Raw genomic sequence first — 72,089 nt, 5'->3', positions numbered from 1 at the left:
CCGTCCATTCTACCTTCCCGGGAGTTCAGCTCGGTCATCACCACAGCCGTCTACATTCCACCACAAGCGGACACCGACGTAGCACTATCGGACCTACATGATGTGTTATGTCGGCATCAGAACAAGTATCCCGGCGGCTGTGGTGGTGGCTGGGACTTTAACAAGGCAAACCTAAAAAAGTCATGCCGAACTTTCACCAGCACATTACGTGTGCTACCAGAGGAAAGAACGTTGGACCACTGCTATACGCCATTCAAGAGGCTACAAGGCTGTCTCTCTCCCTCCGTTCGCAAATCGGACCATGCCGCCATTTTCCTGCTACCGAGTACCAACAAAGGATAGCGGGAAGCGGTAGTGACGAGGGCGTAAGCGGTGGTCTGACCAATCAGAGGCTGAGCTACAGGGCGCTCTGCGTGTCGTCGACTGGGACATGATCCAATCCAGTTCCAGTGGCGTCAGCGAGTTCTTGGACGTAGCAATGAGCCTCATAGCAACGCTAGGACACCATCGTCCCCACGGTAAAGTTAGGGTCTTTCCTAACCAAAAGCCGTGGGTTGATAGATCCATCCGTGAAGCTGTGAGCGCCCGTACTGCTGCCTATAACTCCGGTCTTGTATCCGGCAACATGGACGAGTACAAGGCAGCGGTCTATGGACTGAGGAGGCGGTGAAGGAGGCCAAGAGGAGGTACCGAGACAGAGTGGAATCACAGATGGAGCAGCGCGACACCAGGCGCCTATGGCAGGGGCTACGGACTATCACAGACTACCAGAGCAGACCCGCGCAATGGTGAGTGCCGGCGCATCCCTAGCGGACGACCTGAACTCATTTTATGCACGGTTTGAGGCTAGCAACAACAGCGCTAGCTCGCCGCTAACAACAACACCGTTAAGCGTAGCGAGGTGAGTTCTACGCTGGGGATGAACACACACTCTCTGTGACCGAGCACAGTGTGAGGAGGCTCTGTTGAGGTGAACACCAGGAAAGCTGCAGGTCCAGATGGCATATCTGGGCGAGTACTGAAGACCTGTGCTAACCAGCTAGCTCCAGTGTTCACCACAATATTCAACCTCTCCTGGCTGAGTCCGTGGTCCCGCCTGCTTCAAGAGATCCACTATGTGTCTGTGCCCAAGCCCCTGCTTCCAATCCAGCATGAGCAGCATGTGAATGACCCTCACCCGGTGGTCCTCACCTCGGTCTGAGAGGCTGAAGAGGAGGACTGCACCTCTTTCTCCTCCTCCTTCCTCCACCGCTGCAGTTTGCTGCAGTTTGCAAACAGATCCACGGATGATGCTGTCTCCATGGTCTGCACCACACACTCTCTCATGGACAGCCAGAGGGGGGCTATGTGAGACTACTGTTCATTGATTATAGTTCAGCTTTCAGACACATAGTCCCCTCCAGACTGGCCGGCAAGCTGATTGAGCTGGGACTGAACACCCCTGTGTGCTTGGATCCTAGACTTCCTGACCGCCCAGGCCACAGGTGGTCAGGGTGGGCAGACACACCTCAAATCCCTCACCCTGAACACAGGATCCCCAGGGTTGCGTCCTCAGCCCCTACTGTACTCCCTGTACACACATGACTGTGTGGCCAGGTTCAGCTCAACACCATCATCAAGTTTGCGGATGACACAGTGGTGGTGGGCCTGATCTCCGACAACGGCGAAGGCCTACCTGGAGGAAGTTGCTGATCTGTCACTCTGGTGCCAGGACAACAGCCTCATCATGAATGTCACCAAAACTAAGGAGCTGATTGTGGACTTTAGGAAGGTACAACAACAGAGGACGTACTCACCACTGGGGATTAACGGACTACTGTGGAGAGGGTGGCGGTATAAATACCTGGGAGTCCACATCACCGAGGATCTGACATGGTCAACAAACACAGACACTCTGGTGAGAAAGGCAAGGCAGCGCCTCTACCACCTCAGGCAGCTGAGGAAATTTAAAGTTTCCCAGAGGATCCTTCAGTCCTTCTACTCTGGAGCTGTAGAGGGCGTCCTGACAGGAAGCATCACAGCCTGGTTTGGCAACTGCTCCGCTCAGGACAGGAAGGCTCTGCAGAGAGTAGTGCGTTCAGCTGAGCGCACTATTGGAACTACACTCCCCACCCTGCAGGACTTGTACACCAGGAGGTGCAGAACCAGAGCCGGCAGGATCATGAAGGATCCTCACCACCCCAACAACAGACTGTTTCAGCTGCTGCGGTCAGGCAGGCGCCTCCGTAGTCACGCTGCAAGAACAGAGAGACTGAGACGGAGTTTCTTTCCTCAGGCCATCAGGATTGTGAACTCCGACCTCACCAGGACCCCCACATAGACCCACACAACTGCCCCTCTTAGGCACACACACACACACACACACACACACACTTACTGTAAATATTGTGTTGTTTTTTATTTGTAAATAGTGTGTACTTGTTGCCCTTGCACATTCCTGCTGAGCATTGCCACTTTCATTTCACTGCACACCCTGTGTGTGTATGTGACAAATAAAACATCTTGAATCTTGAATCTTGAATCTTGAATCAATACTTTACCCACCGATTTATTTAGATTTGACCTTAAACCATTCAGATAATTGAGGATTCTGATGTGATTAAAGATTATGATTCATGATTATGGTCTGATCTTTATTCAACACACACACACGCACACACACACCAACGTTATGTCTCCTCAACCTCCCAAAAAAGGGATATTCAACATGAAGATAGCAAATTCTTTCTCTTCACCTTGAAGGTACCTTCAGAGGGAATTAAAGTTCAGCCAGAGTTTAAAATGTTTGACATGGCACTCCACGTGTATGAAACTCAATCAAATACTATGTGACCCTGCAGTAATAGCCAGTTGAGAATATCTGACCCTTATTAAACAGGATCTGACCAAAGTCAAGATGTGTGTGCTGCTCCCTCTCTGCTTGTTTAAGTCGATCAGCCTGATGACCCGTCTCCCCCTCTCTAATAACGCCTGCATGAACACAGGCACACACACAGGTATACACAACTGTGCATCTCAATGCTTGTATTCACACACAACGCACACACACACACACACACACCTCTGAGATCAATTTCAATTCTCCAGTTAGGGAACAAATCGGCAGACAGCCTTTCATCTCTTCAGCCTCTCACGCTTCCTCTACATTGTCCACTTCTTCCTGTTGATCTCGGTCACTCTCTTGGTTTCCTTCTTCCTCCATCCTCGCTTGATATATTCCTCCTTTTGCTTTCTTTTCTGTCTGCCTATCCCTCTGCCTCCCTCTGTCTTCTCCCTTTTCACCCGCTCGGCTGTAACCGTCTTCAATAGTCATGAACCACCAACACACACACACACACACAAACCTCATTAAATGAAGTTAATTTCCAATCCATGAAAAGCTATTGACCCTCTGCAGAGGTTGCACACATTGTCAAGTTGTATTGAACAGGGCATATCTGTATGCCTGTCTGACTGTCTCTCTGATCATGTGCTTAGCTGTCCAGCTGAAGCCTGTCTGTGTGACTTGTGTATTCATGAGAGTTTATTCCTGATGATAGAAGTGGAATTTGTTTACATAAGCGTGGTAATCCCAGAGCGTTTATTTTTCTGTTTTGTCATATTTTTTGGAGATAAGCTGTCACTGCTGTGATGTTAATGCACCGCAAATCCTTTAGATCGCATATTAATCAGCATGGGTAGTAGAGTGATGCATTTTCTGTTGATCACTTTTAACTTTCTGGACTGCTCATGCTAGCGACTCTAGTTCTTCTGTGGATGTCATAAACACAACTTTTAAACAAGAATCTAATGTTCAGCAAGAAGCAACTGTCAGAGCCCCTTAGGGAGAAGGATAGGCCTCATTTAATGAATACAGACTTCATAAATGAACTTCGTATTAAAAAAACAACAACATCTGAATGTGGAATGAGGTATTAACAGTAAAGACAAATTCGTTGTTTGAAGTCATTCTAAAAAATGAATAACTCTTCAGGCCCAGGCTTTGTTTTTGGACGATAATGAAGTACAGCGAAATGAGTTTGTGTGTGTATGACTGTGTATGCACGCGCGTACGTGACTGACGGGTGAGACAGACGGAAGGGAAAGAAAAGATTAAGGGAAGAGGGAAAAAAGCAAAGAAAATACACTAATGGGAAGAGAGTTATGTTAATGTGCTGCTGCCCCTTTGAAAGACTTGTTGATAACACTATAATGCAAAACTAAATTCTGTTATCTTCACGATGACACTTTCAACTTGGATAATAATATCAATACAAAGGGTGACCGAGTGATGAACACATTCATTCTTTCAATGCAGAAACCCATGTTAATGCTGCAGTATGAACTACTTTAACATCAGCCAAGTACTGTGACACAATTTAACAAGAAGGGTTTACAATACACAAACAGAGCTTTAAGGCATAGTTTCCTGTCACATTTTATTTTAAAACAATTGTTTTTTGTTATTTAGTTAGTTCATATCGCTCTTTGGAAAGTATTGCGTCTTCCATGTGAATCCATGATTTTCAGGATGGATGAAGTGCGTGGTTTGTTTCTCGCTTCTCTTCTTATTGTTGCTCGTTTGTGAGCTTGCTTATGTCTTACTTGTTTACTTAATTTGCAATTAGAATTGCAAATATTAACTACAAACCATTTATCTTTCAATATTGATTTGTTTGTCAATTGTTTTGTGCAGTTAATTATTAGTCCATAAATTCCTAACACCACAATTTCCCAAAGCTCAAGTTGGCCAAAATGCCTAAATCACCCCCAAAAATATTTTCTTTTTCTTTTTTTTAAAGCAAAACGTGCATTAGGAACACTTTCAGATGCAATCACCTGATGCTGTCTATTAGGTGAATCTCAGTGCGTTAGAATAATCCAATTTGGACAGAAATCAGTGTCTTGAATCATACTGTGATCTGGCGACAGAGAATCAAAGTTGCTAGGCAGGTTTTTTATTGTTCGAGTAGTTTCATGCAGACACTTAAACACAAAATATTCAACTTGACTGTTTCCACAGAGAGATGATTATCTCATTGTCTCATTATCTCAGCCTGAAATTCCTGGATAAAGACGGATGTGGTAAGCTCCATGAGGAGACATGGGTATCAATGCATCTGAAAAAAGTCTTTTAGTAGATTAAAACATACAGTCTCACATGGGTCGATACAGCATCATATTGTTCAATATGAGACGCGGTTAACTAATCTCCTTAACCTCCTTTGGAGCCCACCACAATCATGTTCTTATCAGAGCTTTTTCTCTATTAGAAAGCAATTTACAATTTAATTTAAAGCGGAAAGTCAATGGGAAAGAAGTCACTTGTGTAATGCTGCACAAGGTCAGAGAAAGTGGCTTTTCGTGGTACGCTAAAAGGCATGTTTCAATCATATATAAAAGAGCAGTGCTCCAAAGCATTTATGACTGTTTCAATTTTCAAATCGTACCTTTTAATAGTGAACTTGTTTTTATGGAAACTGAACATGAAAATTGAACATGAATAGCAAGACTTGATCTTATCGCCACTTGGGAGGGGGGGGGAAAGAGAGAAGCTCCGGGGGACAGACCTTCAGTTAGTGGAGCTGTAGCAACAAAACCGGAAACCGGGGGTCTAATCCCGGGGGACTGATCCGAATCTCTGCCAGACCAGCAAATGTTCTATTGCCTCCATTGAAGCATTAGACACAGCACCATCCTGCCGTGACTCCTGGCACTGGGGTTTGTGCTGGCTGACTGAGAACTGCTACAGCTCTGCTAACTGTCTCTCGAAACCCCGGCCCATCCTCCTACTGGTGAAGTGAGGGCAAAGCAAACATATGAGTTGTTCTGTTGTGTTCTGTTTTTGCCACATATGACTTAACGAAACACAAACTAACAAAAACGCACAGGAACCCTGTTCCTTTAATGTCTATCAACCGTATGTAACGGTTCCTATCTGGACCCAAAAGCAATCACACGATTCCAGGGATCTTTGACCTTTTATTTACAGCTCCTGTAAACAGCTTACAGAGTAAAGGTCACACAGAAGGCTGGTGGGTTCACCGGGAGTCGGGCTAACGAGTTACACGGGAACAGGAGATCAGTCGGAGAACAAGTGATGGGGAGTCTGGCATGAAAAGAAAAATGAAGAACAATCTGACAAAATGTGTCTGGAAGGGAGGAGCCTAAATAGGGACTTGATTACTGATCAGAGGCAGGTGAGTGAACAGGTGAAGGGAGTTAGACTGACGAGGTGGGAGTGGCTGACATAGAGTGATTGACAAGCCCTGGAGGAAGCTCTACTTATTCACCCTCACATGGACTGAGGACAGACTGGACGCTCGTGATTCATTATCGCCTCTCGAGGTACAAGTGGTATTGCAAGACAGACGGGCCAGGAGGGGTGTTTAGCCTGCTCATTCACTAGATATCTCGCTGCAACACAATAGATAAATGCCTTTTAAAAGGAAAGTTTCCTTCTTGAATATTGCTTGAATTCTTAAACCCTAGTTACAATACAAGTTAGCTGCAGGTTGAGAGTGAGTGAAGCAAGCAAGTTGACATGCACTGAGTTGATTAAGTCTCTAACAGAAAGCTAAAAGTAGTATATTTATGATGTAATCAAGAGTAATCTCTTATTTCCTGGAAAGCATTTCAAAAGATGTGCTCTGTAGTTTTCTTCATGCATCATGCATATGCCCTCAGCTAATTATCAAAAATGTATAAGGAGCCGGTAAAAAGTCCCTGCTGGGTTGGACTATTAGGCCGTGTGCATAAAGTATGACAGCCTTCTAAATGAAACCATTTGTTCAAAGCAGGTCAGCCTCAGAGGTTGTGCCATGTGCCTAAAACATGACTGGTGTGCCTTCATGGCTTAAATAACTGTATTGCCACGGTTACAGGCATGCGTGAGATGCTGGTTGAAAAGGGTTGCCAACATGACGACATGAATTAGCTCGGTCACATTGCTATGTTCCGCTTTCCCTTACACCGTGGTCTAAATGCAATAAACACAAGATGTCTGCCTCAGATTTTCGATGGAAACAGGGAGGGCTGAGATGTATGACTACATCTTATCCAGAAGGCATCTCCAGCAGACGTTGAAACAGATCTTAGCGCCTCGTCGACGAGAAGTTAAATGATGAGGCTGGTGAATACACTTAATATCAACTCAAATAACGCTTGTTTAATGCCCTACTTATCAGGGTTTCTACTGCAAGTGAAACCTCACTTTGTAGCAAGGTTTTCTTCACTATCTGTAATCTTAAACGGTGAGCTATCCTTTAAATGTTTAGTTCATTGGCATTATGGAGCAGTCACCTTGCTGCTGGCTCCAAGACCTTTATTTGTAACTCTCCAAATAGATTTCACTGTGTAACAAAGATAATGAAAAGAAATGTATCGCAGGTATTTACAGAATTGCCAATATATATTAATGCTCTGTGGAATCCACAATTAACCTTTTTCATATTGGCACTTGACTGGGACTGGAATTATCTCTCTCTCTCTCAGCCCTCTTTCATCCTCCCTTCTTTCTTTATATCCCCCAATCACACGTGTACATAATAATTCCAAATGAAGTAAAACAATATATATAATCTAAGATAATAAGAAGCCACCCTTTGGATGTTGACTGAGTCTTGATTGGATGCTGCAGCCTCATGACTTAGATGAAAATTAAACAGTCAAATCAAATATTGTAAATTAATCTTTGCAAACAATCTCTTTCCTCACTTGCTTTCCTTCACCCTCTCTCTCTCTCCTTGCTGCCTCCCTCCTCGTGGTTACAGCATTCTTGATGAGCGGTTGTAAAAGATGCGATGAGAGGATTACACAATTCAGATGTTTTATCTAAATTACCCTTATCAATACAATATTAGAATATATCTCATGGTACCAGCTACATCGAGTTGGATAGAGTTTAATAATCCTAATATTATTTTTACGATATAAAAATAACAAAAACTTACTGATGAAAGATTAGTGTAATTTTAGACTAAAGACTAAATCAGATTTAACCGTATACTGATCTCATTTGGATTAAGCATTTTTATTCTAGTTCTTGGTGTCAGAATTGGCCAACTATTTCATTTCATTATTTGTTCTTAAAAAAACACAGGTTTTAACTAATTGAATAACTATTTCTGTATATTATGTCAATACTATTCACATAATATACAGTAATAGTTATTCAAATAATTCAAACCTAATAAATACTCTCTTAACACAGAGTGACACGTCATGAGCTGATCTTTTTGACAGATGCCCCGTCTTTATTTACACTCGTCGCTCGCTTTCTGAAAGCGCCACAAAAAAACAAGCAACGCCGATTGACTCAAATAAATTACCTAAGAGGAAGAAAAGAGATGGAGATGTCAGAATGTAAGAAAAAGCTCAATTATAATGACTAAAGCTTGGTCAAAGAAACCATTATGTGCTTCATTTGTATTTCAATGACTTTTTAATCATTCTAAATGGGCCATTTTCGAGGTATGCCAACACTTGTATTAAAATGTCTTTTTTCATTGATTTCAAACTGTTCTACTTTGAGTATAACCAGGCTTTATTCTGTTCTTATTCCCGATCTATATTTTCTTGCCAATACTACCGTGCTATATTGAACTTTCCTTTCAAATGTTGATGAGGTTATTTTCCATTGATTCAAGAACATTCATAGTTGAGAAGCTGGAACCAGACACCTTTTGTCATTTTTCAAATTATAAAATATGTTGCAGATTAATTATTCATAGTAATTAGTTAGTTAATAAATTATAGTATTAGTTGCTTGTGAAAACATTCATTCTTTGGCAATAAACCTGTTTCTGATTCTGATTCTGATTCTGATTCTGATTCTGATTCTGATTCTGATTGCACCTGGAACTGCTAATCCAAGCATTAGTCTCTCTTAAATGTGTCAACAATTTGATACCAGATGTACAGTCCATCAACTAAAGTTCAATGTTTCAAGGGTGAAAATGCAGTATGACTACGACTAATGCATGTGTTGGGAGTTACCTTAGTATTTAATAAGTTATGCAATTCGACAGGGGAAAGAGATTTAGTATTGTATCACCTCCACCTGGAGCCCAGGAGCAGAGCAGCACCCCCACTGAGTGAGACAGAGGGCAGGGGAAGTTACAGGGGAGACCAGAAACAGGGAAGAACAATGTGTGTGTGTGTGTGTGTGTGTGTGTGTGTGTGTGTGTGTGTGTGTGTGTGTGTGTGTGTGTGTGTGTGTGTGTGTGTGTGTGTGTGTGTGTGTGTGTGTGTGTGTGTGTGTGTGTGTGTGTGTGTGTGTGTGTGTGTGTGTGTGTGTGTGTGTGTGCGCGCAGAGGACAGGAGGAAAGACAGGAAACAGGAGAAGAAAAGGAGAGAGAGAGGAAGCTAAATTGACTTTGAAGAGGTTAAACTCTGAGTCTATGCCCAGAAGAGACCGAGGAGAAGAAAGGAGAGACATATTTCATTCAGGAATTGGAAGAGGGAGGCACAGGGAGGGGTGAAAGTTGCCTATTTTTTTACCTGCATTATTAGACAAGCTAATTAGCTACTAACTTAATTAGCTTGTTTTTATTCACCAAGTCACCTTGACCTACGATTTGACCTATTGGCTACTCGCTGAATACACACAAACTGTCACACCGATTACACCACAAACACAAACGTTCAGGTGCACACCGACATCAAAAGGAAAAAGCAAGTGCGCACACACACACACACACACACCGTTGGGAATGCTGTAGAAGTAGCTAGCAGACAGGTATAGTGGATTTGTTTGGGGGTCAGGTCCAATAAAATTAAACAAGTTATCTTCCACAACTACAAAAACTGTATGCCTCTGTCACTCTCTCACACACACACACACACACACAAACACATGCACACACTCACGCTTTCCAGGCGTTGCATTACGATAATAATAAATGTCTAATGCCCGGAGTGACGGAAATCAGATTACACATTATTGTAATTGGACGGCACTCAGATTGAATTACACTGTGAAAGACAGTTAGCAGACCACAACTCAATTATTTTACATCTATCGCACGGACACAGAGTGAGAGCTAGAAAGAGGGACACACGTGAAGAGGTGGCAAGATAAAGGTATACGTGGGAATCAAACCTGTGCAATAGTACATTTAACCCTAAATATCAAAAGTACAGTGAATTAAAAAGTGGTCTTTTCTAAGATCAGGTGATTAGCATGATGATACAAATGTGTCCATGGGCGTGTCTGTGCCCGATCAAAGCGTACACACAGTACCCCGAAAGCTCCTCCACAATCCTCTACAGTGTGGAAGTATCAGTATCAGGAAGTACTTGCTCACAAAGCCTGTGGATTATTTAGGTTATTTGTCTAATTTAAACTTTTTGTAAAGGCCATTCTGTTTAACATTGCACACACACCAAGTCTTGTTTACAAGTTGACATTAGCAGATGCCAGTCCTGAACATTTTGCTGCATCCGATCATTAAGCTGCCACAAAAAACTAACAGCAGAGGAAATGACTCTGACATTTATAAAGCTGAAACTCATCAAACTCTCACCCTTTCCCTGTCCTCTCACACAACAAAATATACAGAATTGAATTCATATCATGTTATACATTTCAAAATTGTATTTAAAAAATAAAGAAAAAAGACACTCCACCATAACCTCGTGGCTGGGAGTCAGGGAGCTGCTGTTCTGGCTTCATGCCCGTCGCTAGAACAAGACACCCACTGACAAAGTCATTCCTCAAAACACACTTAGGCTCTTCATGCAGGTGAAGCACGTGTCTGTGGCCTCAGAAATACCAGACATAGACGCCCTGTGTGACCTCTGCGGTTGACTGCACTTTACACCCGTGACATTACATCCCAAAAATATCCCAAAAGAAATTGACCAAACTTTCCCGCATGCCACGTTTTGTCCTTCTGTCATCTTGATTATCATCAATTGTTGGTCTTCATCACGTCATTTATCTTCTCACTGAATACTCAATGTTGGAGGTGGAGTACACGACGCAAGTCACATTTCCAAACGGTTGTATTGGTCTCATGAAATAAAATCCTTTATTAGTTTATAGAGGACTTACCCACCTGTTGGTACACACATCACTCACGAAAATATGTTTTATTTGATTTTGGTTATATAGGACCTTGGCGCAAACAGGGACAGATTGTTACCTCGTAGTATAAGTAGTGGTTTAATGATACCGTTATTTTGACGTGTAATTGCTGCACACAGATTTTGTAGACCTGGTAACTGTGCAGGAGAGAGAGGCTGATGCCATAATTATAAATGAACTGGATATAAAGTTGCAGGTTAATTGTAGAGCCCACATTGTCGTCCGTGTAATTGTTGCTGCTTAAACTGTAGCTGAATGAACTTCAATAATATTAAACTGCAAAACGTCTAAATCTGGTACCCATCTCTTTTATCCGGTTTCTTTATGAACTCTCATTAATTAAATCAAACCTGTTGTTATAAATCTTGCTCCATAGATGTTGGGAACCAGTACTTAGGAGGGGACATCTGGGCCGATGCACAGTGCATGGCTTCCTGCCTCAGCTTCCACTCCAAACCCCTCTTGTGTGGTTGCTGTCTCTGGCGGGAGGGCCAGGTTGTGTGTGGTGGCCGTGTGCCCTCTCCTATATATCATTCCCCGACACCTCATTGTGCTTTTCTGTGAGAATCATTATGACAGATGAGATCGTTTGCAAATCCAAGCACCACATCAGGTGACTGCAAGTGGTCACAAAGGAATTATGTTACAAAGCCCCTTGAATAATTGAAACTGCAACAGAGCACACACCTCCACTACATTCAGCCCTCCAACATACATTTCACCAGCTGACTACTGCAGCAGTGCAGACTGTGTTTTACTATAGTACAGTACTACAGATTTTGTGTGACCTGATTTATTTGCAAATATTCTATCCACACTTGTTTATTAGGTACAATTAATTCAATTCAATTCAGTTTATTTGTATAGCCCATTTCGACAAATTACAAATTTGTCTCGGAGTGCTTTACAATCTGTACATGTAGACATCCCTGTCCCAGAACCTCACATCGGATCAGGAAAAACTCCCAAACAAACCTTCAGGGGGAAAAAAGGAAAAGAAACCTTCAGGAGAGCAACAGAGGAGGATCCCTCTCCAGGATGGACAGGTGCAATAGATGCCATGTGTACAGAAGGAATCATTATACACACATTAAAACTAGGGCTGTGAAACGATTAAAGTGACTTTTTTTCGTCCCGATGTGCGCACACACGCCGGCATCCGAGCTCTGCGTCGCGCGACACGGAGATCGGAGCCGTGTTAACGCGACACGTAGAGACAAAATGACATGCTGCTGGTTAGAGACGACCAACAACAGACGGATTGGAAGCTCATTCTGCGCATGCGTTAAATGCGTTAACATTTTTTAAATAATTAATCCTGTAATTTAATCATAACGCGTTATTTTTCACAGCACTAATTAAAACACAATCAATGAATATGACAGAGTGTATGAAAAGTTGGTAGTTGGCATATTCCACGATCCAGACCTCCATGATCCATCAGGCAGATGGAGGTAGAGAGGAGGAGTGGGCGGAGTCTCAACAGGGCCATGGCATAGTTGGTAGTAGGCATATTCCACGATTACCAGTCAAGATTAACCTTCACACACTAGCCAGGTTCTTTAAGAATATTTCTACGGTAAGAAGATATTTATATTCAGGTGCCCTCCAGAGAAGTACAAGATAGAACAGTACGAACATATGGTACTATGCCTGTGTTCCTGTACGATTGCCTAATGAAAAACACACGTGCATATACAAAACACGGTCGACTGAAGCCAGGAGCTTGGACCTGTGATTCCACTTTCAGCCTGGATGAACAAGAGGCCTTTCCATCCCATTTCATTCTTTGGTTCTGACACTTTTCAGCCATCCATCCCTTTCCCCCTCCTCTCTTCATTTGTTTTGATAATTTGCAACCCTATCTCCCTCTCAGTCTCTTTTTGTCTCTCAAACATGGTTTCCACTAACCCGAGTCCATACTTTTGTCCCTCACCTGCTTTCAATTAGTCCGCTTTTTTCTCATTTCTTATCACTTGCCCGTAAGTCCTTCTTCTCTTCCTACAGCCTTTCAATTCTCGCTTCATCTTTAATTTTCCTCCTATGCTGATTTAACTCTTCTCTCTCTCCCTTTGCCTCGTTTTCTTTCTCTCTCCTTCTCTTTGGCTATTTATCTCCCTCTCTTCCACCCTCCATGTAGTTATTGTCTAAATACATGTATAACAGCACAAAGCAGCTGGAATATGTGTCTGATAAGAAATATTATGTCTGTTCCTCAAAGTTAAGGTACGCGCCTCACACAGACGCAACATTCAGACTTGTGTTCGCATTGTTACAATGAGAGCGGGGGGCGGAGCCTGTTGGACTGATCCGTCCTGTGAGAAGGGGTTAGAAGATGGAGCAGACGAGCACCAATACGAGGTCAGGATGACGTGACCAAATGTGGGTGCTTAGAGGGTCGTGCTTGGCTTGGGGGAGAACTCCCGTGTGATTGCAATCGCAGCGTGTTTGTATTTTACTTGTGATCAGTGAATAAGATCGAGAAAAAATGAGAGAACGAGAGAAGGTCGTTGGCTGAATTATTCCGAAAGCTCTACCGAGCATCTAATTTTGATGCATGCTTTCGTCACAGGCAGAGAATGAGACCTTCTCTCGCCCCTTCTGAGGGACACAAGCAGATAAAGAGCTATATACTATATGCAGATGGGAAGCAAACAATTGGCTATTTGCCTATATCAGATTCCATGTGATATCTTTGATCAAAATTAATCAAAAAGAAAATTAAAATTTATTTCAATGTATTCTGGAAACCAAAAGACAGACAGACAGGTGAGTGAGAAATAAAACAAAGCAGAACAAAGACGCTGATGTGTGGAGGTATTTTATATCCTGTAAACATGTTAAGATTGATAACACTGTATGTAATATTGTAACAGTTTATGAGAGGTCTCATCACAATGTATTGGTATGCATTTCCAGCTTTCTTGTAGAATTACACAGGCTGACATTCTTGAATGAACTCTGTGTAACTGGACACACATGCTAGTAAGAACAGGTGAAGCTGGTTGACCAGTGGGGTCAACTTCTTTCTATTTACAGATCAATGTCTTCCATGTCTTTATTCTAAACATCTCCATATATGGACTTCTGTTTCTATGCCTGTTCATCATCTCTCCCTCAAATGTAAACAACTGACCTCTAGGTTTAAACCTAAATTTAAGCTGATCAACATAAATGGACATGAAGATGTCTGTTTCACCCCCACTTCTGTGGCGGGTTAAAGAATAAAAGTATTGTAAAGTCGACAGTCGAGCAAGCCGTGTTTTTCCTCCCATGATTCAAGTCCAATAAAAGAATTCTACTTTTTGATCTTCGACTCCAACCTCATCTGTGACCAGTTTGTTCAACAAAATAAACTACCACAGATGCCATCTGGCTTGTTGTTTTTTATTACAGCTGTATCTAACACACGCACACACACCTCCAGCATCTCTCTCTGCAGGACGCCAATATTTTAATGTGATTCCGTCCTGAGAGGAACAGAAAGTGGAATACGTCTCTTTGGGATTTGATAGAATTGCAAATGATAGTAGAAACAGTACGACGGGGGCCGCGCTCGGAGCTCGTTCACGACTTGATCAGTAGAGGTATTGACTAAACACACAGCGCCATATGACATTTGAGGGGCCTTTTGTTAGAAAAAAGCATAGTTCATGTCCTCTGCTCTCAGTGGCCGAGTTTACACACTTAATCCGTTGTAAGATATCCGAGAAAAACACACCTGTGACATTAACAAGAGTGGTATCCTACCATTTGTGTCACTTCACAGCTCCTCCTTCCTTTAGTTGGCATGTGTAACAAAAATGACTTAGATGGAGCAGTTGTGCAGTGGTGCATGGGTAACTAAAATGACTAAGATGGTAATTTAGCACGTTCATTGTTTCAAAAGGTGTGGTATAGCAACAAGCCGCTTTGCAGTGAATTAAGTGAAGCCTTGCTTCATGCTGAGAGAGAAGACGAGAGCGGAGAAGATGTTGCTCTCCGTGAGCTTTTTTAATTTCAGTATTTTCACCAGGAGCTCAATCACTGTAATGGGTGCTGACATAATTGATATACACTAACACACACACACACACACACACACTATAAGTATGAGGAGCATCATTTTTTAAGCGTACCTTATGCCAACAGTCCTTTCAGAAAGGACACACAGTTTTCATCTATTTCTTTCAATCAATGTTCCCTTATTTCAAATTCTGCTGTCTGAATTTTATCCTGAAAAGGGCTTTCATTTATTATGAAGTATTTGTTTTATATGTCCCTCTGAAATTAAATGTCCAGTCATTCTGCTCCCTTAAATAAAGCTTCAGTGCAATTAAAATCCCTGTCAAACATGTTTTATATCAAGAAATGCCGCAATAACCTGGAAAAAGTTTGTACTCAATCTATGCTATTCATTTTAATATTACGCTTTTAGTCAAAGTCAGAGAAAACTAAACAGATCTTTTATACTTTAAACTTCTTTCAATTTGTCTTGCTAGAATGAGGAATGGGGTTAGTTCTAATTGTATCAATACTGCTTCTCGAATCAATAATCGATATTGATTGTTTTTTGCCATGCTCTTCTCAGTTCTTTATTACTAAATAATCAATTCAAGTCATAATTAAAAAAGCGAGAACAGAAAAAGTTTAAAAGAGCGAAGTCCCTTCAAGTCGGAGTCCCCCCCCCCCCCCCCCTCCCTCCGCTCATGTGAATCCCTGATTACTGCCGGCAGTGAGAAGACAGGCTTTCGATTGTTTCTAACAACTTGTAGTTAGCTGACCTAAAGTCCTCTGCTTGTGTCAAACAGTGGATGAGAGACTGTGGACAGAGCAGATGTTCTACATTGTTGAACAACCAGAAGTAGAAAGTACTTTTTTTAACTCACGGTTTAATGCACGATAAAATAGTCGTTAAATCTCAGCGCGTTATAGAAACAGTACATGCGTACAGGTGCAAAGCTATGCTGTCTTATGACCTGAGACACAGCTTCAAACTGTTAAAGAAGAAAAACGTGTTCATGTGTCCATACATTTACATGCACTGAGGCGCAGCTTGAATTAAGATAGGCCTAGCGAACACACGGACAGTAAACTTTTTAGAAAAGGTTTAAGAAATAGTACAGTTTTCATTAAATCAACTGTCTTTCAATCAGGAGATTGGTGGTTCAATCCCCGCCCTCGTTGATGTGTGAAACTCAATCCTGAATGTCTCCCTGTAGCTGTGTCTACGGTTGACAGAGATATAAATGTATGTTATGTTATTGCTTACCGTATCTTAAACTCAACAATCAGAGGAGCTTCCCGAACTCCGCGTTCCCACCCGAAGGTTGTGTTATGTGTTCGGGGAGTCTGATACCAGACGGAAGGAATATGTCAACTTGTCCTCAGTTCCACTTCTCCTTTGTTGTTGTGTGTGTGTGTGATTAAGCTTTCAATAAAAGGCTGGACCAAAGGGGTGCTCGATGGAATGTCTTGGAGGTCGTCGTGTTCAGAGCATAGGCGACTGAGCTTCCCCTTTGGCCAAAGCTTTGGTCAAAGATACTACGTTGTCTGTGATTCATTTCTCGCCTCCTTGACCGTGATAGAGAGGAAAAAACCTATCATAACTTGGTGCCGTGACCCGGATCCCAACATACCCATCGGCTGGATTTTTCTTTTTCCTGCGGAGCCACTGACACCTGTGCAAGGCCCCGACTGATCATCGGATTAAGAGACCGCTCAGCAGTGGATAATAATTTCTGCAGAGAGGAGATCCAGTCGTGGATTGACGGGATCCGGCGGATCGGAAGACCGAGGGAGACTGACCCAGACAAAGTACGTATGGTTTTGCCCTTTTTGCGAAAAATAAAGGTTGATTAAGCCGTAAAAATAAGGTTTTGCCCTTTTGCAAGAAATAAAGGTTGACTACGCGTCGGAAAAAATAAGGTTTTGCCCTTTTTGCGAGAAATAAAGGTTGACTACGCGTCGTAAAAATAAGTGTTGTGAACTAATACATATTTGTGGGAGAACTATGTGTTTGTTTAGCGTTGTTTGTTTATATTTGTTTGTGAATGAATGCTGTGACTCTATTTGAATCAGCGTCGCCCGACCTGTTCAATTAGACAACCACAGATTGGCAAGTTTGGGTAAAGAAACGAGGAAATGTACTAATACTATACGATCACACCATAAACAATGGGTAATTCTCACGAAAAGCCTGAAGGCGAATTTTCAGGCGACGCATTGTTTATGTTCAAACAGGACTCAGATAGTGTAAAATATCAAAGTCAGTTTTATTTTTTATTTGTCAATTTTCCATATGTGCAAACATACAGAAGATCGAAATTGCGTTTCTCTTCTGTCCAACATAAAGTGAATTGTGCAACATATAGACAACATAGAGTGCAAAAATAGTAAAAAACTTGTGAACATATAGACAACATAAAGTGCATAGACAACATAAAGTGCAAAAATAGTAAGAAACATGTAAACATATAGACAACATAAATTGTGCTAGCAGCATTCAGACATGTGAGTCTGAAAGAGGACGGAGTGGGAGGATGGGGAGAGAGTTCAGCTTCCTGACAGCCTGGTGGATGAAGCTGTTGGACAGCCTGGTGGTGTGAGCCCGGAGGCTCGGTATCTCCTCCCAGAGGGCAGGAGGCTGAAGAGACCGTGTGAGGGGTGGCAGGGTCACTCACAATCGAGGTCGCTTTGGGTGAGGCGGGTGTTGTATATGTCCTGCAGGGATGGGAGGGGGGGGAGTGAGGCACCCATGATCCTTCCAGCTGCCTTCACTATGCGCTGCAGGGCTTTCCTGCTGTGGTCTGTGCAGCTTCCGCCCCACACAGTGATGCAGTTGGTCAGGATGCTCTCGATGGTGCCGCGGTAGAAGGTGCACATGATGGATGGGGGGCTCCCTGCTTTCCTCAGTTTCCGGAGGAAGTAGAGGCGCCTCTGTGCTTTCTTTGCCAGCGATGTAGTGTTGGCTGTCCACGAGAGGTCCTCACTGATTTCCACCCCAGGAATTTGGTGCTGCTGACCTGCTCAATGTCCGCACCGTTGATGGTCAGTGGTGGGTGATGGGTGTGGCCTTTCCGGAAGTCAACAACGATCTCTTTGGTCTTGCTGTTGTTGAGCAGGAGGTTGTTGGCTCTGCACCACGTGGTCAGAAGGTTGACCATCATCCTGTAGAGGGTCTCGTCATCCTTGGTGATGAGACCTATCAATGTTGTGTCGTCTGCAAACTTGACCATGTGATTGGTGCTGTAGCTGGTTTTGCAGTCGTGAGTCAGCAAGGTGAAGAGCAGGGGACTGAGCACACAGCCCTGAGGGGCCCCTGTGCTGAGTGTGATGCTGCTCGAGGTGTTGTTGCCAACACGTACTGCTTGTGGCCTCTCACTCAGGAAGTCCAGCAGCCAGTTACACAGCGAGGTGTTGAGCCCCAGCTGGTCAAGTTTGCAGATTAGTTGTTGTGGGATGATTGTGTTGAATGCTGAGCTAAAGTCTATGAACAGCATTCTTACATAGGAGTCTTATTTGTCCAGGTGGGTGAGGGCAGGGTGGAGAGCAGAGCAGATTGCATCCTCCGTGGACCGTTTGGCCCGGTATGCAAACTGGAAAGGGTCCAGAGTGGGGGGGAGAATGGATTTGATATGCGACATGACTAGTCGTTCAAAGCACTTCATGATTATGGGGGTCAGTGCCACTGGACGATAGTCGTTGAAGCAGGACGGAGTGGATTTCTTTGGCACAGGTATGATGGTGGTTACCTTGAAGCATGATGGAACAACAGCTTGTCTCAGAGAAGTATTAAAGACATCCGTGAAGACGTCCTTAAGCTCCTCTGCGCAGTCCTTCAGCACACGACCAGGGATGTTGTCTGGACCTGTTGCCTTGTGGGTGTTGATGGACGAGAGAGTCCTCTTCACGCTGGCAGCAGACAGGCACAGAACCTGATCATGGGGAGGGGGCGGAGTCTTGTGTGGACGAGTGCTGTTCTGTGCTTCAAACCGGGCAAAGAAGCTGTTGAGGTTGTTTAGCAGAGAGATGTTGCTGTCGCAGTTCTGTGGCGTGGGTTTATAGTCTGTGATGGTCTGAATGCCCCGCCACAGGCTGCGTGTGTCTCTGCTGTCTTTAAAGTGCCGGGTTATCTTTTTTGTGTAGAATTGTTTTGCTTTCCTGATGCCGTGGGACAGGTTGGCTCTCGCTGTTTTCAGGTCCGTTTCGTCCCCAGCTCTGAAGACCCTATTTCTAGTCCTCAGCAGCCGATGGACTTCCCCTGTTAGCCACGGCTTCTGGTTAGCCCGAGTGGTGATGGTCTTTACATGGGTCACATCATCAATGCACTTGCTAATGTAAGAAGTAACAGTGTCTGTGTACTCCCCAATGTCAGTGTGGTCGTTGTATGTGTATCTGTGGTCGTTGTATGTGTATCTGAGAAAATGGAAAACAAAATACGGCTTTTCCGGCGAACTAAATGTTTTTGAGATAGAAACAATCTGTAAGAATCTAAAAACCATCGCCATAGAAAACAAAGAACCCAGACTCAGCGAATCAAAACATCACGAACTAAAACAAGCAGAACAGTGGTTCCGAGCAGCAAAAGAGAGGGCACAAGCCCAAGTAAAAGAAAAATTAAGGCCCGTAGAAATCACGCGAGGGAAAAATAGTTCACAAGCCCTGTACACAAAAACCGAGTTGGACGAGACCAACGTAAAAGCAGTTCACCAGCACCCCGTAGCACAAGCGTCCAGCTCCGGCGAGGAGCCACAGAGCGAGCCGGATGACGAGGAGGACGTATCACCTCCAGCATACGACCGCGTCACCACACCGTTATATCCAAAATTAACAGAGCTCCAGGACACAAAACCCCCACCGATTGCCACACGCCTACGTAACCGTCCCACCGACATAACGAAGAACGCAAACGCATTTCCAATGTTACAAGTCTCTAATCCACATGATGCGGACACACCCGCGTATGTGTTCCGGCCATGGATGGAGGCCGAATGTACCAATGCATGTGAAGGAGTTACTCCACCACAGAAAAACTTTGATCAGTTCGTATTAGATTTGTTCATGCTGGCGAATCCTACAAATTGAACGGCAAGGAGATGGAGAAAGTTATGCAGAAAATGTTCGTGCTACGATGGGTGAAATGCAGGGGGGATTATACAGGAATAGCGGACGAAGGAGCATCCTTTGTCCACCCATTGAACGGTCCAATGGGCGGGCGTTACAGAGACCAGGTAGAGGCCGTTATGACAAGAGCTCGCCCACTGTTCCAACAATCAGCATCCCACAGCAGATTAGCTGCATGTAAACAGGGACCGGAGAGTCAGTCTCGAGTTCCAATTCCGTTACGAAGAGGAACACAGGGCAAGCAGTGGGATCCCCTACGAGGATGGGGGAGGAACACCCTACCAACAATCATTGAAACACGGCATCCTCCGTGGTATCCAGAAACCTATAGAGGACTGGATTAGAAAACACTGCGTCACTTGGGAAACAGCTAACATGGACACAATTATGTCAAATGCACGTCACGCAGAAAACCTCATTAAACTGAAAATGAACAAAGGACCAGAGGTCTACGTTCGAGAGGGGGGGGATTTTGGACTGACTGCATACCAGGGGAGGGAAACCACAAGGGGAGGGTACCGGGGAGGCCGAGGAAGAGGCCGTGGACAGACTCGAGGGAGGGGTAGAGGGCGAAATGAGGAAGAATGTTGGGCCTGCGGAGGGGTTGGACATTGGTCACGTGACTGCCCCCACCCTAAGTGGGGGCGGAAACGTCCCCAATGACAGCCACAGAGCAGCCCCAGCACCCTCGTAGAGGACGAGACTGACTACGAGGAGACTAACAAACAGAAAGATGAAATAACAAAAGGCAATGCTAACGCTGATGAAGAAGCAAAACGCGCGGCTAAAACACCACAGGTACACGCAGTACGAACAACACCGTCAAGTCCAATAGACATTGAGAAGTCTATTCAAGGCCGTTGCTATTTTGAGTCATGGGCAATGCCATGTCTCAACAGGAGGGATGGTATCTATGATAGAACAAAACTACTTAAAAATTTTTTGTAAAGCATGTGTGCCATGCATCAAGCACAACCCTCAAGGAAACCTAATCATTCATGGACGCCCCTACCGCCTACCACTAACTCACCCAGATTTAGAGCGGGTGGGGGAGAAAGAAACAATAGTGGAGTACATGAAGAAGACCATGATGGGGAGAGGAGTCAGGGAAGCAAATGTCTTGCCAGATTCACCTGTCTCCCCCATTATGTCTGTACAGGTCAGCGACTGGGTCTTCATCCACGTAATCAAGAAAAAGACGTGGAGCGACGCTCGCTGGGAGGGACCATTCCAAGTCCTTCTGACGACTGCAACCGCTGTAAAGATAGCCGAGAGGACCACCTGGATACATCTTTCCCATTGCAAACTGTTCCCTACAGAAATCCCGGACCAGTGCCCTGATCCCGAGACGACCACGAGCAGAGGGGAAGACTGACTTCAAAGGGGGCTGTCCGCGTAAAAGACAGCCATCTCAACGTCAGTGAAGAAACCAACGATCCCTGCTCTTAGGTGTCGGCTCGGGTGATGGAGCGAGAGGTCCCGAGGAACTCAAACGAGAGGAGCAAGGGAGAAGGAGCGGAAAGAAGACCATCCAGACTCAGAGTTAAGTGCAGAGAAATATGTGGACCCTGCACAATCGGAGTCGTGGCAGCCATGGCCATGGCGATAGGCGCGTTCTGGTTGTGTTTTCTGTTACAGGACGCAGCAAAAAAAGGTTCCCAGAGGTCCCGAGGAAGAAGGGACATAGCTGGTACCAACCCGCTGCTGTCACAAGAGAAAGAATGGACACACATGCAACACAGTCCATGACATGGGAAGACCTGTCAATGCTCCCGTTTAAGAAAATATAACGTAAACTTTTGGTTTAAGCTTGTATGACATAATTGTGTAAAACTCCTCACAAGGAACGGACAATTATTGATGTGAAGCTGCTGACTAAAAAGTTTAATTCCCAAAGAGATTGGTGTGGTATTACTAACAAATTATGTGTAAGAAAAAAAGAGAATAATCATGATTCTGCTTGGACTGCTTAACCCAAATACGTAAATCACATGCTGCTTAGAAATTAGACAAATAAAATGAGTGCCCTTATTGACCATGTTTAAATAATAAGCAATAGCATAAACAGGAGGGAACTGACAGAGATATAAATGTATGTTATGTTATTGCTTACCGTATCTTAAACTCAACAATCAGAGGAGCTTCCCGAACTCCGCGTTCCCACCCGAAGGTTGTGTTATGTGTTCGGGGAGTCTGATACCAGACGGAAGGAATATGTCAACTTGTCCTCAGTTCCACTTCTCCTTTGTTGTTGTGTGTGTGTGTGATTAAGCTTTCAATAAAAGGCTGGACCAAAGGGGTGCTCGGCGGAATGTCTTGGAGGTCGTCGTGTTCAGAGCATAGGCGACTGAGCTTCCCCTTTGGCCAAAGATACTACGTTGTCTGTGATTCATTTCTCGCCTCCTTGACCGTGATAGAGAGGAAAAAACCTATCAACGGTGTATGATTGTAAGTCACTTTGGATAAAAGTGTCAGCTAAATGAAATGTAATGTAATGGGTACCTTTAAACAGGTTTTATAATGTCTTTTACACAATATATTTGAATGTTATGCTCTGTAAAATTGCTGTGTGGACTGTGCAGAAAAATGAAAACAACTTTTCCCCAGTGTTGCTGAAAATGGCTTTGAAATCTTTGGACTTAATGATAATTTACTCTCTCGTCTGAGTAATGTCTGAGGCGAGTCTGACGTTATTAATAATGAGTTGCACGTTAAATAGAAAGCCTGTGTAGAGTGCAGTTCTCCTTCACAAATATGGTCATACCACTGACCTCCTCCTTCTGAGCAGATCGGGGTACACTTTCTCGCTCAGGACTCTGACGTGTACTCAGGAGCTGGAGATTAAACCAACAAACCTGCAATTAATAAATTACACCCACTGTCTCACCCGACCTTGTCGCCCGTATCATTGAGTGTGACGCAAGAAAAGTGGGATCACATTGGCAATTTCAGGGAAGATGGGAACAATCTCATAAATCCCATTAACGTGTCTTAATAGCACGGTATTGTCAACCGATGTTTCTCTGTATTACAAGATACAGATGGATGAATCATTGTGGAACTCTTCAAATTAATGTACAAAAGCAATTTAAGACATTCAGAAACCAGAGAGAGAAAACTCTCGTTAGCTCTACTAGACAGTCGGATGCTAATCTTTTCTGAAATTCAGTCAGACTGACAGTGTCTTGTATTCGTGAGGGATCAGCCGCTGTGACTGGAGAATAAAAGGCTACATTTCCTGCTTTATGGTTCCTCAAAGAATTAAGGACTCCTTTTTCTTCTTTCTTCACTTTGAAATCATATCATCGAAACCCTGTCTAGTGTGCCATTGAGGGGAGAAATTCAATCATGTGTCTGGGCGTTGGTCAAGGTGAATGATGGAGTCACAGCAGTGACCTTTTTGAGACCGAACACAAAGAGCTATTTGCAGTTGTAGACAGCAGATGAAACATTTAAAACATGAACCAGAAAAGTGTTGCCGGGTTGCTTCGATCATTTTTTAGGGTGAAATTAGTATTGGTGTTTAATTGTTTCACGACTGTATCTTATAAGTTATCCAACATGTTACAGAAATGGACACACCAAATGTTTTCCAAACAAATCAGTTCTATATAAAACTATCAAAATACTACAGCCTAAAAAATATACAGAGTTTAATAAGCACCATAAGTAACTGAGTTTTATTGTAGAGCTCTGCGTTCAATAGTTGGCCAACGATGACTGGTCTTGCTTCTTTCTCTTTATTGTATTATGTAATCGGAAATATGTTGTGATGAAATGGCATGTTCAGCAGAATTCATGTGCATAACAGAAACTTCTCCACCCAGACTCACCTTGTGGACCTGGTAGATAAGTGTGGTGCTGATCCTCATATAAAAATAATTCATCTAATTCTACTCCCCATCCCACAACCTTAAAATTGTACATCAAATACAATTCAGTGTTGAAGATTCCACCCAATCTTTTCACTACCATTCTATTATTATGATTGGGTCAATTTTTATTCTGTCAATTTCTCTCCTGTATTTGGGATCTGGAAGTCAAACAAGGGCCCTTTCAAGTCCAGTAAAACCATGCCCGATCAAAGGCCTCTCTTTTTCAAAAGCAGACTGTCCTGATCCTCATTTTGTTTTTGGCAAATCTAAAACAATGATGAAATTGATGTTTCTCTAAAAGTAACCTATTAGCACTGTTCCTCCTTTCAGTTTCAGCTGAGAATGTCAGCAATATATATATATATATATATATATATATATATATATATATATATATATATATATACCTGGATGGACTGGCGGCCTGTCCAGGGTGTCCCCTGCCTTCGCCATGTCAGCTGGGATCGGCTCCAGCGCCCCGCGACCCTAATGAGGATAAGCGGTATGGATAATGGAATGGAATGGAATATATATACGTATGCGATTTGTTTTGGCAGAACGTAGATATAAAACTTTTCCATTGCTGGTAGTAAAATTGGACACCTATGTACATCAACTGAAATGTATTCTCACCAGATGGACAGCGACATTCAATTTGACCTTACAATGTGTATTTAAATGAATAAAATGGCCCTTATTTGCAGTTGCTGAGCTGAATAAACATTTGTTATAATGAAACCTAAGTTAGTTTCTTCCCTTTTTTCCCCGTGAAAGTTTTTTTTAAAAATATTTCTTGAGAGTTTTCCATGATCCGATGTGAGGTCAAAAGTCAGGGATGTTGTATGTGTACAGATTGTAAAGCCCACAAATCCGTAATTTGTGATATTGGGCTATGTCAAATAAACTGAATTTAATTGAAAAGTGCCTATATAAACGTACAGAAAAGTATGAACAAAGTAAAACATCAAGGCATTTTCAATATTTTTATGTGACTTTGCTTTACGTAGGATGTTTTTCCACATTTGCTGATGTTGTATTCACTTTATTACGAGTACCAGCAATATTATCTGAATCACAGGAATTGCTAAGACTGCAAAATGATATATGATTGTAATATGAAGAAAACATTTTATAAAACAGTGGTGCCAAAAGAGAACATAAAATCAAGCCATTCAAAGTGATAAGCAACAAAAAATAGAAGATTAATAAATTATAAAAGTGCCTTCTTACTGAACAAACTGATTGAAAACGATCAGGTATATCATCTTCCTCTGTCTTTGGACTGATGTTGAATAGTTATAGGCGCTTGTATTGATTAAACTGAACTCTCTTTCCTTTTCTTGACAGCTGAATCACACTGTCTGTTGCAAATCCTTTCAACTCAACTCAATATGGTGCATTGTTTATCAGATGTACTTTGAGCCACTCGGCATCTGCTACAACCCAGTGGTTGATGCTGTTGATTTACATCAAGATAAATGCTTGTAACAGTTTAGCTCCATACCTTCCTTTTTTATTCGTTGTTTTCATCCTGTCTCACTAACTATCATGTCATTCCAGATCCTGCTTCCCATCTCGTCAATCCAACTCCCTTCACCTGCCTCTGATCACTCCCTCGTTAGTCCCTCATTACCTTCACCTGGTCTTCATGCCCATCTCACCTGTTGCCCATTCCCTCATTAGTCCCCGTCTACTTAAGTTCCCTCACTTGCACCTGTCCTCTGCCAGATTGTTTTGTGTTCTTCTTGACCAAGCCCTCCAGTGTTACAAAGTGTATTTATCTGTTCCCGTCTGTTTTGTTCCTGCCGGTACTTGGAGTAAAGTTAATTATTTTCCAGTTCTGTCTCCTGAGTCGTGCATTTGGGTCCACCCTAATACTCCCGTGATAATGCTGTTGGCACGCAGGTGCAATAAATACCATATGTGCAGTGGTGGAGTCAAATATTTCAGACTCGACCGTCACTTATCGTCTGCCTTTAGACAATGGAACATTGTATAATACACATTTTATTACAGACTAAAACATTTAGAGGTTATTCTTCAGGTGTTTAGGTCAGTGGAGATGTGCCTTAGCGCCTGTATTGACAAGCCGCCACTAAGCGCTACAATCTTTCCGCTGTACATTTGAAAGCTTCATGTTTTTCATCCACTACGCAGCAGTGGTAGTTTCAAAGCTATACATTTGACTGCCAGAGGGAAGAAAGTAAAGCTTAAAACAAACTTACATCAGTGTGTCTATTTATCAAGTTATTATGGATAATGTACCAAAGTATTGCCTGTTATTATTTACACATCAAACAGAAACAGAGCAACACAGACATCCCACTGCGGTCCTTTGTCTGGCTGACTGCCGAGAATAATTTCTACCAGTAAGTCCCCGAGGCTCGTTGGACGTGCAACTGTTTTCCCCAGCCCTTCATTCACTGCAGCTCGACGGCATTTTACTGTGGACAGGTAGTTCACAATCGGCTCGCGTGAGCTTGTGAGCCGTCCTCATGTCGGGGGACTCAAACTCACACCAGAAACAATTAGTTGAAGGTGGTAGAGCTGCAGCATGGGCTGACATCGGCAGAACCAGAAACCCTTTCACAGTACAGTGCGTCAATTGATTCACAATTAAAATGATACATTCACAAAACTATTATATCTGTAATAAAAGATGATCGGGGTTCCCACCAGATATTCCCAGTCAATCTATGGAGTTTAGTTGAGCTCATTTAATTTGTGATTCCACTCTTCTCTTGCCATGTTACAGGCTCTGAGCAGCCGATAAATAATGAGATGACATACACGACGAGCCTTTTCCAATGTGTACAGAAGGTTTTCTTCTCAACACAGAGTCCATATGGCTCCTCATTATAGTTTGACATGGAACATTTCAGTGCATCTAAATCAGAGCTAGAGACGGGTACCTCGCCACTGACCTTTCTATAGATCTGAAAGGCATCAGCTGTGAATAGCAGTAACAATACCTTCAGTGACATTACATTGTGATGTGAACAACATGTCACAGATCATGGAACAGTACTGTTGAGCTCTTGTTTGATATCCGTTTGTGCGGTCTGTTAGCCCACGTCTTGTTATAAGCAATAATGTAAGAGCTCTTTTTTTGGAAAGTTTTTCCTGGTTAATTATCTTGCTTCTCAAAATGAAACCCATACATTCTGATCTCCCCTGCATTGCTCTTTGGTTGCTGTTTGTTATTATTGTGTTACTATTCTTAAACCCAACTACCTGAAGGTGGGGGGGATACACCACCGCAATGTTGACCATATGGTCAGTTTATTGTGTATGCACCAGCAGAGAATCTTAATGAGTTCACATCCTGACAGTTACATTCTTTTGAGCCCACGCCACACACACACACACACACACACACACACACACACACACCAACATAGATGATCACACACACTGTTACATTAAGATGCAAACACATGGCTTCTTAGACGCAAACGCACATGCACACACTGACTGTGTACACACACTACTTCTACACTACTACTACTTCTAGACAAACAGACAATCTTGTGCATAGCCTGTGTCGTTACACACACACACACACACACACATACACACACATACACACACACCAGAAAACTGTGAAAAATCATTCACGCATCGGCTAAGATTAAAGCCCTGTACTGACACCCAGTGGTAACAGTGAACCAAACGCTTCACTCACTGAAAGTACTTGACACAAAGTCATCTTGTTTTTGTGCCGGAGCAATTACTAATGCATTTGACAAACGTCTCAAATTAGTGCTGCGCAATTAATACATTTGATCAAAATTGCAATAGAACTATCAGGTATCTTATTTTGTTAAGATTACTTTTTTGCCTTTTTTGGGAAGTGAGGAAAGAGAAGGCGCAAAGACCACAGGGCGGTATCAAACCTGTGCCGTTGCAGTAAATACTCAGCCGTGGTACATAATGGGCAAACTCCATAATCTTTTATATTTTCAAAATCATTCAGCCCCAGCCAACCTGACTTTTTTACAGAAAGTTGATATCAATGTCGCACTGGGTTGAAGTTAGGTCAAAAACAACAACACCCAAGTCGGTTCCCATGAGTCATGAACTTTACAACCGAAGTGAGATAAAGACCAGATGAACCTGGTTACCTCGTGGGTCTATTGGGTCATTGCTCGTCAACCCTGAAATATGTCATACCAGTATACAAAGCTCAATCCAAAACACCATGTTGGTAATCTTACAGTTATACAATGTAATGTATTACAAATCTTCTTTCGTATATAACAACCACAGTACTTGCTCATTTCAAGGTAGACTGTGTATGTTAGACTCTCCAAAAACAACCCCATTACACCCTAAACACAACAATGTCATAGCACAACTTATCTTTAATACAACATGATAAAGGTCGGCCTAAAGAGAGAGTCGCTAACCACTCAATACCGTTCAACAGCACTGCTTTCCAACCACTAATCAGAGTAGAACAAATTATTTAATTTTCAAAAGAAGCCTATTTTGTACAAAATAGACTCAATTGCAAATGTATTTTCATGGTTCAGGTCCAGATAGCAGATTATCTCTTTATTGTCAGAGATACAATGTGGAGATGAGTGCTAACCTAATACAGGCTCAGTGACCACCGTTAAGCCAAAGAGAAAAGAAGACACAAGAAGTCCTGCTTCCATTAAAGCAGAGAGTGTGTGTTCCTGCACGACGAGTGAGGTAGAGAAAGAGATGCACTTCCTCTTAAAATGTTTCAAATATAATAAGAGTGGACTACTTTAAACTATTTCATTTGTTTATCCCAAACTTCACAAAGATGTATGACATTGAACAACAATATATATTATTAGAAGAAGAACATGTAGGTTACTTATCTGCACAATATGATATATCTATAAACAGATTCATTTTTCTTTTAGTCTTAGTAATATTGACCAATCCGTATGTTTGGGTGAATGCAGGGAAACAGGTCAAATGCAGTGGCCCAAAAAAAAGTGGGGACCCTACCAGTTATTGTCTAAAAAAGACTGAACTGTTTAATGGTTAAAAAAAAAAAGCTTTTAAACTCCCACTAGTGAACACAACCCCATTGCACACGCCATCTCTCAACTCCAGGCGTGGAGATCACGTTGTCAATCGGACCGCAAGAAGGAGCAGCAAAGAAAGTACTTTTCCTGAATTTCCGCCGGCGACAACGGGACACCAAAAACACACCTGGCCCCCGGAGGAAGGTTGCACCACATGTGACTGCACGTCACAAACCGAGGAACACATACAATTCATTACATGTGATTAACACATGTTGTTACTGCTAATATTACAATATTACTGTTTTTGTGTATAGTATGAATACTTACACTACCGTTCAAAAGTTTGGGGTCATCCAGACAATTTTGTGTCTTCCATGAAAACTCACTTTTATTTATCAAATGAATTGAAAATTGAATAGAAAATATAGTCAAGACATTGACAAGGTTAGAAATAATGATTAATATTTGAAGTATTAATTTTGTTCTTCAAACTTCAAGCTCAAAGGAAGGCCAGTTGTATAGCTTATATCACCAGCATAACTGTTTTCAGCTGTGCTAACATAATTGCACAAGGGTTTTCTAATCAGATATTAGTCTTCTAAGGCGATTAGCAAACACAATGTACCATTAGAACACTGGAGTGATAGTTGATGGAAATGGGCCTCTATACACCTATGGAGATATTTCATTAGAAACCAGACGTTTCCACCTAGAATAGTCATTTACCACATTAACAATGTATAGTGTGTATTTTTGATTAATGTTATCTTTATTGAAAAAACAGTGCTTTTCTTTGAAAAATAAAGACATTTCTAAGTGACCCCAAACTTTTGAACGATAGTGTATATATTATATATTTAACGTGTAAGAGAGAGAAAAAGAGAGAGAGCGATAAAGAGAGAGCGAGTATGAGTGTTGAGGAGTCTGACGTCCACGTCTGTGTGTTTCAGGATAAATGACCCTTGTACCGTTTTATTGACACTAGTAAAAACTGCATATATAACTTGAAATTGTAATCAGTGATAAACTCTGATCAGTGACACCACACGCACACACACACACAAGTCACGTACCATACACATGTTGGGTGGTTACGGTATCTTATTGTCATAGTTACCTTTCAATATCTGACACACACACACCTGGGGGCAGGCCGTGACGGTCTATACGGGTGTCTCCTCCATGAGCTAGTGGCAAACAGATGCAGGACTTTGACACAGTTGGTTTCCAGTCCACTTGACAATTAGAAACTTTTTGAAAAGAATGTAATTTAAAAACACATATGTGGGATTTCACATATGTTTATTGTTCTTTGGATACCTCTATCCTGTGGTTCAAAGTTTGCTTTTGTGAAATTGTGTGAGAAAAAAAGCTGCTACAGGTGGATTGCTGAAGACCTGAGGACACAGGTCTAATCAAGAGAAGAATTCAACATATCAAGGTACATTTTCTCATTTTTCTTATATTTAAAACATGATTTAACAAGACCAATGCTGACCATGACTTAAAGGAATTGTCTCTTTGTCCCCAAATCTATTCCTTCTGTTATGTTCCGTGTTAATGTTTTCACTTTAAAATACATAGGACATAAAACTCCCTGTTTAAATATGTTTCCTCTTTGAAACAGACTCACCATTGTCCATCACAAGGAGTGGCGTAGACACGCAAGATGGAGGAAATAAAATTCAGAGGAAAGAAAAGAGAAGGAAGACACAGGTAAAAACTAATCTACCGTGTGCGTTGCTTTTAGAAGGTCGTCACGTTTCCTTCCTGTTCGATTAACGGCGGTGCCTATTGTCACAGCTCAGAGACGGGGGATTATATGCAACATGAATTTAAGTTAAGCACACATGGCCACTGAGCCCAGCTGCCAATGTTTAATATGAATTATCCTGTCTGATCAGATGTGTATAATTGGGCATTGCAGACACAAATCCACCTTCTTCTCTGGGGCCACAATCGTATTTATATACCTTCTCGCATTCTGATTAATACTGGAAGTAACCTGCGCCACAATGAAAGTAGTTAAACCAAAATGTCCGCTTCTGCATTCAGGAGGATGTGCGACTGTGGCTCAGGGGTTAGCAGGTCCGTCTTTCAAAAAGGTGGTTGGTGGTTCAATACCCGCTCTAGTCGATGTGTCCTTGAGCAAGACACTTAAGCCTGAATTGCTCCCTGTAGCTGTGTTTGAATGTAACATGATTGTAAGTCTCTTTGGATAAAAGCGTCAGATAAATGAAATGCATTGTAAATTCCATCCGTCGTATGTTCTGTGTGGACATCTGTTCGCCTACATGTTCTGGTGCTGTGCCGACGATACTCCAAGTGGTACCGTAGCAAACAAATGCCCACACAGAATGAGGAAGAAAGTAATGTAAACATGAGTACTACGCGAAAACCGACTGCCGATCAACCGACCGATTATTTGTTGAAGCTTTAGTTATTGGATCACATTCAATATCCTGTCGTAACATTTTGTGAACTCACTTAATGTCTGAATATCCAAGTAAAACTATGATATTAGAAATGTGACTGCGCAAATACATACAAATGCCACGGATGCCTCTAGTATCTGTTCAGGGTGCATCCCTAGTTGTCAGAAATGGCCGTTGGTCTGTCCACTACTCACTACGCGCGGTAACAGCCAATCGACTTGTGACTCCGTCGCTTCGAGCTACTCACTCGACAAAATCCAGACTGTTTGCTGTCCTGGCTCCTCATTGGTGGAACGAGCTCCACTCCGACAGCAGGAAGTCTCCACATCGTAACGCCGGAAACTAAAAACACATTTCCGACTATATCTTGAATAAAAACAGATTAGCACTTCAGTGGCACTTGAATAGCACTTACTTATGGTATTACTCATGTTATTACTCATGGTATTACTTATGTCTTATGGTATTACTCATGGCATTACTTATGGTATCACTTATGGTATTACTCATGGTATTAGTCTTGGTATTACTCATGTTATTACTCATGTTATTACTCATGTTATTACTCATGGTGCTACTTATGTCTTATGGTATTACTCATGGTATTACTCATGGTGCTACTTATGTCTTATGGTATTACTTATGGCATTACTTATGGTATCACTTATGGTATTACTTATGGTATTAGTCTTGGTATTACTCATGGTATTACTCATGTTATTACTCATGTTATTACTCATGGTATTACTTATGTCTTATGGTATTACTCATGGCATTACTTATGGTATCACTTATGGTATTACTTATGGTATTAGTCTTGGTATTACTCATGGTATTACTCATGATATTACTTCTGGTATTACTCCTGGTATTACTTATGTTATTACTCATGGTATCACTTATGGTATTACTCATGTTATTACTCATGGCATTACTTATGGTATTACTCATGGTATATGGTATTACTTATGGTATTACTCATGGCATTACTCATGTTATTACTCATGGTATTACTCGTGGTATTACTTATGGTATTACTTATGGTATTTTGTAGTTTGGCTTTCTTAAATAAATGTTCCTTTCTTGATTCTTGTTGTTCTGTGCCTGTCATCGTGGTTGATGCACTTATTGTAAATCTGTTTGGATAAAATCATCTGCTAAATGACATGTAACGTAATTTAAAAGGTTACCAGCTTCAATGTGTGCTTAATCACAACAACTTACTAAAAGTCAAAGAACAAAAATGTTTATTTCCTCATTATTTCACCAACAAAGTTACAGAAGAAAGGTTTATCATGTCATCAAGTTAATAAGTTCCGTGATTGGCTGTCTTAGTCCGTCTGATTTAGAGAGACATGTGTTCAGCTTTGAACTAGTTAGCCAATCTACGTCCTCGCTGTCGCCACACAATCAAAATCCATTGGCATCTTAATCATCGTCAGCAGGTTAATTGTTAGCGAGATATTGGTAATGAATACCGTCATTAAATTGCAATGCCCATTGATGTATCATAACGTATTGTATCACCAGGTTTCCATTCGGTATAAATTACAGTTTGAGGAAACAGTTAATTTCCCCTGTGCGCTGCTGTGCTTCGCTTTATTGCCGTGGCTGATATCATCCCTGCAGATACCGACTGCTGTTAGTGGGAGTGCTGCTCCATTTAAAACGTTAAATACGCAGCACAGTTTTAATCACATTCTGCATGTTGGCATCTCTGAGGTCAAAACAATCAGGCTTGTTTCTGAGTTTAGAATTGTATTCATTTAAAATATATATATACTTCATTTATATTCTGCTATCCTCCACATGACTAGTATAAAGTTGAATAGGAAAACCACTCATTAAAACCTACATATTTTCAACAACAAACTTTTAAAAAAGCAAATACTATGTGTCAAGTCTGAGAATGCTTGTACATGACTACATTTAGTGTTATTCCACTGTGATGAATTATAAAAGGGTTAACAATTGAAATATTGTTGAACTAATATGCTATGTTCTCAGATGTGTATCGACCTAGAATAAAACGACTAGAACAACTCTTTAATTGTAATCTTCCGAATTCTTTTTTTTAAAAGCATATTTACTCTTCTACAATCAACAGCTATTCGTGGCTATTCTTGTAATGGCTACTTATGTCTCTACCACATTAAAGAAGAGAATGAGTCACCCTCATCTCGTTTACACGTTCTGCCAGCGTGGCTGAGGACAAATACTGCACAGCTTTTCAAGCACTTTTGATAGTTGCTATGGCAAAGAGTGTTATCAATTCAAGGAAGCCAAACCACACCTGGATTATATGATGTGCTTGACACGCTAATCAGGCAGCAGTGAGGGATGACACAAAGAAGGATAAAACTCAAATGTGAACAACAGATTGTACCAAATGATTCTGACCCCTCTGAGAAAATGTCCGATGTAATTTAGACAAAGTTAACTGTTGAAGATCTATCTGAAGACGTGACAAGCTTACAACCCTGATCATGAGTTGCGTGAGACAATTGTATGAATTATCATAATCATACAATCAGGCACGTCCACAGATAGAGCCCTCGTGGTGCTCAAGCACATGCCCTTTTGCCCTGGATGAGAAAAGTGCCCCTTCTGCTGGAGACACTTTTTGTCTTCATTAAAAAGTATTTAAGAATAAAAATGACGCTCTGTCATCAATCAGTGTGTTTACAAGATGGTATAATTCGAATCTTGCTTTAGTCGGACTATGCTATCTTTTGGGGGATCAGCTGTTATCCCAATATACATGGCAGTGAGTAATTCGAATCATTGGCCGAAAGCATGTCATATCCGATACGATAGGTGGCGCTGTTTTCATTACAACTCGTGGTGATACAGCCATTTCCGCTTGACCTCTTCACCACTACCAACAACAAACAACAACAACAACATCAACATTTCGAGAAAGATGGCGAACAGAGAGCAAGGCGAAGCTACATCCCTCTACTGTTCTTGCATGATGTTAATAGTGACATTATCGTCTCTTTCGACTTCCGGGTCACGACATGGGAGGGAGGGGGGGAGGAGGGCGGCGGGATCTCAAGCATGCGCAAAGACCCAAAGTCCAGTTCCTAATCCAATTCACCGTTACATGCCGCGATAGTCGAATTATCAACCGGATCGGATCGAGTTATCCAGGGGTGTTAATCGGATCGTAGTCGGACCGCACATCGTCGAACAAAGGTGTTTACATGAAACGGATAATTCGATTTCAGTCCGACTAAGCCAGTTATTCGAATGCATGTAAACACGGTCCTCAATTCCCCTCAAATGATTTTCGATATCTGACGGGGCATTTATTTGAGTTCTTGTGAGAATTTCATTTTGTTGAGCTCTCATGTCTTCTCACAACACAATGTGTTTCAGTTGTTGTGAGCAACCAATTACTTAACTTCAAGTTACAGTGATCAATAGAAAAATAACTTTGTCGATGGGTGCCCTTTTTTGGGTTTGAGCACCTGCCCCCCAAAATGTCTGTGCACGTGCCTGTATACAATAATAAACATCTTTATTTTGTCTCTATATCTTCCTTGTTAATGACTTTGCCCACATGCCAAACCCTTCCTCATTGCCACACCTTTACAATCACTACTTTGTTACCGACATTCTGACCTCTTGCATTCAGGAAACTTTCGTTTCTCATAAATACTAATTAAATCTTGTCAATAAAACATGTTTAAAAGTCCAACAACAATTTATAGTTCAATGGTTTCTCCAGATGTTTTACGATCTTGGTCATGCGCGTTGGGATTGATGGCCTTAATTCAGAAGACAGCCGTGATTAGAGCTGAAGTCAATCAATGTTGGTGTTTTCTTGTGTCTCAGGGATACGTGGGATCCATTCCAGCTCAACCCGATTGGAGCCGAGAAGGAAACCAAGAGAAGATGTTTCGAATTTGCCCAGTACCTGGTGGCTGCTATCGTTGGGTTAGCCGTCTTGACCAGCGCCGTTGTTGCGAAGGTAGGATCATCAGTCCGTCTGTCGAAGGTTATTCCTCTTTTCATCATTTGGGTTGAGGCACAGAGAAAGAAGCATCCCCATAGAGTCCCTGGCACTAAATGTGAAGCCTCAAGCTTAACAAATCTTTACAATCTTCTCTGATAAAAGTCTAAAAAGATGTATTCTCCCGCAAGCAGACTCTGAAAAATGGATATGAATGCCTTCTCACTATTAGGTTCAATTACTGTCTTTTCTTTTCTGGCCTAAGCAAAAAAGGCTTTCAAATTAAATATTCCATTTTCATTTTGATGTCCATCTGCAACTTTCTCTTTTTAATATTTCGGCGGATGCAAAAGGTTGACGTTAGTTTGAAATAAAAAATGTGGTATTTATTGAGGTTGCACAAAATACTTAATTGTAATATATGCTGTTGATCTAAACGATGCCCGTCTTCAACGGTCGCCTTTCCTGTCGCTTACATCTTCGAGTTGTTATGGGAAATATTTCACACACCTTTGGTGACTAGAAAATAGAATGAAGTTGGAAATCGATATAAACTGCATCTGTGATGTTATATTAAATCAGGCATAAACATTTTAAACATGAAGAGTTTCCAAAGACGTCAGTGTCCCCTCTGCCCGACTATCCACAAAGTAACATTTACAACATTGCTATCGTATTGTATGCGACGGAGCACGACAGAATCCTTCTGTACTGAACTCGGTTGTCTGCGTTTCTCTGAGTCTTCGTCTCCCTCTTTGCGGCGTCATCTTCGTTGGCTCTCTATCAATATTTAACTCTGCAGTATGTGTATGCGTTTGCATTGTCTGGCCGTCAGCTTATGCCTCCATTCCTTTTTTAATTTCTCATCTTCCTCATTTGGCCTCGTCTTTATTGCTCGGTCGTGACGATAAATCACAGGAATAGGCTCAGTCGTAAAACGATGCATTCTCTATACATCACTGTCTCTATTTTCCGGACGCAACTCTCCTTTATTTTGCATCTTGAATATCTGAATGGTTATCAAGTTATTTCCCAACAACTTTTGTGTAGCTTTTCATGAGGGTTGCCCCGCAAAAAGTGAATAAAAAAGCTAATTGATTATTGATGAACTTGATTTTTGGTATGAGGGCAATAAATCAAGGTGGTGGCGTCCTCAGAAGGTAATCAGGAAGAGGTTACTATTATCTTCTTTATATTTACAGTATGGAAGTACTGCTACACAAAGCAATTTAATGTAACTGCAACCAAAACAAAGGGCAGTGACAAAGGGAAAAGTAGTTTTAGGGCCTCTCTAAATAAAAAAATCAATGTAAATTGATACGACACAACAAATGGTTCCAGCAGTTTTGGCATGCTGTCCAAACTCTTCTGTAACACACTTGATCTGTGCTCCATCAGGGCTCTCTCTTGGTGTTGTCCACCATGTCCTGTCCTACCTCCCTGCGAAGCCCAAAGGAAAAGCAGTTCTACATGCTGATGTTGGTGTTCTGCCTGGTCTTCCCCAACGTCCTGGTGTTCCTGAAGTCACTGTGGAGATGTGCCTTCAAGAGCTTTGTCTATCCCAACATGAAGACCATGGGCTTTGTACGGCTTTCTCCAGCGTATTCTTTTATTACATGTCCTGCTTTGATTTTAATTAAACTGAATAAGATAGTGGAAAAAAATGTCCATCATAAATATTTGTTTACATAGGAAGACTGAGCAATATTACAAGTATATCGCAGCAATTTGTTTTTTTGCATTCATTATTAATGGCTGTACTCGGCTTTAGAGATTATTCATCTTCACGAGGAAGACAATTCAGGGAGTACGTTAAAATGGGTCCATGCGGTCCAATATTAAACCCAATTTAATCTTAAACACAACAAAGTGCGTGTGCAATTAGAGGATCTTTTCCAAAGTGTGCCACTGGGTCATATCGTCAGGTTTCACAACACAAACAAATTGAGATCGACGCTTCGTGTGGTTTTCAAAACTTACTGCACACTGGAAACAACAAGTCCCTCACTGCCACGAGGAGTTCATTCAGTACATCTAGGTAACAGAGAGAGTTTGATTTCCTGATTGTTAAGCTAAACCAGTCAGCAGCATGATTATTAAAAAAAAATATGAACGGGAATCTAGATCTTGCAATGCCTAAATTTGACATGTTCCACCCCTAAAAATACTTTAAATATGTAAACATAATAATGTGTGTTTTTGTGTCTTCTCCAGATGTGTGCCATTGAGTGTCTGGTGTCTCTTGGGACTTCGACCCTGGTGCTCGTTGTGATGCCTCAGTTTGATGTGTTGACTAATCTCTTCATCAGCGGAGGAGTCTGTATTATTTCGGCCATTCTGCAGATAGTATACAAACTACAGAAAGAAACGTGGAAAATCCTGTTCCCGATCTGCTCGCTCATTTTTACAGTTGCTGGTAACTCTCTTTATATTTACTTCCTCGATGCAACCCTGTCCGTCTATCTGTCCGTCACGCGGGGTAATTAGTTTATTTACCGAGCTGACATGTCTTTCCAGCTACATTAGAACTAGAAAGGGGGTAAAGCAAAAAGAGGAGTATGAGGAACATGTGCAATAATAGATGTCATGCCGATTGTTTTGCTCCGTTTCTCCGGCTTGTTTTCAATCATAGTGTGTCCATAAGGGTTGGACTGAGCTGACGTGTCTCTAATTATTCGGCAAATTAACTCTTTTTCTTTTTGCCCATTGTTGGGTTCATCCATCAAATGTCTGGTTCAGTAAACCTGCCACCATCGTTATGAGCGTCTCATATGAATTATGTAGGATTTAATCCAGACACGACAACATTGGCCTCTTCTGATTTGAGCATTTAAATATAAAGTTGCATGTAGGTTATTAAGGTGGTCAGGGAGGTGGTCAGGGAGGTGGTCAGGGAGGTGGTCAGGGACATGTCAGGGAGGTGGTCAGGGTAGGTGATGAGCATACAAAGCGTTCGCATTAAAATGCAAACCCTTTTTCTTTCCCTTAACCACGTGCTGCCACTGCCCAACATAACCATAAAAAGTGTAATAATGCCTTTGTCTCCCCGAGTAGATTTTGTCATGTGAGCTACAAACTAACAGCTTCATGACGTCACTAACTAACTAACAGGTTACTGCCTCCTGGGGATTGACTACTACGTCCGCGTGTCATCATACGTGGATCGGCAGAGCGCCGACTGCTTCATCTACATTGCAATTGGAATTTTCTCTTCAGTCCTCGTCTCCCTCTGCTGGTGGGAGAATCCACTGCAAGCTACTAATCGCATGCAGGTATATTGTTTTTCTATAATGCGTTTCTATCGGTCTTAATATATATTTACGAACAAACTGGAATGTGTCCCTTGCATTTACCCCACTGCAAACTGACATTTAGATTTGAGCTAATTCCCCATGGGAATTTAACTCCATTGGAGTTGATTTGTTATCACAGAAAAGTTGAATTATCAACACTAATGAGAATTATATTGACACTCACCAGAGTTATTTCCCTGTAGTGTTTAATTTGATTAACACAATACAGTGTTAGGTAGTGTTACATTTTTACTCTCTTTAGAGTCAATTTAACTCTAAAATGTCAACACTTGGGCACAAGTTATTTCAACTCAAATTCCGATTGGGACCATATACTGTACACTCAGCAATAGTGTTAAATTTAACTCTTTAAGTGTTATTTTAACACTGCAAAATGTACTGTGCACCAACACATAGTCTTAAATATAAAATGTTATTATAATTGTTGCAAGTTTATCATTTTCTTAGTTGTGGCAGGCATTATTCCATGTGTTCTGATAGAGCTTCTGGATGTCGAACTGTTTTGGGCCATTTGTAGTGTTGATTGCTAATAAGTGTTATTGACTTGACATGATCAGGGCGATTTTTCTCATCTCTTTCTTACTCCCTGCAGGAAAAACTGTCAGAATTGGAAGGTTTCAGGGACTTTGTGTTTGTCATCAGCAGTATTCTGAGGATCATAGTGATAGGTAATTATCTGCCATCGACAGCCAACAACACACACAAAAACATGCAGACAAAATAGCACAGGCTCTTGAATTGTATTATGAATAACAACAACAACACTGTGTTTTGCCGAGTATGCCCATCTCATTACCAACATTCACGCTGGAGAACAAACACATTTCTGTTTGAGATGCAGATGGGTTGCAGAGAAAGTTCTCCAGCTGTGATGAAGTCTTTAGTTTTAGTTTTCAATTTTGGAGCGCGATGCTGCTTTTCAAATCTATCCCTTTCAACAAAACACTTCTATCCCTTTCTATATCAGCTAATCTTCATATATGTACTTGAACATCACTGTGTTTGTCACCATTTCAAATCACTACATTTCATGTTAACCTATAAAAAGTTAACCTCTTTTTTCTATTGTACTTATGCAGGCTACATTAAACATACTTTGGATATTGTATGTGTTATTCTATAAACACAGTACCTTTTATATTTTAGCTTTATTAGATTTTCTCGTTTTCACGAGTGCCACCGTGTATTCTGTTGCAGGAGCAGTATACCTATTCTACCACGCGCTGATTCAGAAAACCATCAAATGGTCAGACTTTAACCTGCAGGATAAGGACTGGGAATTACTGCAAATAGGACTGGTGCTGTTCTTCTTACAGGTAAGTGGAAGAAAGACAGTAAAACAAACACACAAAAAGATGGGCGGTGGGTATACACGGCCGCGGGTTTATTCCTTTGCTCCCCTTGAGATCTTTTCAGCTCGTCTTTAGCTGCTAAATAGTCAAATTAATTTGTTATATATCTCCTGAAAGTTTTGCACAAACAAAGTGTTTGAGCTCATCCAATATTAAGAACGATTTGAGAAAGAAGAAATGTATACAAAGCCGACAGACCACTGCGGCAGACAAAATTGCGTATGAAGTTTCGACGTTGGATAAAAGTGTGAAAAATCCCTGACACTGTTTTACTGACTTACTGGCCAGCGGATATAATATCTATCCTTTAGATTAGTTAAACTGTTCCAAGAGTTTACAACTTTGAAGATCTACCAAACATCTCCCCCGTTGAGTCTTAGTAATTCCAACAATCAGAAATCAGAAATCAGAATAGGATCTTAACGGCACTCATTACCTTCGCATTGAAAATGCGGAAGGTATTGTTATGATAGCCGTGTATTTATTTATTTGTATGCGTGTTACTCGCATAACTCAAAAAGTATTAAACCGAATCGCATGAAATTTGGTGGGATGATTGGTTATTATCCGGGGACCATTTGATTAGATTTTGGGATCGATCGGGTCAAAGGTCAAGGTCAAGGTCATAAAAAGGTCAAAATCTTCTTTTTACCATAACGCGGTCAATTTTTATCCAATTGGCAACATTTTCAGAATTCAATGCCCAATCTTGTGATATGCGAAGGTATGCGCTCTACCGAGTGCCCGTTCTAGTTTACAAATGTAATCTAAAGTAACCGGCTTAAATGAAGCCTTTTTATGTTGCGCCCCTGGTAGTAATTTCTATTCCCCTCGCCTCCTGTCTCAGGCCTTCTGCTCAGCAGCCTGCCACTGGTTCGGTGTGGTGGCCTGTAAGATCCATGCAGTCAGGATGAGTTTCGCGCTGCCATTATGTTGCACAGGGCCTGCAGTGCTCCTGCTGGGACTCATACTTTTCTTAACCCAGGCACAAGATTTGAATAAAGCAAAGCACGGGAGCATCACAGGTGAGCTTATATAAGTTAGTTTAATTTCATTGTTTTAGTCGTGCATCAAAAAGTTAAACAAATGCCTACCTAGTCATGTGGTGAATTGTGAGAAATCTGACAGATTAGTCAGATATACTTTGGAAGGAAAATGCAGACTTCCCTGAAAGCTCTGTGTGATAAGAGAAAGAAACATTGTTTTACTTTTTTCCAATTTCCCAAAACATTAAGCTCCGTTTCCATTTCAGATTTTTGTGAAAGTTTAGTCTACTTGAGCCGTAAGAACACAACCCCTGTGGTTTTACTGGAAATCACAAGGAGCATTTGTCGCACTTCACTCAACAGGTACGTCTGTGTGTTTGTGTCGGGTTTAAAGAAGCAGCCTCTGTGGTTTATAAATGTGCTTAATGCCAGTAAAATGTCCTGGAAATACATATAACGCAAAGTACCATATGTACAGGAATGTATACACACATTCAATATATGTATATTTTCCCCAAAATGATTATGGACTATTTGATTGACAGCTATTACCTGCAATGGCCTTTTTCAATGCTGGCACTGGAGGGAGTGTGTATGTGGTTAGGCGCCGTCACATGTTCCTACTACGTATGGAAGATCAAGGTATGGATACACACACACACACACACACACACTTGAGAATGACATGTCTGAGAAATTAATTTGAGACCTCCACTGGGACCAGGACTCACCTGTTCACTGAGAGACATAAACAAGCCCTCACAGACACATCGGACATTTCAGTGCTGAGACATTTTAATGGTTAAACTTATAAGGACATTAAAACCTTGCACATGTGCAGGCATGCACAAACATGCACACGCACACACGCCCTTCATTAACGAAAAGCTCCTTAAAGATTCAGTTCACCAAAAATTATGAAAAGAGCTATCAGAATTTCCTTTGTGTTGCTTAAAGCAATGTCTCTCTCCATAAAAATATGTTTCATTGGAACTGCTATTTTCATTTTTTTTTTAGCAGCACAAAATGTGGGCACCTCAAAACTATCTCGTTGGCTAGATACCAGTAAATGTAGTTCAAATTAGTTTCAAGCATCCGTGTAATAGAAAACTAAATTCTACTATCGGAGATTTACATTTTAAATCTCAACAGCACATGGCTCAATGCTCTTCTTGTATTAACATTAGGCAGAAAGACAAACGCCTAAATGCCTGGATGGTTCTCATGTCTTAGGTCCAGCGCATAGAGAGAACCTCCCAGCTCTTCGTTCGTCGACTCTACGAATCTGCTTTTATTGACCTGTCTCTGCTACTCAACACCAAGATGAAGGTTCCCCGAGCCCGAAACCAAGAGAGGTGAGATGGATCTGAAAAGAGAATTTCTCTGATGATTGTATTGAGGTCATATTTTAAGAAGGTCAATGGAAAATCATATTAGTTTAGATTGCTAATTATGTCCAGATGCAGTAGACGCAGAGATATCCCCTCTGTGGGAGGTGCAGATGCAAGGCATAATGAATACAAAATATTTCGGCATGAGGAGATTAGCTGTTGAAGCATACTTGTGACAATTCTGATATCTGTGTGATGATGCACACAGACATGGTTGTGACGAGGATTTAGAATGAATACAAAACATGGGAAGAAAAAAAATGTGTTGCATTACAAATCTCTGTATTTGTACATTACAGTTATTGAATTAAATCATCGCCACTATGGGTGGTCTGTAACAGTCCCCATACACCTTCAGAGACGCAGCTTGTTCCCTAGACTTTTGAGAGATTATGCATGGTCACAACATGACATTTTTTTAAAGCTGCTGTTGAAAACCTCTCCCTTCCCTTCTCCCCTCTTCTCTCCATCACAGCCACGAAGACATACAGAACTGTGTGATCTACCTGTGTGCCACCATGTGGCATGAGACCTATGATGAAATGCTTAAAATTCTCACCTCCATGTTCAGGTTAGAGACACTGTCACTGCAAACATTGCTCTTTTCAATATGAATTATGAATTAAATTTATCCAATTCATTTGTGTACAACAACAACAAATTCAAGGGCTTCAAAAAAAAAGAAGCGTGCTGTTTAGCATTTGAAATGGTTGTCTCCTTTTTATTTCATGTCACACGTGGACATTTTGTACAAAAGACGAGTACTAGAGTAAATAGTATTTTTGCAGTATTGACACAGTTGTTGTTGTTGTTGTTTCAGACTGGACCGCTACCGAGGTGATCCAAAGGAGAACCATACGGACTGTTTTGACTTTGAGTGTCACGTCTATGTCGATGACGCTTACATGACTGAAAAGGCTACAGGGAAGAGGCTGGTGAACAGCTACGTTACCGACTTGATCCACGTCGTCATCGAGGTTTATCGGTGAGATTATCCATCGATTTACTCTCCGTATTTAAATGTATCCAGCCATCCATCCATCCTTCTAACCAATCTTCTATCTGTTCATTCATTCAGGGTGTTCACCAACAAAGAACCAGATGATGTGTCAATCTTCGAGACCCCCTACGGTGGCAGGCTGATGTTTGTTCTGCCAGACGGCAACATGCTTTACATTCATCTAAAAGACAAAACTCTCATCAAGAACAAGAAAAGATGGTCCCAGGTGAGGGGGCTGTTGTGCTCAAAGGTGTCATTGTACAAAACACTATTCAATGGCCAACAGTAAAAGACTTGCACCAGGTAGTTCCCAGTTCAAAATGCATGGGAAGGACTGAGGGCGTTACTAAAGGAAACGTCTGAGACCTCTAATGTAATGCGAGTCTTGCCAAGTAATCTCTGACAAACAGAACAAAATTAAGAATATTTGTACTGGGTTGTCCAAACAGAAGAGACCCATTACTCACTCCTCATATACTCTGTAGGACTGTCCTACGATAAATGTACATCAGCAAAATCATTGGCTAAACTGTATTTTTTCCTTTGTATTATGGCTCATTTCAACACAAGTTGTATCATGTTTCTATATGTCTGTTAAAAGTTTTTGTGGAACAAATACACGCTTTAACTTGCAGCTATGTCTTTAAGATGCGGCATCAGATGTTCCCACAACACATTACTGTCTTTGACTTTCAGATTATGTATATGTACTATCTACTCGGCTGGAAGGGCTACATCGTCAAGAACCCTAAGAAGATCACAGTAAGGCTTTGCTATTTAGTGTAAAAGGTGTACATCTTACTATGTTGACAGTATGTGGATAAAATATTTCAATGTGCGAAATATCTTTCCGGTTTGTCCAGCGCCAGAACAACCCATGCAGAGAGAGCATGATCTCCATGTATGGAGAGATTTATCTGTTGCCTCAGCATGACACTGACTACAAGAGAAAATTCATCTCAGATGACAACACGTACATCCTGGCTCTGGACGGAGACACGGACTTCCAACCTAAAGCTGTGATTCTGCTGTTGGACAGGTCGACAATTGTCTTTGTCATTACTGTATACAAACCATTTTTTAACTTAGTAAATACAAATATTATTTTCATTAACAGGTTGAGGATGTATACCAACGTAGGTGCAGCGTGTGGTAGAATCCATCCGACTGGAATGGGTAAGTACACATTGGTTTGGCCCTTTTTAGCAGAAGGTATAGTAGTTTGATCAAACAAGGTCAAATTTGACTTCAAGACCTAGAACTTCTGGCCCGGAGCATCTGGAACGTGCAGCCAGTGCCGACTATGTCAGGTTCTTGTCACAGGGTGAGGCTCAGGCGCAGAGAGACAGGCTGGATGCAATATGAATAACAAAAAAGCACTCTTTAATGAGGCAAAACAGTTTACAAAAAACAAGGTCCAAAAGGGGCAGGCAAGGTCAACAGGCAGAACCAGGAACACGGACCGGACGACGGGAAAAGGACACGGAACTATAGACGACAATCCGACAGGACACAAGGGAAAGACTGACACAATATATAGGGGGGGAAACAGGTGTACGACATCAGGCAGTAACGAGACAAGAGTGGCTGAGGGCAGGTGCAGGGAATTAAACAATTAAGACAGAGAAGACACAGAGGAGACATAGAGACACGGAACACAGGACAAACAGAACAGGGTGTTACAGACTAACCACGATGGCCCGAGCTGGGGTTATGGAGTAGCTTACACGGGAACCATTGAACACAGTGGGGCAAAGCCAAGTGTCTGCTAGCCAGGATTTGGAACAATTGTGGGGGGGGAAGCCACCCAAATCCATGTCTTTAAATATATAACATAAACTTATGGGATGAATTATTTCAACACCATATTTTTCATTCGTATCTTGCGAATAGTATTTGTGGCTTCATGATTTGGTTGTTCAAGTGGGAACTTCTTTCCATATCATAGTTATTGAAAGGGATATGCTTTTTTGGTTACAGTAATCACAAAGATATTACCTGGAGAAAAGGGGTCCTGGTTCATATCCCAGCACTGGTGCTTTCTGGGTGTAATTTCCTGCACATAAAGCAAGATAGCTTTTATGAAGCTAATTTGTCCGAAAAGGTCGGAGTGGGGCTATAAAGCGTATGCACAACATATTCTGGGAAAGACTCCAGCTTCCATAACCCTGAACATGACTGAGTGGAAAGAAATGATTTAAGAAATGAGCATTTGTGAAGGATTCTCTCTCGTCAACATTCCTTCTTTTCTCTTTATTTTTTCCAATCATAAATTTGTCTCTGTGAAACTCTCTGCTAATTCCCTTTTTTTTCCCCGCCATCGCAGGTCCCATGGTGTGGTACCAGAAGTTTGAGTACGCGGTCGGCCATTGGCTTCAGAAGACATCGGAGCACGTGTTCGGCTCTGTGCTGTGCAGTCCGGGATGCTTCAGCCTGTTCAGAGGATCGGCCTTAATGGATGATAATGTGATGAAGAAATACACGACGCCTGCAACCAGAGCTTCGGAATATGTGCAATATGACCAAGGTCGGTTGAGAAGGGCACCAACCGTTTTCACCTCTTTGCCCTTCTTTTTTGACTGCTCACGTCCGTCTCTCTCTTGTGTCTTGTGTGTGCGTTTATGTTTCCAGGGGAGGATCGTTGGTTGTGTACTTTGTTACTGCAACAAGGGTGGCGTGTCGAATACAATGCGGCATCGGATGCATACACCAACTCACCAGAAGAGTTTAAAGAGTTTTATAACCAGAGGAGACGATGGGGACCATCGACACTGGCTAACACACTGGACCTTCTGCACAGGTTAGGGTTCATTCATATTTCTATTATGATTATAATCAATATTAAAAGTGGAGTTCACATCCTTAGCATTGTACTTTCTCCCTTAGAAAAGCATCTGAATTAAAATGCTAAGATTTGATTATATTTAGTTCTCATGTTACCGAGTGATATCAACAGGCTACAGATCTTTAATCTTCTGTTGACTATGACGACATGTGCATTGAATCAATATAACATTTTCCGTTGTTGTGACTTAAATTACAGTGGTTCAGAAACAGTGAAGAGAAACTCATCCATCTCCCAGCTTTACATCTACTACCAGATGTTCACCGTTAGTTCCTCTATCCTTGGTCCAGCCTCTGTGACTCTCATGATAGCAGGTAGGTCTTCTCTCCTACCACCATGTCCCTATAGTCTTCACCCTTATACTGTATTGAGTCATTTAGTGCAGCACGCATCAATTAGGTCAGAGTCTTTCTGCATGTATATGAAATTAAAGACTGAAAATAATGTTTGGGCTGGGCGATATGTTGAAAATCAAATATTACAATATTTTTGACTAAATAACTTGATTGCGATATCACACTAATATTGTGGAGGTGATTTCTGGTGCTTTCACAAAATATTGTTGATAATCCCCAGGTGGGTAAAGGCAAATGCTGGTTTTAAAACAAGGAAACACTTGTGCTATATTACGATATAAAAAATGTAAGACGACAGAGCTATAACTCCAAAGTCTTGAGAGTTAAGCTACCTTACTACTGTCATTTCTTGTCATTCCGATTAGTTCATCTGTAATATGAATCGTGGGAGCAGTAACTTTGTAGGATTTAGTTCTTAAATTTATGATGTAATTTATTTTTACCCTGCCCGTTATTTTTGGTTACAGTTTGACCGTCATTTGTTTTGGAATGAAGTAACTTGGAAGACTGGATCTGTTTTTTATCAAACATGCATGTACTTGGCTGAAATCAAATCAGACTGTAGTTTCGGAACAACTCTAATGGTGACTGCTAGGAGACACACATTTCCCTGCAGATCTGTATTAGTAATATTTTGGATTGATATCTTCATAAAAGTTAATCTACCTATCTCTGTTGTCTACGCTCCCCCTCCCCCCCCCCCCCCCTCTCTATGTCCATCTTCTCCTGCCAGGTGCTTTACAATTTATCTTAAAACTCTACGGTACGACTTCCATCATCATCGCATGCATTCCTCCAGTGTTCTACATCCTCATCTGTTTTTTAGCAAAGCCCAATACCCAGATTACCATCGCTGCCATTTTGAGTATTATGTATGCGTTCCTGATGACTGCGTCCTTGTTTTCCATCATTGGTGGGTGAAAACTCTTTGTGACCTCATATTTCAATGAGTGACTTTTTTCAAATGATTATTATTTTGTAAATTATGTAAAACCCCTAAATTCACACCTCATTCTGCTTTTAGGTGACATGGTGATTCAGGGCACCTTCCTGACCCCCACAGGCTTGTTTTTGGTTTCAATGGCCATCATGTATTCAGTGACAGCAATACTACACCCAGAGGAATGGGGTACGGTTATATTAAAGATATAGATTGATATTATTTTCATGTTAACAGTTTTATGTGATGTTAACAACTTTGTTATGTAATTCTCTCTTCCAGCAATGATTATTTATGGTCTGATGTATTTCATCTGTATCCCCAGTGGATACCTCCTACTGACCATCTACTCACTGGTTAACATGCACATTGTCACATGGGGCACAAGGGAAACCAACAAGTAATGTACCAATCTTCTAACAGCTATACAATAGGAAATATGGGTTTACGTGAAAGATGTTTAACCTTGACGTGTGCAATCAAAGACAAATATCAAATTTAAAAAGCAAGACAAAGTCCAGTGTATTAAATGTATTGCAGACCGACTAAAGCAAACACAAAAGTGGATTAAGAGTGTATAATGAGATGTGATTTACAATTATGTAGAATTTAATATGATGTAATCCATCCAGTCATCCACTCATTTTTCATTGCTTATCCAGTTTGGGTCATAGTGGAAGCAGGCTATTGTTGGTCAATGAGTCACATATCCATAACACAGATGAGTGGAGTTATGTATGTCGATCTGCATTCCTAATAATCACTCACTGTCTGTCCATCATTTTGTTTGTCCGTCAGGGGAGAAGGAGAAGTGAAGAAAAACCATAATATGCTGTGTGACAGAGACTGTAGAATTTGCTGCTGGGACATGAAGCTACAGGTACTGTTGCCAAACAGCGACTGGCAGGACTTTCAGGGGAGACATTATACGAACAGATGATGAATGTGATCCTGTTGCGTTACAGATAACACAGGAAACAGATAATCAGATGCTTCGACAGATCACAGGCCAGACGGCACAGGAAGGCCCGCCTCCTCTTCCCATTGTCAACCAAGACTCAATCAATCAAATAGCAGCAGCCAAGATGGAGCCTGAAGCCAACATTGATAAAAACACAGAAAACACTGTGGAAGAAGTCAAGAAACCTCTCGTTGACAAACAGAATTGGGTGGCAGTCAAAGGCAATGACAGTGCTTCCAGCAGCAGGTATTTATTTGTCTTTTCTTCCTTCTCTACCATTTATCAATAATCTATTCAGTCGTTAAATATTTCAGTCAATCTTTACAGCCGTAAAGTTATCAGCTGTCATTTGGACAAACTTAAACTTGTGAGATTATTAACACTTTCATGCGCATAAACTCACCTCTACATACTGCTGACTTAAAAAAAAAAAAAAAGGCAATTACACACTTGTTATGCGAAATCCATGGTCAATATTCACACACAAGTGTGTGTGTGCCTGTGTGCAGTTATGGCAGTGTCAACAAAAAGAACATTTCACGAAGTGGATACAACGACGTTGAGGAGGATGATGACTTGATGATTTCTGACTTCGAGGAAACAGAGCTTCCCGTCAGCGGTGAGAAGCACTTTAACAGTGTCTTTGTGCTAAAATCAAACAATTCATTACCCAAAAACAAAGTATGTATCGCATACTATAATGACATAATTGGTGTGTGTGTGTGTGTGTGTGTGTGTGTGTGTGTGTGTGTGTGTGTGTGTGTGTGTGTGTGTGTGTGTGTGTGTGTGTGTGTGTGTTTTGTAGACTGGGTAAAGCCGGTGAAGGAGGAATTTTTGAAGAAGCTGACTTATGCCAACATGAAGAGAAATCTACAGGAACAAATCCGGTAAATAATTAAAATTAAGGAGAGAAATGTAACGTTTTTGTATGTTCTTTATTGCAAGGCTTTTGTCCCAATGTCCACAAAAACTGTGTGCATGTAGTGAAGATTGAATTTAACTAAAAAACTAATGAATAATCCTGTTTGTGCTCATTTACATAAATGTGTCTGTATTTGTTATCACTTGTGTTATTACGTGGTCATAAAAACATCCTCATGGACACATTTAAAACTTGCACGCAAAGTTTCCATTGATATTGAAACACTTTCATATGTATTGTATATTCAAGTGTGTATGCTGTATACTTGCAGGTAAGTGTGCGAGCATAAACACTATGAGTGGCTGTGTGTGTGTGTGCGTATACACACTGTTGTATCAGCTAAAGCTGTGCAATTGCAACTGTATAATTACTGTTTTGTTTTGTGCATTTCTTGTCCACAGCTACACACTCCGAAACAAAAATGAGGATGACGTGTGTGAGGAGTTGGTCTTAATGTTGACGGACACTCTTAATGGACAGCTCAGTGAAGTGGGGCCTGAAGATATTCTGACCGAAAGCCAACTGGAGGAGTTAGAATATGCCCTGAGAGAGCATGTAATAATAATAATAATAACACATGAAAAATGAATTACAATGCATCATTGTATTTTAGCACATTATAATGCTTCTATTTCAGGACGTATACATTGTCGCCATCTCAAACTGTATAATAATGCTAAAAAGGTCAACTAACTGACTTTGTGTACCTCACAGACTCGGCGTATCCTTGTAACCAGTCAAATGGAGAGATTGGAGAAAAGAGTAACCGCAGCCATCAAGAAAACACTCACCGCCCCACAAGTGAAGAAACTTGATGAGGTAAGATGCTGATTCAGCTCCCGGCTCTGTGGGAAGCAAATACTTTACAACAGAGAGCACATCAACGTCGGCTGGAGAGAGTTCAATCTTTAATTTTTTTTTAAAGATAAACCAATAGTAAGTTATGGGTGAAGTGGGTAATCAAGAAAATGTATTGCTATAACAATAGTTTGCATCTAACTGGTGCGAGATGGGAAGGGGACAACGTCAGGTGGATGAAAAAGGTCTGCCTCAGTGTCCATTCATCCCCACCTGTGCTCAAATCCTCAAACAATATGTGTGTGTGTCCATTTGTGTGTGTTTAGGGTGAGCAAGACTTCTGGAACAAGTTACTTGAACGCTACTTAACGCCTATCGTTGACAGTAAAGCGCATCTGGAGGAAGTCACCAGAGAACTAAAGTCACTACGCAACAAGGTCAGCCGTCTTTAATTACCTTTGCATTGAAAATGCGGAAGGTTATGTTTTGATCGCCGTGTATTTATTTATTTATTTGTATGCGTGTTACTCGCATTACAAAAAAAGTATTAAACCGAATCGCATGAAATTTGGTGGGATGATTGGTTATTATCCGGGGACCATTTGATTAGATTTTGGGATTGATTGGGTCAAAGGTCAAGGTCATGAAAAGGTCAACATCTTCTTGAATCGCATGACATTTTGGTGTGATGATTGGTTATTATCCGGGGACCATGTGATTAGATTTTGGGATCGATCTGGTCAAAGGTCATGGTCAAGGTCATGAAAAGGTCAACATCTTCTTTTTACCATAGCGCGGTCAATTTTTATCCAATTGGCATGCAACTAATGCCAACATGTTCATAATTCAATGCCCAATCTTGTGATATACGAAGGTATGCACTCTACCGAGTGCCCGTTCTAGTTGTTCATGCAAATATGTCACTTTGTTCTTTTTAGGGCCATGAATTCTGGTCTTGGGGACAAACTACAGTATATGTATCGATGACACTTCGAGCATCACCTCTGGTTTATCTCGTGCTCTAACTTGATAACTTTGTTGTGTTGGGCTCAGATACAAAAGTTTTAAAATCATAACCAATTTAGATATTGGGTCGATTCACAAAGATAAGGAGAAACTTCACAGATGTTCTTCTCTCTCCATCTCAAACATGCACACACACACACACACACACACACGCACACACACACCACCATTTTAAAATCATGACCCGTCACACACTACAGGGTATTGTCACGATTACAATGCCAGAGGGAGCGATACAGCATGCGATTTCATGAGGAAGCAGATATAACAAAATGGAAACTCATGTGGAGCAACAACTTGCAGCTGTAATGCTTTGCGAGAAAAGAAAAAAAAGCAGATGGCGATGACAAATGGCTTGGGAGACACGTCAACACGGGTTGTTTATTCCAGTGATTCTCAAAGTGGGGTATGGGGGCCCGAGGGGTTTGTGTCACTCTGACATTAAATAATTTGCGATGAATTATAGAATTGTGCTGTGTCATTAAGAAGTGCATGACTACTGATGGGGACCATTTGCACCCATAAAACTAGGATATGGTGGCCATTCCTCCCACCTATGTTAACTTTGGGCCAAGAGAAGCTCTGATGTCAATCTGTCCAGCATCAGTCACGCACTCTAATGCTAACTATCAAATCAAGCATTTCTGAAGTAATACACTGAATTACTTTGATTTGTTATGCGACACTGCTATGATAAAGTGTTATGATTTGTCCGCAGCTTTCTTCCAATGATTTGAAGGTGGAGCGATAAGTAAATTATTTATAGTCCAAACACTTACTGAAAGTCAGCTTTAAATTTTAACGTCTGGATTGTCTGACTACTGGTCACCTTCTGAAGGCTTTTAAGATACATTTGAGTTGAGTCAAAATGAAATTCGTAACAAATGACTGTTTAAAATAATCGAAGTGGTATTAAGACGATTCAAATTGTTCCGCGTGTCTTTGCATCACAATGAAACGGGTCTGAATTGAAAGGTTTTAGGATGCAAATTGTTGCAAAGGCATCTAAGGGTGCAAATGGTCGTAAGCATATACTTACTAAAACTGACATGTTGTTAGTAATTGCTATGAAGACTTTTAAGAGTATCATTAATCTGTCCTCCCTCCCCCAAAGGCTGTGTTCCTGTATTTCATCGTCAACTTGCTGTGGGTGGTTGCAACCTTCTTCCTGCAGGCCATTGGAACTGAAGTCCTCAGCATCAAGATCCCGAAATACTATCCGAACGGAACTGAATCTGCAGAGCCCCTCATGGTTGGGACGGACAGGCGGAAAGATATTTAAGGAATGTGTGTCGGTACTGCTTGTATCTCCTGCTGGAAGTACTCACCATCAATGTCATTTGGTGTCAACAGGTGGAGCCTCTCAGTTTGATGTTCCTGTTTTCCTTTGCTTTTCTTCTCATTATCCAGTTTCTGGCCATGTTATATCACAGGTACACACACACACACACACACACACACACACTACTGTATGTGCCGCACACCCAATGCATTTTCATTAATTTTCAGCTAACTCAGACTGATACTGAAAAGTAGGAAAACGTTCTAACGCTCAGATACTGGAGGTTTGATTTGCGCAGGAAAAATATTATGTGTAGATACCTGCGTTTATCGAAAATTAGAACTAGAGATTTTTTTGGAACTATTGTACACCTATTTCCTAATATTAATTTTCCAATACCTTCTACTTGTGTTTGATCTTTGTGCCTCTCTGTTTGCAGAGTCTACACTCTGATCCATGTGGTCTCCTATCGCAGCACAGAGAAAGAATACATGCCGAAAGACATTGTAAGTAACGACGCTCAAACACACACGCGTGTCTAATTTGTCACGCCACACTTTCAACGGGTGTGGCGCGTGGCTCCGGCCGCGTGCTTTCCAGTTCCCCTCGGTGCTTATTGTCCCGGTCTGTAGCGATGTCAACAAAACAAACACGTATCCATCTTGACACACGGATTATATCTCATTGACACGTTTTTTGGGGTTGTGACTTTTTAGTTGCGTCATCACCATTCATCATATCTATACAACCAGTGTGTTTATTACTGAGCCTAGCAGAGCATATCGTGGTGAAAGGACTGAGATTGTTTACTCGAGTAGAATCAGGGGTTACCTGGGGCTGCAATGATCTGGCACGGTGTTCGGTCACATTCAATAATTAAGGAGGCGAAATTCATTTGATTGACCGTCTCATAAATACGTCCAGCGAGTTAATTTTTCATGCGCTGCAGCCTGGCATTCCTTCCAGCTTATGCCATGAAGATACTCAGTCAACAAAGCAAAAAGTAATGTCACCGCAGTCATTCTTCCCCACTGCACCACCACACAAGCGGATGTTTCAAAGAATTGCCATTGGAAGCGAGACGTGGGTAAAGCGAGACGGCAGCACAGCCAACCAATCCTTGATCAGCCACTGTATGTACGGTTAATGAGTTCAAAACACATATCCAGCTGGATATTAAAGTGTGATTTAAAACAGCTGCCTTTGGAGATTACGCTTAATTTAACGTGACCAAAATAAACTTGGAAGCATTAAAACAATGCAGAGCGTTTAAGAGAGGGGGGGTGGTACCTTTTCCCCACCACGTGTATCCACTGAGATGAAAAAATTTAATTCATAATTAATTCAGAAAAAGGTTATTCATGGGAAGGATGCAGATTAACACTGAATGAGTATTCTTATGGATGTTGTTACATATCGATAGTTTGTCTTTTGGAAAACCAAACAATGGGGTATGTACGTTATATATTGGGTACCCCTAGAATCGCAGTAGTCTACATAATAATAATAATAGTAATAATAATAATTACTGTGGATTGATACATAAAATGGAGTACTTATTATGCATAATGGGCCATATATGTATAATTATGTAATTGGATTCTATTAATTGGATTATTAATGCATTCATCACCTTAATTTTGCAGCTGGTAATGGCGAGGGTAATCATACATATAACGTTAGCCTCTTTATTTTTATAGACTGATGCATATAATTTTATAATGTACGACAATTTCTCCTGGGGGCCCAAACCCCCCAGAGGGAGTTTGAGAGCCACCCAACAAAGTCTCAAAGGATCCTGCAGGAAACACTGCTCAGGCACTCACTAAAGCACATTACCCAGTTTTTACAAAGGGAGGATGATGTTATAACAACACAATTATGTTTCAATTCAATTAAAACAATGTATGTTTGATATACATTATGAATGCATGTTGTATACTATGGATAGCACTTGGGTGAACTGAACACACTTTGAATCTAGTTGAAAATAAAAAGGGGGAATCAGTCTTGATTAACAAGGGAATAATGAAAGACTTTTACAGCATTTAAAATCTCATAAATGGGTTAATTCTGGTATTGTGCCAACTACAAAATTAATTGAGCAGCACAATATTCCCCACGACCCCCACCAACACATAACAGCTGGCTCCATACAATGCAGTATTCCTTAGCAATGGGTTATTAAAGCTCATTACTCATTACAAAAAAGGAAAGGAAGATTGATAGGAATCCAATCGGCAACGACCAGACGTCAGCATCGGCTACAGTCACAAACTCACACAGACATATTGGGGAGACTCGACACCTTCGAAGTGAAACTTCAGACAGACTTCCACGATGCCACACACACACACACATACACAGCTGATGTGCTGAAACAATTATAAAGCGTTACACCAGTAAAGGGTTCATTCAGACAGACAATGGTCTTCAGGAAGAGGACATGTTTGACTTAACTTCCGCTGTTTGAAGAAGACCGCTGTTCTCCACGGTGGGGAAAGTGTCCATAAAGTCACGTGTTTCTTATGGGAAACGTGCTAACTAGTAACTACACCGTTAGTTTAATTAAACTGCTAATTTTCTACACATTAATTGGGTGGAAAAAGGACCACTAGCTTCCTTTCACTTTTTTTCCCCCAGTGTGTTGACGCTCACTCAGCTTCCCAGTGGCGTAAAGTTACTAATTAGGGGACGTCAACTCCACCTGCGTTAGGTCGCCTCCAACAGCGCAATGCCATCTGCGTAAAGTTACTAATTAAGGGACGTCAACTCCACCTGCGTTAGGTCGCCTCCAACAGTGCAATACCATCTGCGTAAAGTTACTAATTAAGGGACGTCAACTCCACCTGCGTTAGGTCGCCTCCAACAGTGCAATACCACCTGTCACCACACTGCAATCCAGGAGGCTGTTTCGCTATTTGTTAAGAAACTCAATGGAAAGATTGAATCACTATTAATCCCAATGCGAGTTTTAACAATTTAAGGCCCTCCCCAAAAGGATCACGACATAAATATGTGTTTTAATAACTTAAGCCTGGTTGACTTGAAAGTACAAGATCTAACTCTAAATCTACTGTGGTTTATTCCACTCATGTAATGTCAGCCACTTTCCACCTGCACTTCCTGCATGTGCAGGTAGACATAGGACAACAAAATACAAGAAATACACAATTATACTATCTATATAATAATTAATAATTAAATTACTAAAGTACCAATCATGTGGCCAACTCTACACAATGTGCCCAAAGTGGTCAGTTAAACTAGTTTAACTGTAGGTCGTCCTCTCTCCTTCCAAGCTATCCCTTATGGTATGGAGGACTCAAAATGACTTAAGTATAAATAAATAAATAAATGAATGCATGAATAAATACAAGAATAAATAAATAAATGCTTAAATACATGTATAAATAAATAAATAAATGCTTAAATAAATGTATAAATAAATAAATACAAGAATAAATGTATAAATACAGAAATAAATACAGAAATTCATTCCTTTATTTATACATTTATTTAAGCATTTATTTATTTATTCTTGTATTTATTCATGCATTTATTTATTCATACTTAAGTCATTTTAAGTCCTCCATAGTCCCTATCTGACAAATTCGAAATGCCCCCAAAAACCTTTTGGGATCGTACAAAAGCTCGATGCAAAACATGTTTAACATTTAAAGCAGAAGGCAACACAATTTAACAAAAGTTAGGATATGTCTCTTCATTTACATGTCAGTCTTTCTTTCATTTTGTGTATGTGTTTTCCCGTCACCTAGGAGGAGGAGGATGATGGCTTGACTCTGGAGAACCACAGAGCCAGTGCACTTGGGTTTAACGACGATGACCTGTAGTCCATAACGACCAACTGGAACCAATGGGTCGCTCACCCCCTAAGTGCTGCCAATCAAACATTTACTTTTTCAGCCATCACGAAATACAACAAATGTTAAGGATTGAATGGTAGTCTTTGTAGACAGGCCATTTCTTAATATTGAAATATTTTGGAAATCAGCAGCTCTTTTGCAGCAACTGTTTTGCCTCCAAGCAAATGAGATTTGAGTGGCAAAGGGGAAATCAATAATAACAGATTCAATTACATTTGTTTTATAATATAACATTAGGAGTCGTTAACATGTGAGCTTATGTGTGTTGTGTTTGAATGTATATGCTTTTAAGACTTGTATTTTAAGTGTGGTTGAATGCATCAGGTCCTTATCCAAATCCAGGGTCTAAAGATAGAGGGTGTTATGTGGGACAGACTGCACATCTCATTGAAGGCTGCATTCATCTAGCAGAAGGAAAACAAAACCTTGTAGAGGATAAGGTATTTTAAGATATTTTACAAAAGAATCTGTCCAATTTGTTAATAATTTTTGTTCTGTGCCTGCAACAGAATCTATGTTTTTACCACAATGAGCTCAATGTAGATGGAAGCAAAACATTTTAATTTGTCCAAGTAAATGTATTTATGAGTTCCTAGTCAAGTCAGGTTGCTCCCAAGAAACAGTGAGTCAATCAAAGATTATTAAATGCAACATTTGCACATGTAAGATATATTTGTATTGTTAAACCTTGTGTATTTTAAAGTCTGGTGTAATCTACACGGTTTCCTTTTTAAAATTTCAGACGGTATCATTGTAATTATGTATACAAAATGTAACAATGCACTTTACAAAGTGATAACATGTTGTGAAGATAAACTCCCTAGGAAACTGTTGAACTGATTAAATAAAATAATTGAACAATCGCTTTGTATAGTAAAATCAAGATATAACTACATATCAGAAATAAATAATTACACCTCATCTCTAACATGCTTGCTTTAAGTAAAATATTGAATGTCCTGACTGGATACAAAACTAAAATACATGTATTTTAATTGTTCCAGAAATGTGTTTAGACAATTTCATGTGAAGTACATTACAGTATTGCTGTCTGGTGCTCTGACAGTCTCAAAGTTAATAGTCAAGTATCAGCCTCCCAAAAATGTTCACATTCAAATTTATACATCCTTATGTCACATACTTTTAAAAAGAATAAAACACAACATTAGTTGACCTTTTTTAATGAATAATTAATGTCATTCAAATGAATGGAAGCAGTCGATACAGTTATTAAATAGAGGAAATTGCAGAGCAATCATCCAATAACTTTTGGGGAAGAGTTAAGGCAGCAAGCCGACACCGTTGGAGGTTAACGTCGACTTCCCCACTGTTCTCTGTGGGTGCAGAGCAGAAACACATCGTCTGCAGTGCAGCTTCATTGTGCTACAGCTATCTAGTGTATTCATTCAACCAGTGGCATGTTCCATGTTGTTAGGTCAGGATGAGGCACCTTCGATTTTGGAGTAGGCTCAAGTCTGATTACGGCCACGGTTCCCCAAACACCCAGTACAGACAGAGGAGGAACACCTTACCTACAGCTCAATGAATGAAACTTTCAAAAGTCATCATTTAACGCTACACTTTTACCCAATGGTTTTGAACATGTGCCATTAAAAAAAAAAAATAGCAACTGAATTATGCTCACATTTTCTTTCATGAGTTTCGACTCATTTGTCAGCACAAGAAAGCACACGGACACCATCCTAACAAAACGGCTGCCAGTGTACTTGTTTTGAACTGCACACAGAAAGTATGATCTTAAACCAGCAGGAGATGCCAATCGAATTCATAAGATATGATGGAATTTTCACCATAATTTGAAAGAGGGGATATTGGTCATTTAATGTGTTCTATATGAAGCTTCAGAATATCTGAAAGCCCATGATGGAAATGAAATCCATTGAGTGCAGCAACCTCTGCCAGCCCAGATGAGATGGTCTTATCAGTCCTGCAGGTTGGCGCTTCAATAATTAAAAGCGTCACTGAAGTCACGTTTGTGTGTTCCTTTGGCGGTGCTAATGGTACCGCCGCGGCCACCGCTCCGAAACCCGTTACCACGGCCGCCGCCACCTCCCCCAAAACCACGCCCTCGTCCACCCCTGAAGCCGCCTCCTCCTCCGCCTCCTCCTCCGCCACCTCGGTCACTGAACGGCTTCTGCTCCAGCTCTGGGAGCTCTGTGGCCACAGTCAGTTGCCACCGGCGACCGTCCTTCCAGCCATCCTGTTGAAGGATTGAGTGAACAGGATGTTTAGATGTTAGCAGATTTTACGTCAGATTATTCAATTTGAGCAATTAAAATCTTGAAGAGAGTATAAACAGTCCATCCAATATCCTTGAATAGCGTTGAAGCAGTTGTTCTCACCTGAACCTGCGTGACTTTGTCAGACGGGACATCAAAACAAACGCCCTGTTAGAAACACAATGAGGGTGAGATGGTGAGCGTTACTGGGGTCAGTCTATGTAGCTGCTGTGCTATCAGAGTAAGAGCCACAACAGGTACGGTCACACCTACAGAAGGGCGTCACATCTACTCTGAACCTTTTTTGGAAAGACATGACAAGTGTGTTGTAACAAGAGTACCCCTTTGTATTCATAGCATACACATAACCAAATATACAATTTCATTACAAAGGTAAGTCAAACCCTAATGTTAACTGTAAGATAATAAAAGTACAATCTAACACGGTCAAGTTCCACAATGGCTTCAATAATAAGATACATCCTAATCGGGAATTTTATTTTTAAAATCTGGAAATGTAACAAATGTATTGGACTTGTATATAAACCCCAGCAGCACTCCCATATGTACATATGTGTGTGTTTACATACCATTTTGCCTTTGAGGAAGCTCATTCTGTGAATGTGGCTCTCAAACTCTTCTCCAAGCTGCTCTTTGATAGATTTCCAGGCGTAACCCAGATTATGCATCTCCTGAGAACACACCATCTGCACAGTGGTGAAACCCTGCAAAAACAAACGGAAACAATTAATTAAGTGGAATTAGGGTCATACAGCATCTAAAAGAACAACACATGTGTGTGTGTCCCAAGACTGAATTATCCTGCAGTTGTTGAGAAACCCATGCAAGGTTTTCAGTGTTAAACAGTAGCTTGCCCAGATGTGTTACCATAACAGATGAGTCGGTGTGTGTATATAATCGTCTGTTTTGTTTTCCTGTTCGTTTGTGAATATATTTGTGTGTTATGTAGAGGTCGTTTATGACAAGTGTAAAACCAAACTTACAGCATCACAGTTGAGCAGTGACCTCTGCTCAAGATGTGTGGCTCCAGAAATGTGAGCCAGGGCGGCAGCGAGCGCGTCGACCGCTCCTCTCTCCTCAATCAGCTTCTCAGCCGACGCTCTGAAGTGGCCGATGGCTGTAGCTGGAACAGAGTCCAGAAACCTGGACACGACGCAGAAACAAAATCATCACAATCTGAAACTTGATTGCTTTTTCATAAATGTGTTTCACATTGAGCATTAATTAAGCTTACGAGATAAATGATGTGACTGACAGTCCAAAAGTTTCAAACAGGTATCAATAACTGTAGTTTTAAACATCTTAAACAAAAAATATACGGTTCCATTTGGCTCTTATCATCCAGATTGATCTACCTGACGGCATCCTTGCTTGAGGACTTGATGATATCGCTGGCAGTGGGAACGCCAACTCGTTTGAATGTGATACCCTGGAAAAGCAAATACAACGCCTTTTGGTCAATACTCAACACAGAAACATCTGAAGTAAAAGAGTCAAACAGGTTGCACTGAATGTCGGAATCTTTCTACACCATTTCAAACGACAGCGATAAGGTGGATTTCAGTCTGGCATCATCCTCAACTCTCGCCTCGTAGGAAACACTCAAATGTACTATTCTCGCCTTCCTTCTTGTCCATTTCCACACCATTTTTAGCACAGATGTCAATAGAAGCGACTTGTTGCTGTTTTTAAGCTGTTGTCCTCTTCTACTTAGAATGAACAACAACAAAAAAGACACGTACGGCTTTGTATTCGACGTGCCGCAGCAGGTCCTCCTCTTTCCTCTGGTAGAAACAGATGCAGACTCCAGGTCTGCCGGCTCGGCCCGTACGTCCTGAACGATGAATGTACGACTCCACATCCTGACACCAACCAGAGACAGTAACAGTTTAGGGGAAGGTAGGGGTGACATGTCTTTATAAGTCCATATCTTGTGCAACACTGTTATTGTGAAAGTGTGTACGTTAACATTTGACAAAGAAGGGTTCATTCTTTTTTAAATTATTGATCAACAATGGCTCAATAATATTGCAGCTGCTTTCATTTTCAAGTCAACACAATCATGTGTAAATACCAATTTTGAAATGTCTTGTTTTATGTAAAAGGTTCAGTACCGTAAGATCAAAACGTCTTTGTAAATCTAAAATATAATAACATTTGCATAGAAAATAAATGGCGTGTTTGACAAATGCAAAGATAAACGTATGTGGTGAAATTCTGACTACTTGCAACAAGTCACACCTTGGGTGGAGCACACTGTATCACCAGGTCCACTTCAGGGATGTCCAATCCACGGGCTGCGACGTTGGTGGCAACCAGAACCTCAAACGCACCGTTCCTGAAGCCCTTCAGCGTCATCTCTCTCTGTTTCTGAGGAATATCGCCATGGAGAACCTGGCAACCCTGATAAGATGCATACAAAATGAATTAAGAAATGAACACTGCACGTTTCCTGCTTCTTCATGCCAGTTTCTCTTGATAAAGGTGTGATGTCCTGCTGCTGTATGAAGCAGATATTCATAAACTGTTGAGTAAGTGTCAACCTGTTTGATGGAGGAATTCATGGAAAGTTCGTTGACGTCTTTCTTTGTCTCACAGAACACGATTGTCTTGCCGTTGCTGCCGCTGTAAACCTGGATCACATCCCCGATGACAGCTGCACGATGTGACCAGTGGCACGTTACGGCCATATGCTACAGAGAGAAACACAAGGCGAGAGAAGAGACATTTTCATTAATCCAGGTGGCAGATTTAAACTGGATTACAATTCCGTTTTACTGAAAATTAACTTTATGGTCTTTCCTAATGGAGATTAACTGTAGAACCGTCTCTACTTACAGGCAACTTTGAGAGTGCCAAGTCTAAAAATTAAGAATGCTGGAAGGCTTGTTAAATTACCCCAATCACTTTGTCACCAACACACACACACTTACTTCTACAGTTGTTGCAGTTTTCTGTGTTTTCTTGCCGATCAGATCTACATGTTTGCACTTTGGTCTCATGTATTTTCTTGCAACCTCGTAAACCCAGGGAGGGCAGGTGGCCGAAAACAGAAGAGTCTGTGGGTTGGATTCAGAGTCTGGGGAGGAGCACACACACAAACATTTAAAAAATGTTTACATACTTGATCACTCTACACCAATCTTTAAATCTACTTGAATCCAGCAATCCAGACTGGATTTTTTCATATTTATTTGTGGGTTTAAAATTCACGTGGCCTCATTCATGTGTATAAATTACAGGTCTGCAGCCGGGTACTGATGAAATGGCGGAGACGTCCATTTAAGGGGAGAATAAGGCCCACAAACGAGCCAGTACATATACAGTCGCATGCACAACCGATGAGGAGACCCTGAGCACAGACAGAGCGGTGGTGATGACCGTGACAAACACACAACAAAGAGATTTCCATGCAACACAATAGAGATTCACTTTACCTTTCACATATGATGAAGACAAAATCTCTTCAACCTGTTCTGAAAATCCCATGTCCAACATCTGGTCTACTTCATCCAGAACAACATGTTTCAGTTTAGAGAGGTCAAGTTTATTGTTCTGGAGGTGGTCTTTGATGCGACCAGGGGTGCCGACCAAAATATCGATACCATTACGGATAGCATCAACTAGACAGAAGGGGAAACCACATCAAACATTAATAAATAAGGAGCTGGTATTTACATAGTGATGTTATGCATTTACTCTATATATTCATTCTTATCATAATATTTAGTACATTTGAATAACATCAGCCTTAAAGACTCTAAAAGTCCTTACGCTGTGGGTTGTATGAGCTGCCTCCATAGAAGCAGGTGATAGCCAGCTTCCGGGTGATGTCTTTGAAGTCCTTTGCAACCTGGATAGCCAACTCTCTGGTGGGAGTCAACACCAACACCTACAAACAGACAGAAAAAACACTCAGTCATACACAAACATACTCAGAGAACAAATAATTAGTGATTGGTGCTGGTTTTTATTGATCGGTGAGAAGGTGAACAGCGTGTGCACCTTGGGAGCCCGGCCTCTGGTCATCGGCCCTGCGTCCAACTGGAGCTTCTCCACCAAGGGGATGGCAAATGAGAAAGTCTTTCCTGTTCCTGTTCGGGCTTGGGCAATGACGTCCTCGCCATCAAATACAGAATTGAATGTCTTGATCTGAATGTCAAACAGGAATTTGGCTCCGCGAGCTGAGAAAATGATGGAGAGAGTGGTGACAGAGTGGGATGACAGGAAAAGTTTAGAAAGGCAGAAGATCCACGTAATCGGTTATTTATCACGCCCCAAAGCCTCGCAGCAGCACCAAAGCTCAGTTAATGCTCCAAAGTACATTTGTAGTACAAAAAGAGTAGGTTTTAACATTAATCATATCATTTAATCTTTACGGCATTAAATTAAAATGTTAACAATGTTCATAAACACATTGTGTGGGTCAGACCACCGCTCAAAAACTGGAACATGTCCATCGATATTAAAAAGCGAGAAATTAATTGATATCTTAAAGCACAAAGTCTGCAACGCTTCTTTTTTGAAGGGGCAGAGCAGCAAACATTTCCATTGTGAACATGTATCAATTCACCTCTGGTCTCGAGCCACAGTGTTGTTGACTAAGGTAGGAAAATGTAAAGACTTAATCTTTACCTTTTAGTTTATCAATGGTGAATTGGGAGATCCTGAAGTTGGAGAAGGCGCCTTCCTTCTGCTCTGTTGTTTCCTTCAAAACAAATAAGCAAAGTCAGAATCTTGTAATCTGAACATAACCGGCAATTTAAATCCTAAAATATTTCCAACATCTTCAAGGAGCTTCCCATATTGCCAGCCAGCCCACTGGTGGGAACAAAACTAAATACAAAAATCTCCATTTCCCGATATAATGTAAGAAAAATGTAACACCTAGAAAGAAGGATTTAGTAACAGCTCTCATGGTGGTCCCTCAAACTTCACCACTTATTCCAATTACCTCATTGCAGAGTCATCATACATTCAGTAACAACACAAACGTTCAACCCCTCGAGAGGAAAAAACAAAAACATCAGTCGAACCGTTTCTTTTTCGCTGTCAGAGTCGGCACTTGACTGGGCCGGTGTCTGGGCCGGTGTCTGGGCCGGCGTCTGGACGGGGGTGTTTGGGATGGAATGTCCGTTGGCTTCAGCCGCTGCCATTGCTTTCTTTTGCTTCTTTATTTTTTTCTAAAACCAAAGACAAAAGTTGAGACAATGTTATAGAACGGGCAGAGAATGACCGTTACAGCCGTTTTACCATTTACCAGGAAAGATCACCTAATGCTCCATGAAACAACACGATGGATAGAAAATATAGCTTGTTGTCTTTTTAGCACAAAGACTAGGTCTTTTTTGTCAGGCAAGTATCCGCCTGGTCACCAGATATTCAAACTAGTAAAAACATCCCACTGACCTCTCCAGCCATCTTCTCAATCATCTCTGGTGTGTCAACATCGTTACTGCTGCCATTCAAGTCTATGTGGTCGTTCACTAGGTCCACCGCCAGCTTGTCTCTTTTCTTTTTTTTCTTTGGTGCCGGAGGTTCACAGTCTGGGTCCTCCTGCTCCTCCAACTTCTTGATTTTTAGCTTCTTCCCCTCTTTGGTCTAGACAAAAACAATAGAGTAAAATAGGATTTAGTCAAACCCTTTGAAAATACAGTGGAGCTACTCAACATTTTAAGAAAGAAAAATGTTGGCTGCTTGAGAAAAATCTAGTTAGTAGTCATTTCATCATATTGTAATTTCAATCACATCATTTGATTGTGGCTAGGTGAGGTCTAACTAGAGATAGGCGGTTAATATTAAAGCTTGTTTCACTCCTGTAAACACACGGTTTCAGTTAATGCGTTGGAGTGATCTCAAATATAGGACACAATGTGACATTGTCACTGTTGTTTGAGAGAGATTCATTCAACTAAACTATGTAAAAAGCACATTCATGGAATAAGAGCAGATTCATTGAGAAATATGGCCATATACATTAGAAATACATAAATCAACATTTCAATGTGAACCTACGGGTGATGTTATGAACCCAAACACAAGGGCGTTAGATGTTCCAATGTTAGTGGGATTTCCACAACAGGTATTTGAACCACAAATAGTCGAGCGAGAAAGCGATGTCAGTTCTGTTTTTGAATAAAGGGTTGGAAATTAATGTTTTTTTATAAATCCGATTCATCAATTAATTGAAAAAATAATCGACGGATTAATCGAATATTTAAATAATCATTTGTTGCAGCCCTAATTATTCTTCAATAACATCACATTGTGATTCATATGAAACGCATCGGCCCGCAGTGGACACTGAGCCTAAACTACACCAATAAAGCACATTCATATTTATGATTGGAAAAATATATAAACTATAGTCTTTTTGGAAAATACATTGTCTTACATATTGGAGAACACCTGTTGTTCAGCACTCCTGACTACAAGTATTCCAGATTAAATCATAACTTGCATACTTGTTCAAATTGGATTGCATTTATATGAGCCCGTTTTGAAAGGCTGTTATATGCTTCGTACGCCACCAGATGTCACTCTGCCTCTGTATTGTTTTTCAATAACGTGAACCAGACAAAATATTAACTAAATAAGCAGCTCAGTGTAGCATCACTGACTCAGCTGACCAAACTGCTCTGCATATTTAATAAAGAAAATCAATATATTTTAATCTTCTTAATAATTAATTAATTTAAAAACAGGGAAATGGTGAGTATGCGGAGTCACAGTTGACGAGCCCAGTTGTATGAAACGTCATCAGGTCGCGCCCGCAGTAATACGTAGACCTTAAAGGTCCCACGTGTCCGTACGTACGTACGTGTGACGTAACCTAGCTCACTCGTGGTTGATCTTTTAGCTAGGCTAAGTTAATGTACGATCAATATTAACTTAACAGTGGGTCGCGTACATATTCCCCAATTCATACACGGTAACACTACACTATGCTTGTAATATTTCACGACGAGTATCGCTCCGTCATGAGTCGTTTACGAGGATTCCTCACGGTTAGCCGAGGGCTAGCACGCTGCGCCACATGGAGACGCCGGGGACGAAACGCTTATTTCAGTCTTTTCCAGGGCGGCACCACTCACGCTGCTCACCTTAAGGGGTTTAGCCTCCGCGGCCGTGTCCACGCCGTCATCCATGGCTTGATCTTCAGTCTCAAAGATGATTTTTGTCGGCATTTCTCTTCCTTGTTGTAACCCCTCAATGTAGACACGCTGGACAACCCACGGGCACGCGGATGGAAAGGAACGCGCAGGGCTGCGACTCTCGAGGAAGTGCGCGAGTCTGACGTAGAAATAGAGGCAGTAGATCCGCACAACAAGCAAGAGCCGTAAATGGGCTTACGTAACACGCTACCGTCTACAATGAATTATTGCGAATAGAAAAACTAAAATGTAAGGAGTTAGATTTCGAATCAAATACAAAAAAAATTGTATTTGACCAATACTATATTATATGGTTATTATGACTACTTTTTGCACACATGCGGTGTTGATGAAAGATTAACCAAACAAGCTAAACACAAGTTTCATATGCTCATTTGATAAACTCATAGTAGCAGAAACAGCACTGCTCTTTAACCCTGTGGGATCTGGGGACAATTTCTCGATTTTACTTAATTTCTTAAATTCACTTTTTAAATAACTACCCAGCAGATGGTGCTGAGATAGTAACTCAACAACATTGAGTTTGTTGTAATTACATAATCTTATGGTAACAAGCAATATCCCATTCCTTCCCATGTCCACTCCTTTAAAAGATGGGGATCCCGCTCCCCGGATGGACAGAAGCAATAGATGTCTTGTGTACAGAATGAACAGCGTTACAGGGTTACAACACATTCTCTGAATATGACATTTATGAATAATGAGTAGACATGGACTACGATCAATACCTCCACCATCTATGAAACAGAAGGAGGAAGAGAGGTGTTCAACCTTGTTGTTAGTCTGAGTGGGGGGGGAAACAACAGTGATGAACATTATTAGAGCCAAGTCTATAAATAATTTTAAACATTTGAGTTTTTAAACTTTTTAAGTTGAGTGAGTGGAGAACAAAGCACAGCTGTCTGTTGGCATGTATGTTCTCAGCATCATTATTGGGGCTCTATTTTTTTCAGTTTTAATATCAGTTATCTTCTTTTTCATGTGTTGTGGAATCTCCTAAAGGCCACACACACACACACACACACACACACACACACACACACACACACACACACACACACACACACACACACACACACACACACACACACACACACACACACACACACACACACACACACACACACACACACACACACACACACACACAGTCTGTTTTTCAGGGACATTTAGCAGCTAATGATGAGTCAATGGTGGCGGTGTTGTTCACCGACCTGCTCTCCCAGTTGGATAAGTTGTGATCACAGGAGCAGAACTTCCTACAGAGACACAACAGCATTCAACAGCATCTACAGGTGTGTCACCCTTCTTGCATCCTCTCATGAGTAGACACTGGAGTGCAGCCTGAGAAATGCAGCGGGACCCGGTCTCTCCTCCATGTGGGGTCAATTTGACCCCATTCAAAGTTTAACATCTCTAAATAAGTGATTGACATCCCACTGTGGGATTAATAATTGACATTATTTATTTAGAGACTTTAAACGTTTTTGTTTCATATTTCATGACTTTTCCTAATTTATTGGGAACAACTGGTTCCAACTGGACTGCATTCCTTCCCGCTGCTGTCAGGCTGCACAACTAACTGCAGTCGATCGCTGGAGATCCTGGCAAAATCAGCACTTTATTTTTCCTCTGTAGATTTAGTATTTTAGTATTAGTATTTAGTATTAAGTATTGTTATTGTGTTTTGTGTTTTATATTTATTTTCTATTAATGCTCTGATGTGCACCACGGCTGTGATTTTGAAATGTCCCCACTATGGGACTAATAAAGGAATATCTAATCTAATCTAATAAACATAAAATGAACATGATAATATGTTTTCAATGATCTGTACACAACTTGTACGCATCGGTGTTCTTTGGGGTGAATTTGACCCCAGGCTGTTTTTCAATGTGTAAAACATATAAGAAATATCAACATTTTACACACATTGGTTTTGGTTGTTTTGGATGATATTGAGGTCAATTGTATAATCTTCAGAAGTTAGGGCCCTAACCTTACTTAACTCTTTTTAAAACTACGATTGTGTACAAATACACACAAACATATATTTACACAACGGGGCAGCTTTATCGCCATTTATTTATCTTCCTAATCACATGAAAAAGCCTCACTTACCAGCTATTCTGAGTGTCATACACTACCTCCAGCTGGAGGACTCCTGCAACTACATCAACCCATACCTGCAAACTCATGAGGAGTGAAAAAGGAGACAACCTCTTTCTTCTTTTCGCCACACCACATCCATGTTGTTTGATGACACCTCAAAGCTTTTATAACTGCGGTCTTTTGATTATTTTTCTGGAGGAAAATAAACACACTAAGCAGTTCATTTCTTGACCCTGTGCTGCCTGTTGCGATACCTGGAGCTTGCAGCTTCATTTTCCAACAGCAGTCAGTTTAACACAACAACCAACATCGTCTGAACAACAACAACAACAACACAGACTCCACGGCATCTCAGAGGCGGTGCAGGAAGTGTCGTGACTCCCACCGTGACCAGGATATTGCTAATTATTAGTCATCACCGTCACATTGTTCAAATGTAATGTTTAGTTGGCTGTAGCATCCCTCTCACAATCAGATTCATAAATGTATAGATGCTGCTGCTGCTGCAGCGCTACCTCGTGGCTAAACAACATGGTTACTCAGACATCATATCTAATGTGGTCGCAAAAGCACAAAGTAAATATGCTGTAATCCTTGAGCCCAGCATTTGAGAAAAAAACTCAGAGGGACAGCTAAAGAAAAACTGAATGAAGCATCTCAAATCAAAAAGTCCAGGATGTTCTGGACCAAATGTGGGGACGATTGCTCCAACTCTGTAGGAAAAGCAGCAACAAAATAACACAAATGACAAACAATTAAAAATAGAATTAAAACGACCTATGGGTGTGGCTTATATGGGTCAATTCATCTGGTCCAAGAATGACATATTTATTGTTTCCAAGACTTCCGGTACAAAAGTGAAAGCGGAAAAAAGAGGAACAAAAGTAATGTAATTGTGTCAAAACGCTACATTTGCAATTTTTAACAAACAATTGTAAGGGGAACAGACACTATTGGGGATGATTACTGTAATACCTCTGCAAATACATTTTTGAATACATCCACGATTAAAAAGGAATAAAAAGGAATAAAAATGCATTCAAAAAGACAACGCACTTGAACACGTTTTTAATTTCTTTAATTTCTTTATGTAAGAAATTAATTCCATTTTTGTTCCTCTTTTATCTTTTGGACCTTGGCGATTCGAGAATCGCCTTCCCACCCACCCTTTCTGTGAATCTCACAGAGCCCCACACCCCATTACCTCTCTTACCACACGTCGTGGTGGGGGTTTCTGTCAATTCACAGAACAAATTCCTGCTGGAAGTCACTTCTATATATAAACTCGGTTTCGGTGGTCCGTGACGTCACTAGCGACGTCACAGAACCAGAGAACATAGGCCTACATGTCATGTGACAATGTTTCCATGGTGACCTCGTCTGTCCGTGTAGGTTTTGTTCGTCTGTTTTTTCGTTTCATTCAAAATACGGAATACGGAAATAACGTGGTTTCTTCGTTTACCGTTTGAAACCAAAAACGGAAACACGGAAAAATACTTGTGTATTCCGTTTCTGTCTGAAACCAAAAACGATAGAACGGAAGTGCTTCAAATGAAAGTCAAAATAAAAGCCTGTGATATATATTCAGGGGTGCACATAACTGGTATGCAGGTACGCATGCGTGAAGATAATCAACAATGTGTAATGCCACTTGTGTTACTTCGCGCCTTTGTGTAGTTGACCGACCTGATATTGATCGTCTCTACACAGCAGCATGTCATTTCTGTCTCTACGTGTCGCGTTAACACCCCCCCCCGGAGGTGGACATCACAAAAACTGACGCTCCATAAGGAGTGTGTACCAAACACCATCTACCGGTACTCACCTGAGTAACTCACTGAAAAAGTTATGTGCACCCCTGACTATATACAGGACTGTCTCAGAAAATTTGAATATTGTGATAAAGTTCTTTATTTTCTGTAATGCAATTTAAAAAATATTAAATATTAAAAGAATAAAAGGCTTGCAATATTTCAGTTGATTTGTAATGAATCCAGAATGCATGACATTTGTCTTTTTAATTGCATTACAGAAAATAAAGAACTTTATCACAATATTCTAATTTTCTGAGACAGTCCTGTATACTAATTTCATGGTCTCTCTCTGGTGTGTCTTGCTTGCGGTAAAAACATCCAATCTCCCCATCACCCATACATCATTACCTCTGTCAGTTGCACCTGTGCCCCATATATAACTACTACACTACATACTGCCACCCGTGGTTAACCTGAGATATGCTCCACACTCAAACATATAATTCACAGGTATAACTAATGGCTTCTACAATCGTCCTGTCAAGTCTTATTGCAAATGTTCAAACGAGGGAAATATAATGCTCCTGTGACGGTGGAAGTATGTGTAATATGTCACAGAAACACCACAAGGCAATACATATATATATATATATGTATATATGTATATATTTTTACATAATATCTGAATTACATTGTATGCGGCAACCTACACATGGAATCGCATACCCCGTTATTTTCCGACAGAGATAACTTCTTGTCCGTCTTTGTGTGCTTCATGTTTCTTCTCTCGTCTCAATTTATGGCACTTCAGACCTTCCTCTTGTGCTCCTTATTCCACTTTCATCCGGCGTAGTAGTCATCACTAGCATGGCCTAGAGAGAATATAGCAAGAGAACTTGAATGCTTGACTTAACTAGTTATTACTTATGTTGCAATTATGTATATACAATTAGCAAATATGGTGAGTGCGAGTGGGACATGTACAGCTTAGTGGAAGTAGTTTGATGTGTTTTCTTTTTTACCTGGCTCTTTGTGGAACGCAGGGCAGCCACAGCCAGACATGACATTACAGTGAAAATAATTGCACCCACGACAGTGTAGACTAGGAAGATCAGTTCCACATGCATCGTCATGTCCTGGACAAACACATTAATAATTACACATGATATCCAGATGACATTGATCAAATTAAAATGTCTCATACTGTAAGATGGTTTGTGTTTTTTGCCCACAGTGTATGTATTTTTTGGTCGTTATTATGACTTTTTCTTCCTGCTTCTTTATTTTTCCAACAATTCTTATTGAAAACAATTTAGTTTGTATTTCATAAAGGAGCTTTATTTACAATGTATTTATCTGTCATTCCAGACCATAAGGACAGAACCGGTTGAATAACTGATTTGTGTACAAGACTTGAAAATCATCGGGAAATGAATATGATTTTTTATTATCTTATTTATTTAAATATTACATAATATCCTTAAATATTATAAATAATTGTATATAAATAATATAAATATTTAATATCCAACACATTTTGTTCTCTGTTCATAATGATGCAGTTTAATAAATGTTATATATACGTGATACCAAATCTGGATCCAAATTAGGCTTTTACTAATTGAAGTAATTATATCGTAAATATGTGTATTTGTGTAACAGAAGGTTGAACTGCTTAGTGCTGTAGATACTAACTATTTGTAGAATAAGGGCTGTAACCCAACAATAAATTAAACACATAAAACATATTGTGTTACATTTTTCAAAAATCTGAAATGTTTTCATTAGATTCCAAAATACACAAAATGTGTGTTGTTTATTAAACAATACATGTTTTATCCAACACGGAAATGTAAAAGCTAAAACTTGTTTTAGATTTGTGATCAATAAAATAATAGGCATATACCACAAACAAAAATAACAAATATTGATTAAAAAAAACAACCAATCACCTCATATGTATTGTGACCATAGTTCCTGAAGTGAACGACACTGGGCAGGATCAACATTACAGACCAAGATGCCCCCAGTATGGTCACAATACTCAGAGCCAACGAGATGGTTACCTGCATGTAGACACAAACAGAGATGAAAGAGAAACAGAAACATGGGCAACATGGAGATGCCTGCAAAAGCGCCCCCAAAATATTAATTCAATCATTAAATTAAAATTAAAACAATAACCAAGGACACAAATTAGTATTCCAAGCATTATTTGGATAACAGACAATGTAATGTATATACAATATATGATTTTAAAACATGTCTGGAGGGGAT

General features: G+C 40.9%; 2 protein-coding genes across 3 annotated transcripts; one reads left to right on the top strand and one right to left on the bottom strand.

The window, feature by feature from the left end:
• The first annotated feature begins 30,272 nt into the window (after positions 1-30,272).
• On the top strand, positions 30,273-57,373 carry chs1 (chitin synthase 1). 2 transcript variants are annotated; one of them, XM_056413113.1, is made up of 35 exons: positions 30,273-30,498; positions 30,685-30,773; positions 35,333-35,468; positions 36,849-37,034; positions 37,665-37,866; positions 38,562-38,722; positions 39,357-39,432; positions 39,962-40,080; positions 40,964-41,141; positions 41,369-41,465; positions 41,648-41,744; positions 42,336-42,457; positions 42,969-43,064; positions 43,314-43,478; positions 43,572-43,719; positions 44,190-44,255; positions 44,357-44,532; positions 44,611-44,669; positions 45,820-46,020; positions 46,125-46,293; positions 46,537-46,652; positions 47,428-47,607; positions 47,719-47,823; positions 47,917-48,034; positions 48,433-48,514; positions 48,600-48,841; positions 49,105-49,214; positions 49,401-49,482; positions 49,919-50,072; positions 50,232-50,336; positions 50,642-50,752; positions 52,516-52,593; positions 52,695-52,774; positions 53,063-53,129; positions 56,403-57,373. In XM_056413113.1, exons 2-35 carry the CDS (start codon positions 30,727-30,729, stop codon positions 56,475-56,477), a joined length of 4,206 nt encoding a protein of 1,401 aa, XP_056269088.1. In that variant the 5' UTR covers positions 30,273-30,498; positions 30,685-30,726; the 3' UTR covers positions 56,478-57,373. The 2 variants fall into 2 exon arrangements, with proteins under 2 accessions (XP_056269088.1, XP_056269087.1); XM_056413112.1 differs by having other exon boundaries at positions 52,456-52,593.
• Positions 57,374-57,674: 301 nt separating this feature from the next.
• ddx21 (DEAD (Asp-Glu-Ala-Asp) box helicase 21) lies at positions 57,675-66,015 on the bottom strand. Its single transcript, XM_056413114.1, has 16 exons — positions 65,875-66,015; positions 64,181-64,372; positions 63,808-63,954; positions 63,407-63,479; positions 62,777-62,955; positions 62,546-62,663; positions 62,209-62,394; positions 61,705-61,850; positions 61,315-61,464; positions 61,013-61,174; positions 60,514-60,633; positions 60,127-60,200; positions 59,755-59,914; positions 59,341-59,475; positions 58,874-58,918; positions 57,675-58,731 (listed from the first exon to the last, which is right to left on the bottom strand). The coding sequence occupies exons 1-16, from the start codon at positions 65,956-65,958 to the stop codon at positions 58,474-58,476; spliced, it is 2,229 nt and encodes a 742-aa protein (XP_056269089.1). The 5' UTR covers positions 65,959-66,015; the 3' UTR covers positions 57,675-58,473.
• Between the last annotated feature and the right edge of the window lie 6,074 nt (positions 66,016-72,089).

The sequence above is a fragment of the Pseudoliparis swirei genome, chromosome 4, assembly GCF_029220125.1.
Source record: "Pseudoliparis swirei isolate HS2019 ecotype Mariana Trench chromosome 4, NWPU_hadal_v1, whole genome shotgun sequence".
Classification (NCBI taxonomy): domain Eukaryota; kingdom Metazoa; phylum Chordata; class Actinopteri; order Perciformes; family Liparidae; genus Pseudoliparis; species Pseudoliparis swirei.
This window is presented reverse-complemented; position numbering and strand designations above follow the sequence as displayed.

Excerpts from the sequence above, each read along its gene's own strand:
- chs1 (XM_056413112.1), top strand. The coding sequence starts at position 30,727 with ATGGAGGAAATAAAATTCAGAGGAAAGAAAAGAGAAGGAAGACACAG. Across the intron at positions 46,653-47,427 it reads TGTGACTCTCATGATAGCAG|GTGCTTTACAATTTATCTTA; the intron begins GTAGGTCTTCTC and ends TTCTCCTGCCAG. Across the intron at positions 48,842-49,104 it reads GACAGTGCTTCCAGCAGCAG|TTATGGCAGTGTCAACAAAA; the intron begins GTATTTATTTGT and ends GCCTGTGTGCAG.
- ddx21 (XM_056413114.1), bottom strand. The coding sequence starts at position 65,958 with ATGCCGACAAAAATCATCTTTGAGACTGAAGATCAAGCCATGGATGAC. Across the intron at positions 64,373-65,874 it reads CGGAGGCTAAACCCCTTAAG|ACCAAAGAGGGGAAGAAGCT; the intron begins GTGAGCAGCGTG and ends GTTTTTGTCTAG. Across the intron at positions 63,480-63,807 it reads CTGACAGCGAAAAAGAAACG|GAAACAACAGAGCAGAAGGA; the intron begins GTTCGACTGATG and ends TTTGTTTTGAAG.